Source organism: Equus przewalskii, chromosome 15 (assembly GCF_037783145.1).
Source record: "Equus przewalskii isolate Varuska chromosome 15, EquPr2, whole genome shotgun sequence".
In the NCBI taxonomy this organism is placed as follows: domain Eukaryota; kingdom Metazoa; phylum Chordata; class Mammalia; order Perissodactyla; family Equidae; genus Equus; species Equus przewalskii.
In genome coordinates this window covers 49,886,448-49,958,536 of record NC_091845.1, presented here as the reverse complement: position 1 = coordinate 49,958,536, position 72,089 = coordinate 49,886,448, and the positions used below count along the sequence as shown (strand labels likewise).

The window sequence follows — 72,089 nt, the reverse complement described above, 5'->3', positions numbered from 1 at the left end:
CCAAACTAAACAGGAAAACCCGTTTAAAGCCTCTGCTTACATCATATTTGCTCGCATCCTATTGGCCAAAGCAAGTCACATAGTCAACATCAATGGAGTAAGGAGGTATATTTGTCCCACAGAGGTTGAGAGAAAGCCGGACGAGGGCAAAGAGGGCAGGTCGAGCTGTGGATAAATCATACAATCTATTACAGACCCACATTGTAGAAACACTGCCTTTAAAGAAAGGGATTGTTCCCATTACTCTCTTAAAAAATTATAGAACCTCCAATGCAAGTCGTAATTAAGTCTATGAATTTTATTCTCTTCTCCTATTTCTGAAATTTCCATTAACTAAATGAAATTAGGTGCAAAATTCTAAATCATAACAGGAAACCAGAAGGGGAGCAACCACATGCCTAAAACTTATAAATTGAAAGATTGCAGACAAAAGGGATGCTAGAAGAAGTGCCAGCCCTTTCACCATTGGCTACACAAACTTCTCAGAAGGAGATGACATGACAGGATCACAGGAACCTGGCTTTCATCCTAGCTCTGAGCCAAAGTGGCTAGAGATAGGGTGGCTGGTGTTGCAGGCAGCCAAAAGCCAAATCCTCCAGGAATGGCCCCTCAACCTGCTGCCACGGCCCGCTGGAATGAGGCTCTCCTCAGGGCAGCCTCACTTCTCCTCAGAGCTCACCCGTACACGGTGCATGTGGGAAGTGAGCTGCATGGTGTGTGGGCCCTACTGAGAATGGCTCCTGCCCTGGGAAGCTGGGCTGGTTGATGAGGGGACCCTGATCCTGGCAGCTTTGGGCTGCTGAAGTGGACATGGAGGGGAAATGCTCAACGTCAAGGAGGTGCTCCCATGGTAAGACGCCTCCCTCTGTGGAGAGGAAGACCTCTGCTGACTCTCACTGGATCTGCCCCAGTGTCCAATATTACACAAACGAGGCCAGTCTGGTCGATGAGGATGAGCCATCAGAATAGTCCCAGGATGTACAAAAGGACTCTACAGTTTAAGAGAAGCAGCCCACAGTAATTTAAATCTGGTAGTTCTGGGACATGGGTTAACAGGCTACTGAAACAGAATATAATTTAGACACAGACTTAATGCATAAGAAAATTTAGCATATAATAAATAAGGTATTCTTTAAAGTGAAAAAAAAAATGAGTAAGTAAAAAAATCTGTGCCAGGGCAACTGGGAATAAAAACAAAACTGAATTCCCTCCCTAACTCCTTGAACCAAAACAAATTCTGGATGGATGAAATAGCTACTGTTCAAATGTTTAATAAAGGTATGCATATGAAAATGTTTTAACATTTAATCTTGATGTGGGGAAGGTCTCTCTAAGCAATATATCAACATCAGAACCCAAAACAGAGTCCAACCATCAGAAGAGGATCATGTTTCTTTGAAAGGGAAGTTTACCAGGGGCGTACCCCAGAGCAATGGACAGCAAGCAGAAAGTGGCGCATAGGGATGAGACTAGAGATGCCAATTGTTTCCTGCCCAGCCCATACCCTCCTCTTCTTAAAAGATCTACCCTCAACCTATTCTCCTCTGAAAGGGGCAGCCCCTGTACCATATGATTTTCCACCACCATCAGACACAGTTGATTGGGCTAGAAGTGGACACCTGACCCAAGCTGAGCCAATCAAAGTTTCTCTCCCAGGAGTTTGGAAGTGGATCCCTGAGAAATGGAGCCATTTAGCTCTGTGGAGATAGGATACTAGGTAATGGAGAATCAGGAGCCAGCGTGCACACCATGATACCCATAAACGTGAGAGAGCAAGAACCAGGAGCTGGTGTGAAGCAAGCTGGTGTGCAGGGGAAGAAAAGGAGGGGATGCCCAGTTCAAGACCTAGCTGAGGGCCCACTGGGCCTCACAGGGATAACCAGGCTGGAGAATCAGTGCAGGTGACCTCTGGTTCCCGTAAGACCTGTTCCGTGAGAGCCCCCATGCCCTTGCAATAAGGCCCCTCTCTACCTGAGTAGTGTGTGCTGTCACTCTTCCTTGCAGCGTCATGATGCCGGATGAAGATGCAGCTTATATGGATACAGGTATTGAGAAAAGTGCCTCAAGAAGGAAGGAACAAAGCAGAGGTAAGGGGAGGCAGGTGTGGAGGAGATGCCACTGCTGGCTCTGTTCTGTCTGAGAGGGGTGTGAAGCAGCAATGGAAACACAACCTGGGAAAACAAAATGAGTGGAAACAACGTCCAGGCACTCAGAGCCCTTGGAAGGGAAGCCTGTGTTGGAAAGCTTGCAAAAGAAAACACACGGAAGAGGCAAATGTGGGACAAACTGTCCCGTGGTGCTTCTATTATTTTCAAGGGACTAGGCAAAGCAGAAAAAAACATTGTCAGCCCTTGAACATTTTTATGAAGGCTGAAAAAGCCACGCCAGACAGCTTGAAAGCGGCTGCCTCGCGGGTACAAAGGCCCAGCGCCCTTCTGATTCCAGGCAGGAGAACAGCTCTGCTGACTTGTCACAACCTTATATTGTTTCCCTGGTGTTGATTTTTACCCCTGAGGGCAGGTTTAAAGAAAGAAATGCAGTAAAAAGAGTCACTCTCCAAATTGAAGATTCCGCTCCCCCTCTTTAATAAGAGTGCTGTGTTGGCGCCATTGGCAAAGTTGGGCCGTTTATAAAAATAGATGCAGACTTATCTGATTGCATTTTGGGGAATGAAGGCTATTCTTGAAAAAGTGTTTTTGGTTTTGTTTTTTAATGAGTACAAAAGTGCAGGGCAGCCCAGGGCTACCGCCAGAAAGCAAGCAGTTGAACCTCAAAGAAATGAGGGAAAAGAAACTAAGAGATGTCCAGCAGGTCATGAGCCACTATCATTTCTGTTGTGATTTTTCCAGCTAGTGAGGCCTTGTCAATTGGCCGTGTCTTCATAATCAAGAATCTGAGCTGAAAGCCATTTTAACTGCTGCTGATGACTGAGGTGGATGAGGGAACAAGTATCTTCCTTTTTGCACATCTATCCATGAGCTACAGTCTCGTCCTCTCCGTGGTGTCAGAAGCGCAGACGTGAGAGCTGGAACGAGCCTTTGAGATAGAGCCCAACCCTCTACTTCTGTGCAGGGTTCTCCTCCAAACCAAAGAGCTTCTTCCTGGCTTGGGGAAATAGAGAGAATTCTATAGGCTCTGGGAGCCCCCGGGATCCAACTGGAGACCTAGCAAGAGGCCTCCAAAGCAGAATCATCAGTGTGACCATGGAGGTAGGCCTATGGAAAGTTGTACAAAGGATTCCCAAGCCTTAGAGGCAAGGGAGCAGCAGAGAAGTGGGCTGGGACAGTGGGTGTCAGCAGTAACCCCATGGGAACTAATCGCTAAAGGATGCTCCCCATGACTTGGCACTTCACAAGACCCCAGAAATGTGGTCCACCGGGGAGCAGGTGACTGAGATCACTGCCCACCAGCCAGCAGGATGGAGGACACAGTCAAAACGTAATTCAATTGACAGAAAATAAAATTATGCAATACTTGTTGCACCCTTGTAATTTCAGACTAACGTTAATACCTGCTGTGCCCAGTTAGGAAAACTGAAGTCAAAAGGTAAATTAAGTGACTTGCATTAAGATTGGATTAAAAAAAAAAAAACTGGGTAAATCTACGTTTATTGGAGAAACATCAATTTCAACAAGTCAATTTAAAATGACATCCTATTTAAAACTATTTAGGAGGAATGCTTATTAAAATCACATTTTCTGTTTCCAGAGTTACCTCTGTGATGCTCTGTGTAAATCTTCTCTCCCTGTCAAATGCCTGGGAGGGTTTGGTGATGGTTGATGTGAAATGAGGGCAATCTGAGAGCCGTCTGCCTTCCCGTACCCCCACCTCCCACCAGAGTTCTTTTGGGAAGTTGGAACTGAGAATTTATACAATGTGCTTCCTTCTATCAGATCAGGAAAGAGCCCAAGAGCTCTCAAGTGGAATAAACTTCCAGATCATGATGAAGTTATCGGCTTTCGTTGACATAAATTACACAGGTACCACAATAGACGAAGCATCATTTTCTCTGTGCTTCACGGGTTTTGTAATAGCAGCTGGATTTCTCAATGCAATTTTTCTTAAGGTCACATTTTCTTCTCCAAGTATATTCAGTTATATGAAACTTGTCAAAACAAATCTAGAGATATCTTTATGTTCTTATGTTATTCAATTCCCAGATTCTATCAGGAAGATAGACAAGGAGAAAAACGATATACCATTAAAAACAAAATAAATATCTGACCCTATTCTGTACAGTATCTGTGTAAAACAGAAAGAATACAACCCAAGGGAAAGAGAGAAATTTCCAGTCTTTATTCCTAGTACCACTGCTTTCTAGGAAACAATTACAGAGTTTTCAGTGCAATTTATTTCCAGATTCTAGGACACCATTACTGTAAGATATAACCTAGGTTCAACAAGATCTTTCAAGGGGAAAAGGAAACTAATTGAGTACTCATCAATTGTAAAATGCACTCCAATTGAAGAAATGCTGAAATATGAAAAATTTCCATCTTAGAATGGAGGAACACAGCTATGGAGTATCTGTCTTACAGCAACTCAGTTATTAGTATATGCCGTAACGGGATGGTCATGGTGATAAGTCATAAGGTCAAGGTCATAAGACGTGGGATCAAGGTTCAGAAAAGAGGAGAGGTGTGCTTTTCCAGGTTCCCTGGGCAAGATGGCATGGAGGGAAGAGCTGTAGCCTTTGGTAATTATGGCTTCAGATCCCAGCTCTGCCATTGACTACCTGTGTGGCCTGGGCCCTCAGTGTCTTCATTGGTAAATCAGGGATTTCTTCATTCACGCAACAAGTATTTATTATGAGCCTAAAATTTTCCAGGCACTCTTCTAGACATGGATGATACAAGACCGAGAAGGTGCCTTCCCCACTGGAGTTTATATTTCATGGGTTGGGGTAGGCGCAGACAAGTAGACAAGCAAAATAAGCAGGAACGTTTCAAATGCTGAGAAGTTCACTGAAGGAAATTGAACAGAAGGGCTGGGACAGCACCTCAGGGAGGCAGCTTCTTGGAGGAGGCAGCATTTGAGCTGAGACCTCCAAGAGCTGGAGGAAAATCATTCCAGAGAAAGGAAACAGCCAGTACAAAGGCCCTCAAAGAAGGAGTGGTCTGTGCTAGAGAAGTCACAGATGTGTTTGTGTGACGACGGCAGAGCTAGCCCTGGGGAGAGGGTTCGGGGGATGAGGGGAGCCGTGAGGTAGGGAGGGCCAGCTCATTCAGCTTCTGTAGGCCATGTTGAGGAATTCTGTTGTGTTCTAAATGCAACAGGAAGTCATTTTCAACTGAGGTGATATGATCAAACTTTTGTTTTAAAAATTCACTCTGGCTACGGTCATTCATGCATCATTCAGCATTAAGGGAAGCTGGGAGGGGATAGTAATGCCTATATCATGAGGTTGTCTAGGGATTAGCTGAGAAAATATCAAGGACCTGTCACAGGGCCTGGCTCTGCATGTGTGCTCCTAAATGACCACTATCAATTATAATATACATGAAACTCAATGCACATCACCTTTATGCCATTTAATGCATTGCATTAAATTATCGGCTTCAAGCCTGTCTCTCCCACAAGATGGAGCCCCTTGACAGCAGATGCTAAGTCATATCCATCATTGTGTTCTCGGGACCTAGTCCAGGGCCTGAGTCATGCCAAGCACTCAATCATATTTGCTGAGTAAAGAGCTGAATGCATGAACAATTTTTTCCTGATGACTGAGGAAGAAACCTGGCACAGTTTCTGCTCCTCCACCATGAGTGTTAAGAGATGGAGATTCAGGTTTGGCGAGTAGGTTAGTAAGGAGGATGGTTGATCCAAGCAAGGAAGATGTGGTAGAATGCCAAAATGGCCACAAATTCTCCCATCAAGCTCCTCCCATGGAGAGGTGGAGGTTGTTGCCCGACTCCTTGAATCTGAGCTGGGTGTGTGAACTGGGTCAGCCGATAACGTGGTGGAAGCCATGTTATGCAAACTCCAGGACTAAGTCTCAAGGAAACATGCAGCTACCAATCTCATGCTGGGAGCCCTTCCACCACCCTGTTATCAAGCCCAAGCTAGCCTGCTGGAGCATGAGCAGCCACGCAGAGTGAAACCCCAGGCATCCCACCTATTCCAGCCAAGAACAACAAAGCACCGCCTGTACCAGGACTGCCCAGCTGAGCCCAGCCCACAATCCCAATCCACAGGTTCATGAGAAATAATAACATGTTATTGTTTCTAAACAATTAAGTTTGGTTGTTGTGCATCAAGAGGTAACTAACACAGAAGACCTGGAGTAGAAATTCTATCCAAGGGCAAGTCAGCAGGGAAAGAAGACCAAGACAAAAAGAGAAGAAAATGCAAAAGTCTGTTAACTCCAGAGTATGAATTAAGACCAAGACTCCTCCTTCACTCCTAAATGCTAATGGCACCCCACTCTAAACACTTTTAGAATGGAGAGGGTCCTCATATTTTGCTGCTTTGCTGAGATGGCGGAATCCTCTCCTGTCAGTTCCTGTGACTGGTTCAATTTGCCAAGAACCTGTCTTTCTCCAGAAAATTACCCTGCCAAGCCCCCTCCTTCCTACCTGTCCCTTTATAATAGGCTGAGCGCTATCAGTCCTAAGATGTCAATGATGGCACCTGCCTTTAATTCCCCATCACAATGAGTAAAGCCCCTCTGCCTGGCTAGGTTGGAAGAGATAGAAGCCATCATTTTTCTATGTTCTCCAAATCAATCTCCGAAAGCACGCAGGCAGAAGCCTAAGGGCCCAGTCTCTCTGGGCCATTTAAAAGCTGTCACCAAAACAGGTCTCCTCCAGGGATCTCATGTGCCTCCGAATCCGCATGCCTGTGGAAATAGACTGCCAACCCCAGTGAGCAACAATCCCAGTCAGAGAAGAACATAACAGCATCCAGGGGCAAGCCGCAAATGCCACAACCCCCATTGTAACTCCACAACCCTCATTGTAACTCCACAACCCCCATTCTAACTCCACCACGCTCATTGCAACTCCACCACCCTCGCTGTAATTCACAAGAACCATAAAATCTCTCCAGAGCTACTTTGATGCAGTTTTTTGTTGTCTTTGCAATGCCCCTGCCCTGCTCCCATGACTCTGAAGTCTTGAAGGGAAATCTCAGTCCCGTGCAAGTAACCCACGTATAACGGCTCCTGCTTTTCCCAACCTCTCACCAACACCGTGCTGGTTTTCTTCAAATCCTAGAGGTCCTGACTCTAGGTTACCCATGTGTAGCACCCCACAGCATCCTGTCAGCCACCCCAGAGGCTACCTGCAATAGCTGCTACAGGTGCCCACAGCTTCCTCTGACTCTCTCTCTTCCTCAAGCCATCCCCTAGCTGCAGAAGCTTTAGAGCAAAACAGGCCAGAGCGACAGGGAGTTAACACACCAGGAAAATCCCTCCACCAACGAAGGGGAGGAGTTCATGGATAAAGCCCCAGCTTTCTTGCCGAGAAGTGGGATGATTCTGAGGTGTACTCTACACAGTGTCTTAGAGGGCTCTGAATGGGAGCGAGCCTCAGTCGCCTGAGTGGTCCTCGTGCATGAATGCACCATTTCTTGGCTTTCCTCCCTTCATGGACTCACATCCCCACTCTCCCACCGCATTTCCTGGGACTGCCTCCCAAAGAAACTATCCACTCAAGTCCTTGTCTCAGGGTCTGCTTGGGGAACACCATGACTCCAGAACTGCCCCAGGCGGGCTTAGCTTCCTTGTCCCCAGACCAGAAGCATCCAGCAGTGCCTGCTTGAGCTCCCCTCCACTCCCCAGCACAGCTCGAGGATGGAGCCTAGTTACTCACACAGGCCTTGAAAGTCTTACTGACACACTAGAACTAGTTCTAATCTCCCTTTTCAAGTAAAGGAAACCACAATCAATTCTGCAACCCCTTTCTGAGTTTGCTGGTCCCTGGATTACATGACACCACCACAGCATCCCCAATGTCACTAGGGTCCACTCACTCAGGAGCCCTGGAGCCAGAGCAATTCTGTGACCTGGCCCCCTGGGATTAGCCTGAGTCTGGAGAGCCAAGCATTAAGGGGTCCATTCCGGGCATGGAGGGGTCCAGGGAAGAGGAGCTGGAGAAGTTCCCCGGGTCTAGCTGCCTCCTGCTCACATTAACTGGATGTGACAAATTCACAAGTTGGTCTCCCTGGGAAGCAGATTCTGAGAGCAAGATCTGTGTGTAGGAAGTTGACTGGGACTGTTCTCAGTATTGACGTCTGTTCGGGAAGGAGGTGTAAATTACGCAGGACTGGGGAGAAGAAGTTAACTGTGTTATAGTTGAAGCAAAGGCCTTGTTTGGTCTCACAGAGAGATATGGGATGGCTCTGCAGAGCTGCCCAAGTTGAAGCAAGGAGGCCGGACCTTTGTAACTCACATTGACCAGACACTGGATGTGAGATGCCCAGAGGGACATGAATGTGTGTATGGAGACTCATCTCAGCCAAGAGTAAGTCCAGGAGAGCAGGTGCTTCAGTCCTGGAGCAGGACTCTACGAGGCAACCACAGCATCCACCACACCAATGTTACGAATTTTCAGGGGGAGAAATTATCAGAAACAGAGGAGCTGGAGCTAAACCCTGAGGAAAGAGCACAAGTCACTTGACAATCACCCCTGGAGCTTCTGTGCTGGAGGCATCCCCCCTGGTAGGACCAATCATGGCTCTTAAGCCACCTCCAGACTTACCATCAACTCCCAACCAACTGCAGGTGAGTGGGTTGTCTGAGATGCCCAAGGCCCCACAGCACTGGCCTCTAATTTAAAAAAACCTTTCAACTCTCACAAAGCAGAACTGGGAGGGAGTTAATGGAGCCTCTAGATAAACACCTCTGTTGCAGAAAGCAGTGTGTTCGGAATCACTCATCCACAGGCATTTGGGACCCAGCCATGCAGGATCAGAAGCAGAGCAGAGGCTGCAAACTAAAGAGATGGTGCCATTCTGCATCGGGGTCCAACACTGAGAAAGTGAACCAATGGGGACGGACTGGATATGAGGTGGGGGACAGAGGTATCAAGGATGCTGCCTGTGTTTTGAACTTGCTCAGCAGAACCATTCCGTGAGATGGACAGCAATGGAGGAGGGCCAGGTTTGGGGGTGATGATTGCACATTCCACCCTGAAGGAACTTTTTTTTTTAAAGATTTAATTTTTTTCCATTTTCTCCCCAAAGCCCCCCAGTACATAGTTGTATATTCTTCATTGTGGGTCCTTCTAGTTGTGGCATGTGGGACACTGACTCAGCATGGTTTGATGAGCAGTGCCATGTCCACACCCAGGATTCGAACCAACAAAACACTGGGTTGCCTGCAGCGGAGCACGTGAACTTAACCACTCGGCCACGGGGCCAGCCCCCACCCTGAAGGAACTTTTGATGCTTACATATGGATGTGTCACATATGTCGTATGGCCAGTTGGACAGATGGTCTGAGCTCCGAGAAGAAGCCTGAACTGGAGATGCAAATGGGAGGAAGGAGGAAGAGGATCATCTGCAAATAGATAGTGAGTGTAGGTGAAACTGCCGAGGGAGAGTATAGAGTAAAAGAAGAGGCTCTGGGACTGATCTTGAAGGAACAGCAACTATATTTTTAATAGCTTTATTGAAGTATAATTGACACACAACTAATTATACACAAAAGTATACAATTTGATGAGTTTTGACATATATACACCCATGGATTCATTATTACATTCAAGATAATGAACATATCCATCACCTCCAAAGTTACCTTGTGTTCCTTTGTAATCCCTCCCTCCCTCCTCTCCCCAAGTAACCCCCGATTTGCTTTCTGACACTATCGATTAGTTTGCATTTTCTAGAATTGTACATAAATGGAATCATATGGAATGTAATCTTTTTTGGTCTTCTTTCATTCAGTCTAATTATTTTTAGTTTTGTCCATGTTATTACATGTATCAAGAGTTCATTCCTTTTTATTGCTGAATATTCATTGAATGGATGTACCACAATTTTTTATACATTCACCAGTTTATAGACATTGAGATTGTTTACACTTTTGGGCTACAAATAAAGCACCTATGAATATTTATGCACAAGTCTTTGTGTGGATATATGCTTCATTTTCTCTTGTAAATACCGAGAAGCGGAACGGCTGGGTCATATGGTAGGTATATGTTTAACTTTTAAAGGAACTGCCAAATTGTACTCCAAAGGGGGAGTACCATTTTACATGCCCACCAGCAACGTACAAGAGTTCCAGTTACTCAGTCCCTGCCAATACTTGGTATGGTCAGTCTTTTCATTGTGGCCATTAAATTTTAGCCATTCTAATAAGTGGATAGTGTTATTTCATTGTGGTTTTAATTTGTATTCCCTAGTGAGTAATAATGGAACTACAACTTTTAGCAACTGGAAGAAGACCGAACCTATACAGGAGACCCCAAGGATTAGCCAGCATTGCACAAGGAAAACCAGAAAAATGTGGTATCCCAGACGTCAACAGGAGAAATGACTCAAAAAGAGAGAGTGGTCAATAGAATCAAACGATGCTAACAAGAGGACTGGAAATTCCATTTTGGATCTTGTGCCTTTGGTGACTTTATCAAAAGATGTTCCAACAGCATTTGATTCCAGCTTCCAAGACTCTTTCCAAGGAGTCTCATTGTATTACCTGCTGGGCAGCACCCTCTCCTTGGGTGTCTGGGTCCCAGCTCCCCGGAGCCCCTCCTCAGAGCCCCTGAGGTTAAAGCACCAGCTGGTATCTCTTTGCAGCAGTTTCAAGTGTCTGGAGAGTCGCAGGCTCTGTTCTCTGGGGAGCTAACTCTGAGACTGAGATTAGCACGCAGAAGGTTTATTGAGGAGTGGTCCCAGAATCATCACCTCTGGAAGAGAAGGGAAAGAAGCAGGACTGGGTGACGGAGAAGTTGGGCTGTGATGCAGTCTCAACCCAGGGCTAGCCCTTCAGCATTGTCCCCACTGGGGACAAAGGGACCAAGCCTTCCCACTCTACATGAACCAGTTATCGGATGTAGCCCATCCTAGGAAGTGGGTGTGATCCTGGGTGAGGAGATTCTTCCCAGCTAAGGGCAATTCCTGTAGATGGCGACCATGGAGGGCTGTCAGCCAGCAGCATCCTGGCAGCTTATTCCTGTGAGTCTGGAAGGGGGATCCGGGTGGCACACTTAGCATCCACTACAAGACGTTTCTCCTGCAAGCTTGTGGGCTCTAATCACCCATCCTCTTCCCTTGGTTCCCCACCTAGGATGGGAAGCCACTTCCTGCAGTTACTATCTAAATACCTTCAGCACCTCCTCTGTGCTGTTGCATTCCCCAACATCTCTTTCAGCAATTCCTTCTACCAAACTCTCTCATGCTCTCATGTTTTCCTGACTGATACTTGCCTCCACCCAGAGGCCCCTAACACCGTTAGGGAAGGGAGGGGGGTGGTCAGAAGCCCACACTTTTGACTTTGTGACTCTGTGTCTTATTGACCAGGTTGCATATAACCCAGAAAGGTCAATTTGGGAAATATCAGGATTATGTCTTGCTTTCAGCTCATGCATACTCCCAGAGTCATCTGCAAAAATCATCATCTCAGTACAGAAATCTGGACTGAGATAATCAGTGAACAGGCCTCCTGAGGCCCCCACGTGTCTGCCCTGCAGGTGGGAATGTGCCTGAACTCTCGGAGCGCCTTCATGCCTGAGCGTAAGCCACTTACTGCATTTCTGACACGTGAATGCACTCAATGGCTCCCTTGTGCTCTGAAAATGTTCACACAGTCACAGCCTGACTGCCTAACTTCATATGGAAGTGACTCAGGCTCAGGGATAATCAGCTGAAAGCAGTAAAAATGGGACAACAATGAATCAACGATTTCTCCTTTCCATTTTTCAGACTGCGCCAAATCTGATTTTCAGTAAGACTGAACGCTAGAGATCAAGACCAGCACATCCTAAATAAGCAGATGGTGCCAGTTAATCAAGTGTCCATCACAACACTTACATGCAGTCATGGCGGCTTCAGGAGGCACGTCGAAACCATAATTCCCTGGCTTCATCACCAGCAATCAGAAATAATCAGAAAATGACCCACTTCAGTCATTCAGAGCACATTTTATTAATGCAGAAAGACCACGATTCACCTTATTAATCTCACAGGGGGAGTTTAGACCCTGGTAAGCACCACTCATGTCGTAGACCATGAACTTGGTCACAAGGAGAAACAAAACACATCATTATTACTAAAAATCCCTCACTGATAACAAGTCCTCCCCCCCTCCAGAAAAATGTATTAAAGGCTTCAAATATACAAATCTAAAAATATGTTACAACATTTAACATTAAGACTCGTTTATTTTTTCAATATGCTTTAAAATATACTGAGCGCCTCTCCTTCCCCTGATTTTCCAATTATGTGAAGAAGTCCTTTTCCTTGTTTTTCTCCTAGACTTCTCTCCTTTTCTCTGTCCTTGAGCAGAACGGGGGGCTGAACAGGTCCCCAAGGAGGTGACTATGAAGGCTGCTCTGCAGCCCGCTTGTGCTGGCTCCGGAAGTGGCCCTCGCTGCTGGGGGCCACCTCCTTCTGTAGGTTTGCCGTGCTGGCCTTTCCAACAGTTTCAATCCAGGGGTGCTGAAGAACCTGGTGGGCTGTGTAGCGCTTTTTGGGGTCTACCACCAACAATCGGCTCACCAGATCTTTGGCAGCTGTTGGAGAGACAGAAAGAGGGAAAGGAGATGAACACAGGTGGCCCTGACTTTTTCTTCCCCATGCACGAAATAACACAAACATCCACATCAGCACCAAGCCTACAGTAGAGCAGTGCTGTCCACCAGAACTTTCTGCAATGATGGAAACCTTCCCTATCGGCAGTACCCACTTGGGACTACTGAGCATTTGAAATATGGCTAGTGCAACGGAGGAACTGAATTCTTACTGTATTTACTTTTAATTAATTTACACTTAAATTTAAATAGCCATGGGCAGCTAGGGGCTATTGTGTTGGAGAGCACAGCTCCAGAGGATGTTTCTTCATTTCTCCAGAGTCACAGGGCAGGCCCACCACTAAGACCCACAGCGCCCAGTGCAAGAGAACAAATGGAGGCCACGTACCATATGTCTATATATTATATATTTTAAATTTGTAAGTCAAACTATCAAGTTGTTAAATAAAATATATTCAATCTTCCTTCCTAAGTTGATAAATATGCCTCTATATTGACAAAATTGAAAAATGTGAAAGAAATCTAAGTAGTCAATGGTGCAAATTCAAAATGAATTTCATTTTCCACCCAAGGCCATGATTCTAAAGAAAGGTGGTGACAACTGGTGGGCCAGGTGGCAGGCGGCAAGGAGAAAAGATTTCTCCATGGATGCTGGCTCTCTGAGCCCCCTCTTCCCATAAGTCAAGAATGCACAGGAAAGAAATCACCCACTTTTCTTTGCCTTTATTGGGGGATGGATGACTCTTGCTCAAGGTCAGCTGCTCACCCACCAATCACCCTCTCCTCTACCCCACTGTCCAGCCACCACGTGAGCATGGAAGCCACAGGATTTCTCCTACCCCACCTATTTCAGGCTGGGCAAATTCTGCCCACAAAGTGCCCCGGAGCCTGCCCCCACCAGCATCACTCCTTCAAGGTCCTCAAAGGACTCAGGGGGTAGAAGGCCAGGTTTAAACTGGGAATTCTCAGACTCACATGTACATGTGTGGACAACTGGACACCCCACCAACATGTCCAAGTTCTCTCTACCCACCCCCCAAGACAGCCACTCCTTGGCCACCCTATGGCATTGTGGGGAGAGGCTGGGAAGAGAGGTCTCACCAATCTTGGAAGTGGGCCTGATCCGTTTGAGCAGGGAATTCTAGGGTCCCAAATAAGTGATCTAGACTGGGAGACCTGGGCTCTGGGGTGGGGCACGGTTCCTCGGCCTCACAGTCTCCTCACTCTGTGGGGAGGAGTATAACCAGAGCAGGGCCCCCTAAGGCATGGGACCCAGGGCAGGGGCCACCCATTCCCAAGTCTAAGGACAGTACTGCACAGAACTTTCTAAAATTATCTTTAGTCCTTCAATTCCCAAGTTGCCATTGCCTTGATCAGCTCAAGACCTTCACCCTACCAGCAGTAAGCCGCCCCTCCACGTATCTCATTTAAGGGGAATAAAATGAAGCTTTTCCCTTCCCTCAACCTCCAACCCCAAGTGAGGAGACAGAAGCTAGGGATGAGGGCAGTTCAATAACTAATCTTAGATGACATGTTTAAGAGAAATTGGGGAAAAAATAGTTACCACTCCTAGTCTACTTTTTAAGCTAAAGACTCCAAGACTCAAAACCCCCAATTATCCAGTTCCCAATTTACAAGGGCAGTGGGTAGAACAGACAAATCAGCGGAAACGAGGGGAAAGATTCCATTTAAAGGACCAAACAGGGGCGGACCCGGTGGTGCAGCGGTTAAGTGTGCACGTTCTGCTTCTTGGTGGCCCAGGGTTCGCCGGTTCGGATCCCAGGTGTGGACATGGCACCGCTTGACAAGCCATGCTGTGGCAGGCGTCTCACATATAAAGTAGAGGAAGATGGGCACAGATGTTAGCTCAGGGCCAGGCTTCCTCAGCAAAAAGAGGAGGATTGGCAGTAATCTTCCTCAAAAAAAATAAATAAATAAATAAAGGACCAAACAGGAGGAGGCCCACACATGCTTCTGCTCCTCTAAAAATAACTGAGACCCTCCCCCATCACTGTCCAGAGCCCTTGTGCTCCAGGCATGCCCCACAGGACCCCTGATTGCTTATATGAATAAAATAAGCACATCCAGTGTGTTCATAAACACTTCTATAAGATGCCTTTGATCTTTCCAAATGAGTGTCACATGTTTCTGATATTTTTCAGTTCTGAGGTTCCTTAACTGCCTTAAGGAAAAATGTTTGCTGACTGCAACTGGTGGTTAGACTCTTTCATTAAGTCTCAAAGTAAGTCATGTTTTCGGAGTGCTACATAAATCTACACAAAGCCAGAAGGAAACACAGGATGAAGCCCGACATGTCTACAGCCCAGCTCCTTGCCACGCACACAGTAGGGCCCTCTGTCTTCTGACACATCTGACCTAAAACTTGCATTGCAGTCAGAACCCAGGAAGGGCCCCAGCTCTTCATCCCTCCTCTCCTGCCGGAGGAAGTCCCAAATCTCACCGTCAGAGATATTGTCCCAGTAAGGGGCCAGGAACTCAAAGTGGCCCAGCTGGATGATGTTAAAGAGCTCGTCCTGGTCCCTCTCCGGGCTGCGGAAGGGGGGAAAGCCACACAGCAGGATGTAGAGGATCACACCCGCGGCCCACATGTCCACCTCCAGCCCGTAACCTGTGCAATAGAGGCAGGGACACAAGTGAAGCTGAGACCAGGCTGGATCAAATGTGACGAGATACATGTTGGAGAATCAGAGCTCCAGGTCACAGAGGAGCTCAGCTCTCAGTAAGCAAGAGCCCCTGCCAAACACATGGGTGGCCTTGCTGCCAACTCCTACAAACCTGGGGTCTACACCAGTGTTACTCAAAGTTTGGTCCTCAGACCAGTGCCAATTTGTGATCCTTTATTACTGGCCTGTGATAAAATAAGCACAGAAATTGAGAGCAAACATTTGGAAACTCTTATAGCAATTTGACACGGCCATGACATCCAATTACATGATCAACGGACACATCTCATGGGACAGGGTATAGATCAGCTCAGGGGTTGTCGGACACACATGATCAGTCGCATGTGGCATGAGCTGTGATGTTGTCACGTGCAGCAGGACTTCATATGGATCCACACAGTATCAGAAATTTTAAAACCTGGCCCTTCGCCAGAGATAGGCTGAGAACCCAGGTCTACACCAGCAGCCTCAACTTCCTATTCATTCAATGCTTTCTCTCACTTTAAATATATTATTTACTGGGTCTTTTCTATGATTATAAAAGGATTGATATTAGTAGCTATACTCCCCATGAACATGCAAACACACACACATTTATACTTTCTTTAACAGAATTAAGATCTCATAGTACATATTTTATACCCCATCTCATTCACTTAACATTATATCACAGCATTTCCTATACAGGAATTTCCCATGATGAATATAAAAAAATATTCTTCAAAAATACGATTTTTTAATAAGGTTTTTTTTTGAAGATTGGCAACTGAGTTAATTCTTCTCCCCAAAGTCCCCCAGTACATAGTTGTATATTCTGGTTGCAGACCCTTCGGGTTGTGCCATGTGGGACACCGCCTCAACATGGCTTAATGAGCGGTGCCATGTCCACACCTAGGATCTGAACCAGTGAAACCCTAAGCCACCAAAGCAGAGCACGCCAACTTAACCACTCGGCCCCGGGGCCCATCCAAAATTATGATTGCTAATAGCTGTTAGTATTCCCTTCACATAATGAATCTTCTGTTGTAACTGAAGGTTCTTCTAATATTTTACAACTGTAAGTAATTCTGCGATGAACATCCTTACATATTAAATATCCGTGCACATCTCTGATTATATTCTTCAAATAGCTTCCTAGAAATGAAATGCACAAAGTAATATACAGTAAAGATTTTTGATACATATTGCCCAATCATCCTCCCAAAAGTTTATAACAGGAGTATATATGTTTTCAAACACTTTCTCACTTTTTACCTTTAGAAAAGGAAAACATTTGGCAGCTTTAATTTGGAAGTCAGATATTTGTTATTATGCCCCAGAGCAATGTTGTCAAGACACAAATCAGCAGGAAAATATTAGGGGAATAATCACCAAAGACCTCTTTCTAACCAACTTTAATGGCCTTTTCTCAGTTCTCACCCGCCTTCCACTCTCAGGAGGGTCTGGTTCTGCTGGGCCTCCCCTCTTCTTGAAATCTGCCCCTCGGCCTCTGTGACACTGTACTTTCCTCATCCTCTTCCTGCCTCCAGCTGCCCTGTCCTCTGCTTCCTTGTCTCATCCCCCAACTCTTGGCTTCCCTCAAGAATCTGTCCTTGGCTGCCCTTGTTGGCATCACTAAGGAGTTCATTATCTCGCCAGCTTTGGCTGCCAACTCTGAGTTCAGTAGTCTCAAAGCCACACGACCAGCCCAGGACTTCACTTGCTTGCCAACCAGACGGTCCATGTGTCCATCCTGATATCTCTACAGTGTCAGTGTGTTCAAAATTTCACTCACCCCATCCCCATCTCCTGAAAGAGCTTTCCTTCCCAACACCCTATTTCAGTTGGCGCTACCATCAATGTGGCGGTTTCCCTAAGTGTTCATGTGGACTATTTCCTTTCCCTCTTCTCCTATCCAGTTCATTGATGCCTCCATTAAAATGTCCATGGTTGCTCAGTATTTTCCTCTCCCACTGTCACCGCATTACCATGGCTCCTATGCTGGCCACACTGAGTCCAATTTCCTCTGCTCAGCCTTCCCAATTGTGAGTAATCCAGGCTCAACCTACTCAACCAACTAAACTGCCCTCTGCAACACTGAGGCTAGTCTCAACGTCTCTACCACCCAACCCCACGCACATTCTAGTCTCCTCATCTTAGCTTCCCTGATGCATCCACTGGTGGAAAACTATCCCTCCCTTCCCCCTACCACCAACCCTATACCCATACAGAGCCTTCCCACACAACATAGAGTTCCTAAACTGATTTCTCCTAGAGCGCCACAGAGGCTAAACAGTCATTCATATATTTGGAGCCATATAATAATAATAGTGATTTCCTTTTTATATACTTTACAGAGTGGGTCACTAAAACAGTTCATTGCATCCTTATACAATATAGAAACAGGTAATAAATATTATTCATGGGGTTTGAAATGGGACCCCGTTTTCCTTAAAATGCGTGGTTGGTGGAGGAATTTTTAAGCCAACTATCACAACTGCTTCCATTCTCTCCCATTAGAGGTAGCCTTGGGTCAGTGGCACAAATAGCATTGCTTGCTTAAGTTCCTTCCCAATTCTCTATCATCTTTCATCTCACTGTCCTGCCAATACACACACACAAACACACACCCCCCCCCCAATCCCTTCTCTGTAAAAAGGACAGCCCTGATGAGGGAGAAGTTCTCATACTTTGGTCAAGGGAGCTTGCTTCAAATATTTCCCTTAAAATCCAAGTGCAAGCTTAGTGCCAACTCTCTGAGATTTTTGACTGCTCCATACTAAAAAATATTAAATATTAAATATTGAAAATAAAACACTTGTTAGTAAGTGAGCTAGAGTCCCACAGAGCACCGCGTAATACTTACCTTTCTCAGAAAGAATTTCAGGAGCTACATAAGTTGGAGTCCCACACACAGTAAATATAGGTCTCACCACGTGCTTTGCAAGGCCAAAATCAGCCAGTTTCAAGGTGGTAGATTTGTCCTCATTTCGCTGAACCTGTAAGAAACCAAAATCCCCCAAACCACCCAAATTGTGGTGAGAACAAAGAAGGAAAACTGAGACAAAAAAACATGCAAAGTCAGGATAAGCAAACAGTAGACATCGTTTAGCCCAACATGGACAAACTCAACGTGATCTCAGTGACAGATGCTCACATTTTAAACTACAGAACCAACGAGTGAGGATTTACTGTGCTGTCCAATGTGGTAGCACCATATTGCCGCAGTTGGCTATTTAAATTTAATTAAATTAAAAATTCAGTTTCTCAGATGCACTAGCCACACTTCAAGTGCTCAAGAGCCATTGGTGGCTAATGGCTACCATAGTGGACAGTACAAATAGAGAACATTTCCATCATCACAGAAAGTTCTCTTGGGCAGCATTGAGTCAGAACAAAGATCAATGATACTTTGAGCACAGACTAGCTTTAGTGAAGACTAGTAAATGCCTGTGGGTAACGTAAAGTCTGGGCAGAGGGAAAAAAGAAAGGAAAAAGAACTAGGAATTAGAGTGAAGAAGTAGACAAACAAGCAGTGGAGGAATGTTAAATACAAACCCTAATTTGGGGGATGGCGGGAGTTAAGAACCAAACAAACCAGGAGTCTTTCATTCCAATTCCCAGTCTCGTGGCTGAGTGTCTTAGACAAATTTCTCTACTCACCTAACAGCAAGGAGGAGGAGGAGCAAGGGGAGGAGTAGGCAGAGGCGGGGGAGGAGGAGGAGGAGGAAAAGGAGGAGAAGAGAGAATCTCCAGCAAACAGGATTGTCAGGAGTTCCATTCAATGTGTATAATCTGCCCAGCAAAATGTTAGCCCTAAAGTGAACAATCGTCCCAGATTGCCTGGGACTGAGGGGGCTCCAAGGATGTAGGACTTTCATTTTTAAAACAAGGACAGTCTCTGGCAAACCGGAATGAAGTGGTCATCCTAGTTTGCACATTATACAAAAAATTAATGCCACTGAACTTAAATTTATTCCTACATATTGAAACTGATAAACTGGGTTCTGTTAACTTTTTTGCATAAAGGTGAAATAAATTATCTCTGATTCTTCCTTTAGACCCCCAACTTCCACCAGGTTTTAGAGCACAGTAGAATTAGTCATTTTTTAAAACAGAGAAAAGACAGCTACCTTCACTCTGAAATGACTACAGCGAATTGACTGCTCTCTTTTGTCCTCACCAAAACATATCCCGCCTGAGTCTACTGCTTCAAACATGTGCAGGTAACCAGCTTTGTGATCTCTGGCAAACCAGGTCCCACTGCCATGTCAATCTGTCCTGTCCTCCTCCACCCTCAAGGTGTCTGCATGCTAGATGATGACTGTTAGGAAAAGGTGGGTCTTAACCGAAAAGAAACGAATCTCGAGATGTGACCTGAGCAAGTATTTAGACCACCATGCAAGAAATAAAACTAAAGATATGTTATATTGCACATAAAAAATGGAAACAAACAAAGAACCAATGGGGGGCAATCCTAGCATATGTTGCAGCAAGCAAAAGATGCATTGGTGCTATGGAGGCGGGTTTTTACTTTGGGAAAGGTTACATAATCAGGCACAAATCAAAATTCCAACCTTCTTCAGTACTCGTTGGTACCCAAACGAGTAAGATAGAAGGGCAACCCAACAGGAGGTTTGGCCTCCAAACATCAGAGAATGTGAAGACTCAGAGCAGCTGCCTCCCACATAAGAGTCTCACCTTGACAGACGTTTCAGGACACCAAGAAATAAAGGCACAAGCCAAAGGGTTCTCACAGCCCCTCATTCCCAGGATGCAGGCAGCTATGCACACCTGGGTGATACCTGCCTGCTTCTGACTCTGGCTGAAGCAGCTCTGGGCCTGAGCTGGCCCTGCTCTGTGCTATCCCAGGCAGCCGCAGCTTGCAGCTGGTCTGTGTACACGCAGAAGATGCTGGCTCCACACCAGGAAGGTGTTCTGAGTCCTTTTAGCAGCCTTGCCACCCAATCATCACTCTGACCTCTATCGGTCACAGAAAGTAGCCAGCACAATCTGTAAGCAAGGAGCTTTGAACAAAAGACTCTGAAAGTGTGGCATCGTTTCCTCCCTCAGTGTCATGTGCCTCTTGGGAAAGGTGCAGCCCACTCAAGACCTGTTGTCACATCCTGCCTGGCCCCTTTCTTCCTAATACAAAGGACAAAGCTCGGGGGTGTCAAGTATCTCAGGCCCAGAGAGGAATTTATCCATAAGAGGGCAGAGAGAACAGTGGAATCAAAAAAAAAAAAAGTTGAATTCATAGAAACAAAAAGTAGAAAGGTAGCTGCCAGGGGCTGGGGGACATGGGAATATATTCGTCAGAGGGTACAAACTTTCAGTTATAAGATGAATAAGGTCTGGGGATCTAATGGACAGCATGGTGACTAGTTAATAATTCTGTATTGCATACTCTAAATTTGCTAAGAAAGCAGATCTTAAGCATTCTCACAAAAAAAAAAAGGTAACTATATGAGGCGATGGATTGTGAATTAACTTGATTGTGGAAATCCTTTCACGGCGTACACATATAGCAAATCATCATGTTTTACACTTAAATATATTACAATTTTATTTATCAATTATACCTCAATAAATCTGGGGGGGAGAAATTAATGCACAGTTTTAATTAAAACATAAATTTTGTTAACTATAAGATTAAATAAATTTATATTTTTGGTTTTTTTCAAGGTACATTCTCAATAAAACTTTTATTTTCCACTTAAAAAAAGACAGAAAACAAAAAAAAACACAATGGCCACTATTGAGATCTTTATCTTGAAACCCAGACAGCCAGTGTTCTGGGGATCTTGGCCACCCAACAGAAAGGCTCCCAGGGACACAGCCACCCCTCCCCCTGGAGGGACCCCCTCCTGGACCCTGTACTGCCTGATGGATTTATGGCAAAAACCCTTTTGTAACAACATAGTAAAATTCAGGGCTGAGCTCCTGGAAGAGGTTGGCCTCTGGTCCACTTGCCTGTGGTTCTCTTGGGGACCTCTGGATAGGCCTCCTCACCTCCTCCAACAGAAATAACCCTTTGCTGGAAGGTTCAGCATCATGTAACAGTTACAAGCACAGACTCCAAAAGCCAACCATCAGCGTTCAAACTCTAGCCCACCACTTACTACGTCCTGGTCAAGTCACTTGCCCTCCCTGTGCCTCCATTTCAGTCTGGAAAATGGGAATGTGAATGATCCTACAGGACTATGATGAGGATTCAATGAATTAATATTTGTAAGGTGTTATAGACAGTGCCCAGCACCCAAGAAGCACGACAGAAGGGTTTGTTAAGTAAACCGTATTGCTTTAGCCACCATAACAGTTCACCTCTGAAGAGCATGACTGACTTCAGGGAAAATGAGAAGTACAGGAAGTCAGCCCTGATATCTTCTGGCTCCCCTTTTAGGATCTCCTCATCCAGGCCCCTGGATCAGGCATGGCCCTGGTCCATCCCCTTCTGTCAAAGCTCCCACCCCCTCCCCAACTCTTACCTACCCCACATCTCATCATAGAAGCTGAAGGCTCAGGCCAAAGGCGAACTGAGCAGTTAATTACAGCTCTATGATAAGACTAACTGGGATGAGCCTGGATGGTACCAGCCAAGGAGAGACTTGCTGGGGCCACCAGAGCTATAGGAGAAATTATCAACTGGTCTGGAGGCACATGTCCTCACATCTCTATTGGAATGGGGACAAAGATTCCCAAAGTTCCTCCCAGTGCTTGGGGGGCAGAAGGGCAGTGGGGAGGACTCTGGTCTTCCCTGTGCCCAATCACAGCCATGAACACAGCAACACCAGAAAATGGAGGGCAGGCAGCCACTCCCTGGTCTCCCCAGACGAGTTCTCTGAACCCTCATACACAGCTGGTGGGAATGTATTTTGGTGCTGCCACTATGGAAAACAGTATGGGTATTTCTCAAAAAATTAAAAACGGAAATACTATATGATCCAGAAATTCCAATGCTGGGATATATCCAAAAAACATGAAAACACTGATTCAAAAAGATATATGCACCCCTATGTTCACTACAGCATTATTCACAATAGCCAAGACTTGGAAGCAACCTAAGTGTCCATCAGTGGATGAATGGATAAAGATGTGTTACACACACACACACACACACACACACACACACACACAGTGGAATACTACTCAGCCATAAAAAAGGTGAAATTGTACCATTTGTGACAACATGGATGGACCTTGAGGGTACTATGGTAAGCAAAATAAGTCAGATGGAGAAAGACAATTACTATATGACTTCACTCATATATAGAAGATCAACAAACAAACAAACATATAGATACAGAAAACAGATTGGTGGTTACCAGAAGGGAAGGGGATGGGGGAGGGTGAAAGGGGTAAGGGGGCACATATGTATGGTGACAGATGACAATTAGACTTTTGGTGGTGAACATGATGCAGTTGATACATCGAAAATATATAAAGAAGTCAAAATATAATGATGAGCACCCGAAATTTACATAATGTTATAAACCAATGCGACCTCAATAAAATAGATTTTGTAAAAAAAGCTCTCCAAACTTCCTTTGGATCCTGCCAGTGAGCTTACATCTCTGTAAGCAGAATGTGTCTTAATTACCGAGCCTGAGTCACTGCCAGGCAATCTAATCAATGTCTCCATAATTAACCCAACCAAATGGAAAGGCAGAGATGTAGAACGACAATGCGATTCTGCGTTGGTCTGTGTATTGAGACAAACATAGCCCGAAAGGAGACAAGGGAAGTAATTATTAGAATAATTTAGACTAGAAAATGTAGTTTGGAAGGGAAAGACAACAAATAGTGTAGTGCCTAGAGTTTCCAGATGGATCATCTACATTAATCACATTGGCTGGGTAATTGCTGAAAAAAACATGTCCCTCACAAATATTTGTAAATATTCCCAACCAAGCGATCAGCATTAAAAGCATTTGGCTGATTTAATAGACCAAAATAAAATATGTATTCCTATGAGAAATAACAAGCATTCCCTTCCTCATAGAAACGTCCCAATTCCAAAACCTGGCTCCATGGAGGTAATAGCAGATTCAACGCTTGAAAACTCAGTCTTTTATTCTGGAAATTTAGCATGTGAAATGTCCATGTGCTGATGGGTCCATTTTCACATACCAAATCTGTTTTTTAAATTATTTTATGGCCTTTCTAAAACACCTTACGCTTCTTGTCTCTTCACGGTTAGCTTTTCTGAGTCTCAGGATCACCGCGGGAGCACCCACGCCAGCAGGAGAAGAACCTGGGGGGTGGTTAAGATCTGTGGAGTTTGTTCCTTCCAGAAAGTGGCTCCAGACTGCTCAGTGTTTTTAATTCTTCTGTCTCCAGCTTCTGCCATCAGGAGTTATGTGACCTCCTTCAGTGACTTGAGACTTCTCATTTATTGCACCTACATAAGCAGCTCGTTGCGTTTGAGGTCATGCACTGACTGGGGGAGTGTTGTTTTGGTTTGGTTTTTTTCCAACAGGCACCTCCCATTTTTGGATTCAGAACAGCTCCTATCTTAATCCTTGAAATCAAATGAGTGATATCTTTCTGGAATAATTCTTCCTCCTAGAATCTGTGGGACTTCTGGAACCATCAAATTTTCCACCCAAACTGGGAACTTGTCTAAAACATCCTCCCACAAGACTATTGTTCACCTCTGATTAAGATCTCAAAATGGAAAAGATTCCACAACTTTATGCAGCAGCCCATCCTAGCTTGTATGGAGATTCACCTTGGTGTTGATTCAGAACTCCACCCCCACCCCTGTTTTCCAAATCTGCCCTCTGGGGTGACACTGAATAAGCACACACCCCTCCTAAAGATGGGAAACAGTACCATCATGCCCCACCACCTCTGGCTCCTCTAAGTTCACCACTGAGGACCCTCCAGCTGACTCTTATAGGACCTGGTGTCCTGACCAGTCACCCTTTCTGGCTCCCTCCTATGCTAAGTGCAGCGCCTGAACCAGCAGCATCGTGACACTCAGGAGCTGGTTGAAGATCTCGGGCCGCCCCAGCGCCACTGAACCTGCATCTCTCCAAGACTTCAAGGTGACTCCTGTGCACAGCAAAGTTCTGGATGATCCTCACTTCACTGATGCCTCTTTTAACAAAGAGCATCCAGAAATGACCACCACACACCAGGCGTGATTTGATCAGGGCGATGGGCCTCAGGACCTCACCTGCTGGGGCACTCGGTGGCCATCAAGGAAGCCAAAGACCCCAGTAAACATCCCCCTTCAATGTCCTTTCCTCAGAAAGCCTTTGTGAGGGGTCAGAACATGCCACCCCAAGTTATGCCACTTTGACATATTGATTATTTTGAGCCAAAGGTATTTGAGAAACAGCAGATGCAGGACCTTCCCCTCTCTGCCTAAAAGCAGGACATAAACTTTCCCCTGACGAAGGTGCCCTCCCTGTACCAGGAAGGACAGAACTAAGTCACCAGAGACTCTGACCAGTACAGAGATCAGAGAGAGGAATCCACATAACAAACTGCACTAAACAACCCTTCTCTTCCACTGGTTCCCGCCATGCATTGACCTTCCACAGTCTGCTGCCCCTAAAAGCCTACACTCCTTCCTTTGTCTTGTTATGTTTCTGAAAATTTGGTGCTCTTCGTTAAGATGCTATAGAAGCCCCAAGTTCTAACTACCTCCTTGAATTACTCATCACTGAGTTTCTCCCATATGTATGCACACTGCACACGTAAATAAACTGTTTGTTTTTCTCTTGTTAATCTGTTTTTTGTCAGTTTAATTTCCAAGTCCCTAGTCACAGAACCTAGGAGGGTAGAGGACAAAGGGTTTTTCCCTCCCCTACCCCTTCTTTGGTTGGGTCTGGTTGAGGGTCCTCCCATAGCCCCAGGGCACATATCTGACCCTGCCTCACCCACATCTCCATTCGTCTATCTTCTGGTCTAACTAAACTCACTGCTCTGGGTCACATTCCTTCTGGGGCTCTGTTTTCAGTTGCCCTCTAACTGAAGGGTGTTTCAGACCAATTTACACAGCACTGTAATGACTGTTGATCCATCTGCATCCGTCAACTCCTTTTCCAGCTACACCAAAGTGCCCTGCTTTGAATCCAGGCAATCTATATTATCTAAATAAGCATCCAGATAACATCTGGATGGTCTCAAAGCTTCCAGAGGAATCTTTATTTTTCTGAACAATTAACAGCCTCTTTGTCTCCTTCAATGGTACAATTTAAACGTGACCTTGCAATTTTCAGCTCTGACCAGAGGATGGCAGCAGAACACAGACCAAAGAGCAAGCAGCCACCCTAAGGAAAATTAAGATGTGCGCAAGGCTTATTTCTCTTTGCCAACCACTATTTGTCAACTACGTACTTGATCCTTTATGGTTCCTCCTGCCTTTTCCCTCCAAGTTTCCATTTTCAACTGGCTGTGAAGACTGAAATGATCTTAGAAACCAATTCACCTTGAAATGCCAATGCCTAAACTCAATTTATATTTCAACAGCAAAAGATATCCTAATACAAAGAGTGACTGAAAAAAAATCAGTGGGGACAAAGTTTTCCCTGGGAATCTGTCACATGACAGGCCTATCACATGTTTTTGGTGTCTACATATCATGCCAGTGCTTTTCTACCAAATTAACATCTCATATGCATTCAACAAATATTAGTTAGATGCCTACCATGTGTCAGGCACTGGTCTGGTACCAGGAATAGAGCAGTGAATGAAGTAGATAAACTCCTTGCTCTTATGAAGCCTTCTTTTTATTATTCAGTAATATTCACATGAATATGTAATGACAGATAGTGATAAGTGTTATAAAAAAGCAAAAGAGGGACAAAGGATGTGTTGTCTAGTACAGTCTCCACCAGCCACACGTGGCTTTTATTTTTAAATAAAATTTAAACTTCTTCCTCAGACACCCAAGGTACATCTCAAATGCTCACATAGCTAACGGCTACCTACTGGGCAGTGCAGATGTAGGACATTTCCATCATTGCAGAAAGTTCTGTTGGACAGTGCTGGGATAGACAGTGGCAGGGGCTGGTATTTTTAAAGGGTAGTTAAGGAAGGACTCACTGAGGAGGTGACATTTGAAAAAAGTCAGGGGTGCACCGTATTAATATCTGAGGAATGAGTTTTTCAGGTGGAGAAAATAGCAAGTGCAAAGGCCCAGGGGCATGTTTGACCCCATGTAGGAACAGCAAGGAGTGGAGTGAGTAGGGGGGTGAGTGGTTGGAGAGGAGCTTTGAGAGGAAGCAAGACGCCACATCATGCAGGACCTTCTAGGCCATGGAAATGAACTTGGCCTTTATTTGAGTATAACAGGAAGCCAATGACAGCTCTGAGCAGAGGAGTTACGGAGTCTGGTTTTCTTTTGGAGAATATCATTCAGGCTTCTGTGAGGAGTACGGCCTTTAAAGGAAGAGGGAGGACCAGTGAGGAGGCCACTGCCATAGTCCCAGCAAGACATGGCGGTGGCTTGGTCTTGGGCAGTGCAGTGGAGGTGGGCAGAAGGGTAAAGACAAAACATGAGAACAGACTGAATGTGGTGGATGAGAAAGAAAGGACTCAAGAGTGACTGAGGTTTCTGACCCAAGCAGCTGGGTCAGCGGTGGCCCCATGGTTCCAACGGAGAAGGATGGTTTCACCGCAGTTAAGGGGTTGAGAGCCTGACTGGAGTTCAGCATAGAATGGGAAACTGCAAATGGTGGGTACAGACACTTCTTCCAAAGTGTGCGTGTGTGTGTGAAGGACATCATAAAAAGATGGGTAATAGCTGAAGGGGGATGTGGAGAAAACAAGGGTTTTGTTTCGCTTTGTTTTAAGCTGGGAGATGTTACATTTTGTTTCTGGGATGATGGAGCTGTTCTCTGGGTTGGGGAGATCTGGGAGAAAGGCAGCTTCCAGGGGAATCAGTTTCCGGCATCTTGAGCTTGAGATGCTCGTCCCATGAGACGACTAGGTGATGATGTGAAGTGGGCTGCTCTACAGGAGGCTACTGAATCAGACCCAGGAAACATCTACAGTTCAACATGCACTCCTTCATCAGCTGGGCTGGCCACAGCTGAACCAGACGCTGAGCTTAGAAAGACAGCACAACCCAGCAACTACAACACGGGCTCTAAGGTCAGACACACCCAGCTGGGGGACCTCTGGCAATTCCCTCAGTTCAGAATCCTCGTGTGCACATGGAAATAATGAGGCCTTGCTCACAGGGTTAATGTGAGAATCTAGGAAAACGTAAAGCACAGAGATTAGTAATCAACATGTCGAAATGACATGCCAATGAAGTTAATGGTACTCTAACGAAGTGTGGGCTCTAACAGGGTGGGAGCCATGTCACAGCACATCAAAGTGTAGGCAGTGGTTCTCCACCAGGGACAATCCTCCTCCCCCGCCACCACCCTCGGATATCTGGCAATGTCTGGAGACATTTTTGGTTATCACCACCGGGGGTGCTGCCAGCATCTACGGCAGAAGCCAGGAGACTGCTGAGCATCCTCTAGTGCACAGGACACCCCCGAGAAAGGACTCCTCCTGCCCAGATGCCAGCAGCGCTGATGTGGAGAATCCTAGTGTAGAACAAGAGAAATAAGGCCGTAATCCTCAGGTTCAGGCGAAAATAATCACCCACTAGTAAAAGAGACGATTAAGGTAACTAACAGGATATTTCCAAATAAATGCTTGGCCTAAAAAGAGATTTCCACACGTCTCTATTTATTCGTATGGAAACACAGAGTATGTTCCTCCCCACTAGCTTCTCAGTCTCCCAGATACTGGCACCCATGCAGCTCCCCCACCCTCAAAGGACCCAAGTCCACAGTCAGCGTCAAACTTGCTCAGGAAATACATCATTTAATCCAAAGTCAGTAACTGAACCATCAACACGTATTTTGCAAAAGAATTCAGAACTAGGATTGAAATTACCTGGACCTTTGTTTTAGCTCTGCTTACAGCAAACAAGCCAGAGGGCCTCAAACTTGACTTTTGCTGAGCCTGTTTCATCACCTACAAACTAAGGGAGAGGTCTCTAGACTGCCCCAGCAGACCTAACTGACAGTTACCCTAAGATCTACTGGGATTTGAAACCTGCAGCAAGAAAGCATGCCTTTCATCTCAGTGTTCACATTCAGGGACAGCAAATAAAAAGTTAAGATGGGCTGCTGAGCACCAGCCTAGCAGAGTGCCCAAAGCATGGATGTATCCCGGGTTCAAATTCCTCTTCTCCTTATTTGCTGTGTGACTCTGAGCAAGTTACTCAGCCTCCCTGTGCCTTGGTTTCCTCCCCTGCAGAGTGGAGTGAGTGTACCTACTACACAGGGTGTATACAGCAGGCAGCACGAGTAAGGGGCCTGGAGTGATGCTGGCCCAGCAGTGAGCACCATGCCCCTATCACCAGCGCAGTTCAGCTCCTTTGAATTCTTTAACTAAGAGGAAATGAACTTTACAGTCTTTGATCCCCTCCTTCACCACCTTGAGTCACTGACATTTGTTAAAACTAAACGTTTAGCTAATACAAGAAACATACCACTACGTAACCACACCTAAGGACCTAAAAGCTAAACAGCTTTCACCTGCCCCCAACTACTGATGGTGGGTGGGGCTTGATTTGCCTGTAATAGACAAACTGACACATAAAATTCAAACTTGAAAAATAGATAAACTAGGGGAGGGGAGTGGCTGGAACCACAAGGTCATTCTTGGCAGAGCCCTTTGAATAAGCAAGATTTGGTAAGGCAGGACAGAATCGAGGTATCAGGGAGGGGAGTCTGCTTGTTCCCCACCCAGGCCCCAGGCCCCACCCATGTGGGAGGGGAGCCAAGCTCAAAGGTCATGGCTATCACAGAGGCAGCCACAGCTAAGCAGACCAGCCATAGATCAGGGCAGGAGGACTGGGGCATCCGCATGCAAAATAACAGGTTCACTTCTCCCCCCAGAGCAGGGGAAACAAAAACAGGCCAAGAGGAAGGGAAAGCATTGAGAGACACTTTGTCCCATAGCTCCAACAGGTCTTTCTATGAGGTTGGGGGCCCCCAAGAGATCCAGAAGAATTGCCCACGAGGTTTGAGGATTTTGGAAACAAGGTGCTAGTAGGCCCTTCTTGTCTACAGTTTACTGAAGGCTGTCACCGCCCAGATTTACCCTACACCAGTAGTCCCTAAAAGCCCTGAAAGAGGACTCCGAAGCATCCCCATGACTCCACACTGGGGATGGGGAGAGGAGTGGGGACAGAGGTGGCAGGCCACCCCAGAAATGGCCCAACGCCTGAGCAGAACCCCTGCTGGGCCCTGAGCCAGCCCCACGCTGAGGCTGAAGGGACCCAGACAGGGCGCCACGTGGGCAAAGTCTCCACTTCCCCTCCCACATCAGGAGGTCCACTGTCTTCAGGGACCTCAAGAAATAGCTGGCAGGCAGTTTCTACTTCTGTCCCCAAACTTTCCCTAAGGGGAGGGGAACAAAAGGCATGGCTCCTGGACAGAGTTCCCAAGAAAAAACGAAAATGAACATCTCAAAAATGCTAGGAAAATGTATCTTTTGAAAGTTTCCCATGCCCCACCCACTGTACCTTGAGGGGCCAAGATGAGCCTAAAATACAGGCCAACACGTAAGCCACAGGGCAAAAAAATGCATTGGCCAAAGAACCACAGGGCCATCTGAAACTCAAACAAACAAACATATAAAGCATCTACTCTGACTGCCTGGCACCCAAAGATAAACAGGCCAAGAGGACACAACCATCAAGCCGTATCGCCTCCCTATCCGTCTAGCCGTCCTTTGAGACACAGAAGTCTGCGTAGTCTCACAGGAGAAGCCCACGCAGTGTTGGCGCCCCGTCTCCAGCACAGGCGGTTCTCAGAGTCACTGTGAGGCGTAGGACGGTGGCTGCAGGTGCCTTCCCGTGAGTGCCTTCCTTGCCCACACACCCAGATTCCACACCGCTCTTGGGCAATTCACATCCCGCAAGGCGGGCCCCGCCCAGGCGGCCATCGTGACTGGGCTGCCATCCATCACGGCAACCAATCCTCCTCTCCGAGCGAGGCCACGTGACCCATGCCAGCCAATGAGGGAGAACAGGAAGTCCGCCGAGCAGCATCTGAGCAAGACTTTCCTGCAGTTTACAAAGGGAGACCTCGACCAAGAGCCGCCCCATGCTTTCCCTGCATTCTATGTGAGTGTGACAGTGTGATACGTGGTGTGGTAGACATTTGGGGGTCATGAGGGAAATGGCAAAAACTGCCTTGACGTCTTTGGCCTGCTCTGTTAACCATCCCTGAAATTGCGTGTCTCCGGGCTTCTGGTTATGTGAGATGACTAGATGTCTTTATTGTCTGAGCTCTTGCTCCTCAAAGTGTGCTCTGCAGACCATCGGCATCATCTGAGAGCTTATGGGAATGCAGCATCTCAGGCCCCTCCCCAGGCATACAAAATTAGTATCTGCATTTTATCAAGATCCCGGGTGATTCCTATTCGCTTAAAAGTTTGAGAAGTGCTGATTTTCACCACCCTTACTCAGGTAATCCTATGGCAGCTGGAAGGTAGTTCAGCTGTAACAAGGAGAGCCAGTAAGGGTGCTCCCTCCCTCTCCTTATCCTCTCCTCAGCCCCTACAATTCATTCCACTCCCTTGGATGTAGAGGCAGGCAGTATATTGGTAGGCACATATCTTTATGTTCCTGCTTCCAACTCCCTCCTGGGATAAATAATGAACCTACATAGAGCACCAAGCTGATAATTATATGGCCATGCATGTAATTTGTCAAAATTTCCAAGGTTAAGGTCCTACCCAGTAAAGCCAAAGCATATTATTACAAACAGAATTATCATTGTTGTGGTCACCGTTAACTCCTCATGGGCCTCCAGTGGTGCTGTGAGATCTGAGAAGGTCAAAACATCAGAGGCGCTCCCTGGAGGGGAAATTTACCATTTCAAGCAGGCACTATGGGCCAAATGCCTGGGGGTACAGCTCACTGAGATCCTTAGACAAATAATTCTTTAACCTGACTCTACACATTCTATCCAACTGACTAAAAGGGATTTTAAGAGTTTTCGTCTCTATATGAAAAACTGGAGCGTCCTTGCCAAAAATGGTACATTAGAAGTTAAAGGTTAGAGAGGGATTAACAGTATATCCGTGTCCACATAGAATGTCTAGTTCTGCTGAGTCCTTCATCAGAAAGGCTCCGTCAGAATATTGCAATCAACGTGGCACGGTTTAATGCATGAGAGAGTGAAAGAAGCCAGGACCAAGGCTGAGTTTCCTCTTTCTCTCTCTCTTTCTCTATCTCTGTTTCGACCTCTCCCTCTCCTTCCTTCCTTCTTTCCATCCTTCCTCTCCACACCTTACATGACCCCTAATATACAGGACATCTGAAAGAAGCTGAAACAGAGACAGGGGGGTTCATGTTATTACAATAAGACAACTAGACCTTAGACCTTCGAAACTTGTTGAAGAGATTTACTAAATTGCTTCCTCAGATTAAGGGCATTTTGAAAATACAGAGTTTTAAGAAACTTAATCTTAGACCCTCAAATGGCTCACAAGAAATCACTCTCTTAGAGAACTGACAACACACAGGAATACAGGTATTAAGGAAGAGGATAAGGGAGATTGTTGTTATTTACTAAATGACCTGAACTTTAGGACCCCTTGGGGGAATGGAGTCACAAGTTTAGAAGATACTCAACAACTTCAATAAGTGTGAAGCATACTTTATAGTTACCCTTGTTGTTGATAATTTATTGTCTGCAGTAATTATCAAACATCTACCCTTTTAGGTGACTATTTCAAAACGAACTAGCAGAAGAAAGAAAACCCCAGTTATCAAGATGACCCAGTATCTGGAATTCTGAAGACTTTAAGAAATTTCCTGAAACTTCTGGCAATGTGGTCAAACCCTGGACAATATGTGGGTTCACTGACTCTACGTATACTTTTTATTTTCCTGGAAACTGCTGAAATGGACACTGAGGGCGACTCTCACTGATACAAACTTAAAGTCATAACTGGGATGTTTCCTGACAGAATTCACCCTGAGATTCTCGAGATGAGTTCTATCTCTTATAAACGTGTCTTCTCACTGACTTGCTTAATATTGACCAATGACTTAAAGGCCTGTATCACTGTAGTTCTTCTTTAGGGATTTCATGTTACTGCTAAAAAGCACATTTCTTGATTTTATTAGGTATACGTTAATGAGATATTCTTCATAATTGTTATCAATTTTTTAATTAAGGGAATTGGTATAAAAATGCATTCATGAATACTCAGACCATTAACGGGAGGATATGGATACCTCTGTCTTAGAAGCTAAAGGGAAAGGAGATTAAAATTGGAGCTGTTCTAGAAGAGAAGTCGTGCTGATCAAGGAGAAGTTTGCATTACAGAACCACCGACTAACACAGCAATAATCGTTGAGCCCTTCTTATATATCAAAGTAGAAGTGGAAAAAGAACTTAGGGAATTAAGATGAACAAAATGATAAGACAGGTTTATTTGAGACGGAGAATGGGCAAGGAGTATATTTGGCCATTTTTTATCCTTCTAGATTCTCCTTGTCATCCTTGGGGACATCAGTCACTGCCCTGTCCTAGTCACATTCAGCAGTTAAATACCTAGAGATATATCTTCCTTCCTAGAGCCAAAGAAAGGCCAGAAAGAGGGTACAACCTTTGTCCTTGACCAGGCTGTCCCCACAACCCCCTGCCACCATTCCTCCTAGATTCCAAGGGTCTCTGCTCCAAGCCCTCCAGAGCTATAGCACCTGCCCACCCATCTCCTTCCTTTCAGCCCTGTTGCCAGAGTGGGAACCTGTCCCTTCTCTTCCTCTTATTCTGGGACAGATTTTCTCAAATGACCTTGCTGGTGTCTGATATCTCTTCAGTCTCTTCCCCACCCCACTCACTCAGCTTTCTTTTCTGTAGGTAACACCCAAGCCGTTGGCCGTAAATAACCTGGCCTTTTCCACTTCCCATGCTGTGTGGGCTGGTCTGATCATCAGCACCTCTCTGGCTCCTGTTTCCTTCCTCCCCTCATCCCAGGGCCCAGTCCTCACCACACAGCACATTCCAACCCCACCAAGGGAGCACACACTGGCACAAGGAACAATCACACTGATATTTCTGCAAGCTGGAAATTCTCATAATTAAAAGTTCTTTTGCAAGATCTCAGGAGTCTAAATAACCCGAAGGGGAGAGGAGCACTAACATCTTATCAGGAAATGTGATCAGTAGAAACAGATAAACTCAGTAATAGAGGCCTACAGTTTTACTCTAGGGCCCAGTTATCAGATATAAATATTTCTTTTGATTAAAACAACATGATACGCTTGCTATATTCATTACATACTCCTAGCACATTCAGAAAGTCTCTAAAAGCAGCAACAGTTAGAATCAGCCATGTAATCAAAAGTTAGTTCTAACATAATCACTTTCCTAGCTTCACAAAGACAGGTCTTAAGACAGTAGCCATCCACTGAAGGAGGAAGAAACAATTACTTTGATAAAACAAAGCTCAACACAAGTGTAAAACACTACATTAAAGACAAGCGAAGCACATTAACTGATGGGCAGCAGTCACCATGGTGATATTTACTAATAAGAAATCTTAGAAGATCAACTGAGTTTGCCATATAATTATCATAACAGCAAGTGTAAAGATGACACCTTTCTAAACGCAGACAATGAGACCATTGTCAAGTCCAACACTATCTAGATCTCCGTCTGGAAAACCAAAAAGCACTGACATTAGATAGCATTCAGACTTCTGACATCACAACGTGTTGTACTTTACTCTCCCAGAAAAAGGACAAACATGGTTTATCAAGGTGACAGATCGTGTTCATTTTGATAAATGCAAGCTGACAAATTATCACAAGAGAGAAAAGATATTAACCTTTTACACAAAAGATGGCTCAAATATGTAGCTTTTTACAGTTTCTGAAGGACTCATACCACCACGAAAAAAGACCTTTATTTTCTTTAAAGTGGGCTTTCTTCAATATCAGAAAAGAGGAAAAGGTCTAAATATCAGTTAAAATCAACACCAATACACAACTCATGTATTTAGGTAGAAAATTATAGCTACTCTGCAGTTTTGCGTCCCTCTCTCTCAGAACAGAGACACACAACACACAAACACACTTCACTGCCCTTAAGGGCACTAAATACACGTGTCCTGATATTTAACTCCGTGACGAGCTGCCAGATGACTTCTCAGAGGCAGTTAGCTTGTCCGTTCTAAATGCATTCCTGGCAGTTTTTCTGCTTCCTGAAGCAAACTTCCTGCAATCTAACCAGTGCTGACCTTCTCCACTTTAAAATTTGCCGACAAATAAGTCCCTTAACACAAGAGAGAGTCTCTATTGCCCAAGAGATGGGCTGGCTCGACAGACTGGTTCCAGAACCTCGTTGAGAAAATGCAAGCTCAGATGACTGTTCCCAAAAGAAAACAATCCTATACAGTAAATAATCTCATTCCACATCCTCAAGAACGTGTACACCTGTTATAAGGCTTGATTAGGCACATGCCCAAAATGTTCAGCTCAGGGGACCCACCCAGGCCTCTAATCAGAATCTCTCCTGCTGACAGTTCAGTGAAAACATCAGAGGGTCACTGAAGAACACTGCTCTCTTGCAGTTCCAAAGTGGTCATAATAAACAGTGCACAGGGCACCACACGTGGGGCTCAGACCCAAAAGATGGAAACAATCAAAAAGTGAGTGAATGGGCCAGCCTGGTGGCATAGTGGTTAAGTTCACGTGCTCCTCTTTGGCAGCCTGGGATTTGTGGGTTCAGATCCCAGGCGCGGACCTCCACACCACTCATCAAACCATGCTGTGGCAGCATCCCACATGCAAAATAGAGGAAGATTGGCACAGATGTTAGCTCAGCAACAATATTCCTCAAGCAAGAAAAGGAAGATTGGCAACAGATCTTAGCTCAGAGCCAATCTTCCTCACTAACAAAAAAAAAAAGCAAGTGAAGAAAGGATGGGAACACTCAGCTAATGCAAAAATGAAATGTTTCAAAGGAAGAATGATTTGACGGTAATTGAGACCACTCAGGCAACCAGATTGCTTCTGAAATTCTATGAATTTGGGGAAAAAACAAGGTTGCTTGACTTAGTGGTCAACATAGACATTTCGTCAAATAATTAGCTTGACTCAGTGTTTCCTTTTACCTGCTGGAGCAGTTTACACAGAGGTGCACGCACTGGGATAATGTTTCCAGGCCAGGTCTACAGCCATGGAAATTAAAGGAAACAGGCTAAATCCCTGCCAAATAAATAAATAAATATGGGAGGGGGGTGGCTCATGGAGATCGTTGTCTCCATTCACTATCACTTCATCTGGAGCAATCTGGCTTTGGATGCTGACTTGTGCTATCCACTTTAATATCAGAGTTGTTTCTAATGTAGTAATAATGATGGTAGCTGCCATTGATGGAATGTGTGCCATTTCCCAGGCAGCATGCTACAGTCTGTATTCATTCATTCATCCAATTAATATTTAAAGAATGCCCACCATGTGACAGAACTGGTATAGGTTTTGGGGTACAGGCTGAATAAAACAAAGTTCCTGCTGTCACAGAACTTTCATTCCAGTAAGAGATGAAATAAAACAGAAGAATAAATATGGAATGTACCAGGTGGGGATTGGGGCTGTGAAGAGGAAAGCGGGATAAAGGTGCCAGAGGGTGACGGGGTGAAGTATGCCATCCTAACTAAGACCACCGGGAACATACTTGTAGTTCAGGAACACAGTAGGTTTACTGACTCCCTGCAACAAGGGAGAACGCACCCCACTGGGTTCCAGACATCTAAGTAAGGGGTGTCCAGTGAAATTATTATAAGATTTGGGCTGTGTTAGGTGATTGGGGGGGTGGTTCAGGAAAGCAGGATTTTGCTCCAAATTGGATACTATCAGGAAGTGAGGGTAATTCTATGATTGGGTATCTTAGTGATTCTCATCTAGAAGGTGGGAAGAATGAAGTGAGGCAGTCCCTCACAGTAGCCAGAAGGGGGATATGTGGCCATAGTTGTGGTTTGGACAATCTTGGTTTCATCTGCATTTGGACATGATTATAAAGGGGTCTTGCTTTTGTCTTGACCAACACAGTCAGAGAACAGCCTTATCAGATGCTGGTGTTCGGTGAATTATGTTCAACAGGAGAACGCCACAGCTGAGCTGTGAGTGCCAGGCCAGCTCCCCGTGGTTAGCAGCTGGTCTTCTCTTTCCTATGCTCAATCCTCACTCAACCTCCCAAGATCAGTAATATTACTATTTCTCTTTTATAAATGAGGAATCTAAGGTCCAGAGAGGTGAAGGACTTATCATAGAGCAAGCAACTATAAGAGCATGGATCCAAACTCAGGTTATCTGACTCCAGAGCCAGCCTCTTATCCACCCCACACATGGGCCCGTGCAGTGCTGAGCCTTTGAATTCCCTTGACAAGATGTTATCTTCGAAAGGGCCAGGTGGTTTCAGTGGGAGAGGGGACACAAAGCCTACAGGGGAAGCTGCTACCAGTAGACACCCCTGGTACCTAGTCCAGAGGATGCGCAAATGCCACAAAACTCCACCTGGTCATCATCAAGACGAAAGCATTTTTCTCCCAGTGATGAGGAAACATTTTCCATTTTATTTAAATTGGAAGGCTTCTCTTTCAATAATTTAATAAAAACCAATTTATCTCAGCCACTTATGAAGTAAGTTTTAAATACTGGAACGAGTATGTTAAAATACCATAAAGGTAATATTCTAGCGTGTAAGAGCAAGAGTCAGAGGCAATTAATATTGTATCCTCTATTTTATAAACACCCTCTCCCACAGCAGCAAAATCGGGGCTTACCAGCAGGTTTTCTGGCTTGAGGTCCCGGTGGACAATGCTCTTGTCATGCATGTGGACGAGCGCCTTACACAAGTCCATGAGCATGAGGGCAGCGTCACGCTCTGGGAACTTCACACTTTCTATGATGGCATCAAAAAGGTCCCCTCCCTGCACATACTCCATGATCAGGTAGATTTCCGTTTCCGTTTCGTACACTTCATGCAATTTCACTATGTTGGGATGAGAGAGGCTCTGGATAATTAAGATCTCACTGTCAACCATGTCCTCCTTACCCTTGAGTTTGGACTTGTCGATGATCTTCATGGCGTAAGTCTGCCTGGTCTCGCGGTGCCTGCACTCCTTCACCACGGCAAAGTTCCCGTCCCCAATGACCCGGCCCATCTCATAATGCTTCTCCACGTTGGCCGTGATGATGCCCGGGGGCCGCCGCTTCCGGCCGCTGGGCCGCTCTTGCTTCTTTTCCTCCAGCCTCGTCTTGGGCTCCTTTTCTACCCTTGCAGGTTGGTCATCTCTGGGAACCATCTTTCTCCCTTCTGACACACATGGCTTTTTTTCCTTCTCTGGTTCCTGCTCTTCCCCTCGGGTCCTGGGGAGCTTCTCGGGGTTGGCCTGGCGCTCCCACAGGAGCCAGCCACCATGCTTGGTCCTGCAAATGTTCCTAGTGTCCTTCTTCACATCCCTCAGCCCCTCCTCTCTGACGGGCTGAACTTCCATGAGACCCTTCTTAGCCTTGGCTGCTGCTTGAGGATGACCCTCCTGACCTTCAGACTCTCTGTCCTCTTTCTTGTCCGTGTTTTTGCTGGGTCTCCTCAGCTCCTGAGTGGGGTTCCCGGGACTGCTCCTGTGGCTGTCACCCTTCCACCCTTCCTCCCCACTTGGAGGGTTTGCTTCGGGGGACCTCCTGCAGCTTCTCGTCCTCACCAGCTTCTCCACGTCGTACCTTTGGCACTTCCCCATGTCCAGCTCACTGGTGCCCAGGGAGAGCCTCTCCCTCTGCAGGCTCTGCTGGAGCTCCCTCTCTCTCTTGCACTTCTCGCATCTGATAATTTCACCCGAGGTCTTTTCGACCTCCACCCCCAGGTGCTTCTCTCCACTGGCATGCCTCTCTAGAGTGGCTTCCCTGGGCGGCTTGCTGTCTGGTTCAGGCTCCCGTTTCCCCCTCACCCACTTCTTCTGGGCCCTTGCCCTGTCCTCCAGCACCGGCTCCACGGGGGTCTTCCCCTGGAGTCTGATGGCTGCCTTGGACCCAGCAGCCTCACTGCAGTTCTTGGCGGTCTCAGTCTCCCCACAGCAGTGACCCTCCTTCAGAGCCTTGCTATAAAGCCTGCTTTTCAGCCTTGGAGAAGGGACCCGGCTGTGCTGGGTCAATGTCAAGGTCCGGGCTTTATTGGGGTACAGTTCCTCTAAAGCCACCTGAATGTTCTTCAGTGTCAGCGGTTCTTTGCCCATGGCTATGAAAGCATCGCCTTCCCTGAAGAAATCGGAGACGCTCTTGATCTCCCTGCCCTTAAGGTTAAACAGTTTCCTCACGCGATCACTCTTCCATCTTGGAAAGCCCAGCGCCTCTGAGACGTCTGCCAAGAGCTGCTCGAAGGTCTGCACTGAGCGTCTGTTGAGGAGCAGGGTGATCTTCCGGAGGGGGTGCCCGCCCAGCTTCACCACGGTCACAACCCTGGGCTTCAGCGCGCTGTTCTCAGCATGGACAGAGGGAAGGCCACTCTGAGGGCCGAACACAGGCGCGACGGAGCTGTGAGGTCCCAGGAATGGTTTCTCCAGACTCCCTCGGCCAGCAGGCAGCCACGTGCCCTGCAGCTTCCGCTCCGTGATTCTCGAGCTTAAATATTTTAGAGAATGGTCACATAGGCCTCGATGTCCTGCAAGAGGAAAATGACAACACAGTATTAGACAAGAGGGGTTCAAAGAGCCGTTTGGCCGTCACCGGAACTTTGCGGGAGATTACTAAGCGTGATCTTTGAGGATCTGCTTGAGACGATGGAGCCTTTAGACTTTAGGGCTAATCCCTAGTCTCCTCTATGAGACACCAGGAGCGCAGAACAGAGTCGGACTGGGCCCAAGGTGGCTCCTCTAGGCCTGCCAGGAACCCCCAAGATGGGCCACACCTCGGGAGCCCTCTCTAGGCAAGGCCTGACCCTGGGAACACAACTCCAGCTACCCCAAAGTGAACTGACCTTCAAGAATCTACAACTGAGATAAAAGGTCCAAGGTTTGCTGCTCAGGAAACAACCAAGGAAAGGTCAGAACATTCTGGAACTTTAAAGAACCCACCTCATTGCCAAGAATAGTTTTCTCAGCTTGACTTCCAACTCACTCCAGGTGAGGCAATCTGTGAAGAGGTCATGATCACAGAGTCTGAGACAGATCTGGATTTGAATCCTGGCATGGCTACTGACTATTTGTGTGAACTTGGGCAAATTACTCATGTTTCAATTTGTTCATCTCTGAAGAAGGAATGACTAACACCTTCCTCCCAGGGTTTTTGTGAAGAGTAAATGAGAAAATGATTACAATTCACTTAAAGGAGTGCTTGACACACAGTAAGGGTAGAGTAATCGCCAGTTATTAATACTATCCTTATGATCTTAATATCTCTTTTGTATTAGACTTTCATTTGGTAGTAATGTAATATCTTGATAAAGTAGAATTCGACTGTACACAGTGTCACCTGGCATCATAAGAACTCATGGACCAACATGCTATGGTGGACATTTCTTAAAGCTCTGAGATTCTCTTGCACTGGGGGTCATAAAAAAAAAAAGAAAGTTGAAGGAGATTTCAGTCTAGGTATAGAAACTTTCTCCTCCAAGTGGTTTTTCCTCTCATTATTAAAAAAAAAGGAAAGAAAGAAAGCAAGGTCATATTAACATTTAGAGCTTTAATAATGAGAATATGCTTGTTCTCATTATATTTCCTGATAAACTGAATAAATGAATAAAACAAGACTGTATCTCCTAATCAGCTGTACTCAGCCGGAATAAAGTAGTTGAAACAAAAGTGGTTGCGTTTTTATTTCTGTCCAGGTCAGTAAAGGAAACAGGAAAATGACAGAATATGCAACTCGGTTAAACCATGAGCGTGGTCTGCAAATTATTAAAGTTACCCCCCCAGGATCCATATGTCATATCCTACATGTAGGAATCTACTGTTTATGCTTCCTTTAAAAAAAACGTTCAAACTAATTATTTTTAAGTGCATTTGAATGGTGGCAGAAACTCCAGGATGGGCAATGTGGCCTAGCATATTTACACAGAATGTTTTTTGCTTTTTAATTATAGCATACAATCTGTTCTGAGATGATTTCCATCTAGACACAGGTGTCAGATTAGATGACAAGTAGTGGCTGGTACTGATCTTCCCACCTGCCAGAAACTGATGAGCTTAACAATCACACTTACAGTTAAACTGTTTATTTATGGACATCTGTTATTCCTTTTCTTCTCATAATCTCTCTAATCTGCCTCCATTTTTGTCTGAGAGAGTTGATGCTGAGAGAGAGAGAGAGATCAGCAGCAGTAATATCAGACTGTGTTCCCTCACTGGAAAAATTGAGGCAGGGTGCAAGGAAGGTGGCCTTCAGGTGCGTATGTCATTTGTCTTCCTGATGGTGCTTCCCACAGAGCAGGACCCTCGATACACAGGTTTCAGGCTAAGTCAATGGAAAAGAACTCTCTATTCCAGGGCAGGGAGGGGAGGGGGATTTTCAGGGGAGAACCAGGAGGACAAGGGAGCATTTGGTAAATACATTAGGGAAGGGAGAGTTTAGCATGGAAGGGGGCTCAGGAGGGTCCCAGAGAAAGATCCAATATGGGATGTCAGGGAGGCATACAACAGTATTCAGGGAACAGGAGCGACACTGGTGGGGCTCACATGTTGAGTGGTGACGAAGGATGACAGAGAGGCAAGTCACGATGGGACCAGTGGTCTCAAGGTCCCAAACAGTGAAATTGTGGAGCTTGGGTGTGGTGACAGATGACTTGGCCCTGTGGTACCCAGAGTCAGGGTGAGGGAGGGAGGTGGCGTGCTCTCTGGGACGGCTGTGCGCAGCCAGTTTCAGCAGACCCTATCCCAGAACCAGTCCTGAATCCTGGTAGTTGTCCTCCTGTCCTCCTGGTGGGAGCAATCTGGGAGCACTCCATCCCTGAACCCAGGAGAGGCTCCCCAACAGTGGCCTCCATCCCAGGGCACGGACACAAAGGGTGTGAAGACACGCAGCTCAGCCTCTGCGGCACCACCAGCAGGCATACTCAGTCCACTACCAAGATACTTCACGCAGTGAAAACCTCTGCAGTCTGCGGCAAGAGTGAGAACTCAGTCCCGCTCCTCCCGAACACACCTGGGAGCTACAGAAATGGCACTTCTCATTCTGTCTGCATCAGGCTACCAGGGAGCGCCAGGAAAACACAACCTCCAGATGCAAACATTTTTATCTTCTCTTCCACAAGCCCACCTTCCTCCTTTAAAATTCTTAGTCCAGAGCAAGGGTTTTCTTCTTTAAAGGGAAGAGAAAAAATCAGGACACTCTGAATGCCCGGTCCATAGGCAGGGGGAGCAAACATAGGGAGAGCAGAGCACATCCCGCGGGCCTGGGCCCTGTCTCCAGGAATAGTGTCATCTCCCAGGGACAACAGCATTTTCAGGCTATCTGTAAGCAGCATTACTGCAGTACTTACCCCAGTCACCCTGACCAGAAAACAAAGGCCAGCCCGTGTCCACTCATCTCCAACAACAACTTACAAAATCGATTTAATGGAACCACATGAAATTGCCAGTAGTTCTACCCATTACCAAAAAATGGAAATTCCATATGGCTCAGGCTAATATGATCTAGGATAATAAGTCCTACTCTGTCCCTACATCGACAGTAAATAGTTACGAACGTGGCAACAGTAAAGACTGAACATCCAAATTCCCAGGCCTCAGCCACCAAGCCAGCAGCTTCCCAGGAAGGGACAGGGAAAAGATGCTCTTGTAGCACCCTTTCTGTTCACTTCCTACAGCAACATAAATTGAACTAGCCTCGAGTTGACAGTACTGCTGCTTTGCCTCATATGCCACAAATACAAATGTTTATAGGGTTTCTCCCCTGCACCAATCTAACCCCACGCATACAGCAGGACAAGCACTGCTTTCTCTGAGCCACTCCTCTGCTCCAAAACCTACAGTGGCTCCGTATTACCATCCTGCAGGATGCCAAACCCGAACTCCTCAACTTGATATGTAACGCCCTCCAGAATCCAGCGGCCCCCATCCATCCCACCCCTACTCCACCCTCACTCCTCCCACCCATCCCAGCCTCACCATCTTGTAAGACCTAAGACCCACAGCCTCCACCAAACCTTCCCTGACCTCACAAGCTCACAGTCAGCTCCCTCCTCTGGAGCTCTGTTCATTCACTCAAGCAACATTTAGCCTGAATGCTTGAGACCCAATACCAGCACTTGGCTGCAGAACACCGGGTCTCCCCTCCTGCTAACTGTTGCCAATCTCAGCTAATTGTTGCTTCATCTTCACAGGTGTAAATCTTCTCCCTCTCAACTTAAGCTCCCTAAAGGCAGAGACCATGGATTATGCAAATTCCCCTTCTCAGCCTTATTACATAGAGCAGGCACTCCAGATTTGGGAAACTAATTCCCAGCGCTAACATCAAACACGTGTACCCAGCCTCAGTCCTCCAGCTCCCCTTGTAAATAATGGAGTGTAACTGCTTTCAGCTCTGGAAGACATCACACGACAGACCTCCCAAACAGATTAAATAAACAAGGTGAAATAAAACATGATCCCAGACGTCCATTTGCCACAAGGAGATTTGCCGCAGCCGCATTTATAAAGAGCGACTATATGGGTGGGGGGAGCAGTACATTTCTTCAGAGTCTGTGAAAGCTTCCTTTTAGAGTAGTGCCAGGAACACCGAATACAGCGTCGGAAGACCTAACTGAAATCCTGGTTCCACCAGGCTCTTATTAGCTGTGTGACCTTGGGAAGGTAACATAATCCCTCTGAGCCTCAGTTTCTACATCCGCCAAATGGGATAGCTCACTCATGCTGAGGATGCCCAGCACGCTGCTTAGCAGAGTGGGCACTCAAACTGGGCTTATTTTCTTCCCTCTCCGAAAGAAAAGAGGCTTGTAACCTTGGATTTCCCCAAACCCATGTACGTACATCTCAAGGGCAAAGAGAATGCAATGCTAAATGTGACTCAGCGGGGTGACTGTGTCATTCATGTAGCAATTGAAATAGAAAACCAGTAGGGACAGGGAAATAAGAGAAACACTCCAGCAAATCTAAGCCTACAGCTCTTCTGGGGAGAGAAAAAAGCTCCCTACTCACTGATCCTAGGACTCTTGGTGTGAGCCAATAAACTTGGTAAGTCACAGGCCTCTTACTGTCGTTGCCTCTAATGGGTTTGGCTCCTGGCAATCGTGTCTTCTATCTGCTGCCACAATTCAGATGAATTAACGTAACCTGATTCCACAAGGGTCAGAGTGACACTTCATTCTACTGAAAAGGCCTTCAAAATGACTGGAAGTCACATCAACCCAGTTTCCTTTCTAATCATTTAGTATTACTTTGTTTAGGCTGCTAATCAGCGAATTTAGGATCAAGAAAAAAAGCAATAAAAAATATATTGCTGAAATTAATCTTTTACTTGTCTTTTTTAATCAGAACAAAGAGAGTGCACCTCTTCCTAGTCATTTTTTAATCCTAACCCATATGTCTAATAACAACACAAAGAAAAACTATGTCTGAGGTCAGCACAAACTTTGGAATTGTTACCTTGGCTCCTAAAAAGCTGTAATAACACTCTGGAAAAAGAAATGGGAGAATCACACCCAAATGCTATAGGACGTAGGTAATACATCATCACTCTTTAAGCATTTACAAATTATGAGTACTAAAGGAAATGGAAACTGGGGTTTTAAAACATCTGGAAATATGCAATACAACGATAATAACAAATGACTGGAAAATAAAAGTCAACGCATCTAATGGCATGCAAACCCCCTTCCTGGCAGGGAAGCTCCCGTTAAAATACTTCCCCTTTTATCAACTTTATTCCTCTTGGTGATTTCCCAGGTTGATCACTGTGGCCTCAGCAGGCGGTGCTGAGAGGCCATTCACGTCTCGTCTTCTGTGGGAGACGGAGGAGGGCTGGCTGGAATCATGTTTTTTTTCACTGAGTAATCATTCGTCCTGGGCGTTTTCCAAGGGGCTGTTTGGGAACAGATTCAATTTGTTCATGTGCAGATATGAGGCAGGAGAAACATTTGCGAACTTAGATTTGATTATGCAAACATCCCAAGGAGGGTTTTCTAAACGAATAAAAACTTGGAATGCAGCCTCTCGCTAAGCTTCAAAAATGCTACTGTTTCATAATAAGTCAGAAGCCTGACCAACATCCGTATTGATCAAAGCTGGAGAAATTAATAAAGGTAAGGTAATAAAATAAAACTGCCATACTATTGGCTGTCATTGTTGCTGACACTCCTATGTCCAATTAACGTCATCTCTACCTAATCTTCTTTATTACCAACAGGACACTAACCAAGACCTCAGAAACAGAGGAAGTAAAAAGACTTCCTCCTGCTCTCATCTCAGAAGGGCCCTGTTCTGGGTTGTCTTTTATCTGCGGACCAGTCATGCCAAGTTCCTGGAGTGCCCCCAGCATATTGGCACAAGCTCCCTGTGTGGTCTCTGAGTGAGGACTATTCGCCAGTCCTTGTTAGAGCCCACCTAACGGATGTCTGATACTTTTTTCCTAAGCTACTCAGTGATTTAAAGATGAAGTTTACGCGGCCAGCCCAGTGCATAGTGGTTAGGTCCACGCCCTCCACTTCGGCGGCCCAGGGTCCCTGGTTCATGGGCCATGGACATACACACTGCTTATCAAGCCATGCTATGGCAGTGTCCACATACAAAATAGAGGAAGACTGGCACAGGTGTTAGCTCAGGGACAATCTTCCTCAAGCAAAAAGAGGAAGACTGGCTACAGATGTTAGCTCAGGGCCAATCTTCCTCACAAAAAAATGAAAAAATAAAGATGAAGTTTACTGTCCCAGCTACTCTGGAGTTACGATGAGTTTTATGGACTGCCTCCATTGTTTACAAGAGTATTTTAAAGTGACCAAGCTTACACGTCTTTCCTTGCTTTTGATGCTCATCCTGATCCACTCAACCATTCCCGTCTCCCTCCCGTGATTTTCGCACTCACGCTGATCTAGTCCCGCCTATGCTACCCATCTCATCATCACATCACGGTTCCCATTTCCTCCTCTGCTATAGTTGTATTTTGTCACATGGAGCAAGAACCCTCAGGCTCCCTGTGAGCCGGAAAGCATCTTCCTCTCTCCCCAGACGTCCCAGGACACAGCACAACAGAAAGGGCCCACGCCCAAGGTAGGAACTTTTCCCCACTGTCACTGATGTGCCTCATCTGGGCATCCTGCAAAAGTGGCTAAACCGGCGTCTCCCGTTTCTGATGTACTGTGTTCTCCAGACAGGGCTTGTCAAATGTTACTGTGCACACACACCATCCGGGGACCATAGTAAAGTGCAGGTCCTAATTCAGTCACACAAGGTCTCGGGTGGGGGTGGGGCTGGAGATTCTGCATTTCTAACAAGGTCTCAGGTGATGCCAATGACGCTGGCCCAGGGACCACACTTGGAGAAGCAAAGATACAGAGGGAAGTTTCGGAGTATCCTTCTGGGCGTGCTGGTGTACTATAAGCAATTTCAAAGTGGCCCCTAAACCAATTCCTTAGGGTGGTCTTATAACAAACCGCATCTTGATTTTCATAATGTGAATAAGTAATCAAAACATGACATCACCAGTGCAAAAAGTCCAGTCATGATTTCCTCACCAAAGGATTTTCTCAAGTATGATAGATAGAAGTGGGGGAGGGAGTGATCTAGAATTTGACCACCCACAGTGGACCAGCAGCATCTTTTTATTAGAAATGGAGAATTTCACCCTCCAACCCAGACCCACCAAATCAGATTCTGTATTTTAGCAGGATCCCCGGGTGGTCTGATGCACATGAAAGGCTGTGAAGCACTGCTATAGAATACCTCTTGCTTCACCCAAGTGGTCAGTGAACCAGAACATCCAGACCACGGTGGGAGAGATCACCATGGGACACAGCCACTTGGTTAACCCTGCAAGTGTGACCCAGCTCAATCCAAACTGGGATCCAGGGTCGGCTCTGGCCCAGTGCTGGGATTATGTCTCTGGGATCTCTTTGCACCAGTTGGCAAATGGGCAGGAACCGGTGGGGGCCATGGGAAGGCAGCAGTGTTTTGTGCAAGACACTGGTGGACACCTGGGAGAAGATAACAAGCATAGGAGGTAATGACAAAAGAGTGGAAGGATGGCATCTGCGCCAGCCCTTCTGGTCCTTGGAGCACAGGGTTAAGGATGGATGCTGAAGGAGCTGGGTTTCAAAACCCTGTCCTGTGTGAGCAGGTGGGGCCGCTGGGACTCCAAAGTGGGCATTAATATCAACGGCCTCATTTGCTACCAGGCTGGTGAGGCCTCGGACGTCCCAGCAACCACAATAAGAGTTTCTCTCCCACTGCTCTTCCTCCGGATGAATCCTCCTCCCGCTTTCTGACTAGTTTGTCATGCGAAGACTTTATGCTCCTCTTTTTGCCGGCGGCTCTGTGTGCCACTGTTTGGGGAGCCTCTCCAGATGCCATTCTGTCCCTCCCGTTGTCCTCCTTTGCAACATCTGATGCCGGTTTGTTTTGACCAAAGCTTCTCCTGGGGATAGCTTATCTTTCAGTCTCATCCCTGGGTGTCATGTTTCCTCCCAACGCTCCCCGACTCACCCTCACCGGCGACCTCATCCCTGGGGTGTCACCATGGACTCAGTAAAATTCCAAGAGGGCACAGCTCCCAGGCGGGCTTTTGTTTCCTACGACCTGGATTTCTAATCCCAGTTGTCTGTTGTAGCTGGAAGATCACAATAACCTTGATCTGGGCTGTGGGGTGTCACCACGGACTGAGTAAAATTCCAAGAGGGCACAGCTCCCAGGCGGGCTTTTGTTTCCTACGACCTGGATTTCTAATCCCAGTTGTCTGTTGTAGCTGGAAGATCACAATAACCTTGATCTGGGCTGCGTTTTGCTTTTCTGGGTGCTGCTTAGGGAGGCGCTGTGGGTGTGTTCATTTGAAAGGGGAACACAAAGTACATTCCACCTTGGGAGCAGTCTCCAGCTGACTCGATGCCTGCAAGGCTTCACATTTTCCTCTTTCTTTCTGGTTATGGCACCCCGAGGCCTTCACTGGCCCATCAGTCTCCATCGGCCTGTGTCATCACAACATTTAAACACTGGGCTAGCCAGAGCCTCACCACCTTCCATCCCTATGGGTGAAGCTGCAAAAATCATTCTGAAAGCAAACTCTTCCATCTTTTTTTTCTAGAGGGACTGAGCACATCTATTTTATTTCTAATTCTTCCTGCTTTGGTTTGAACGGATCTTAGATCAATGTAAAGACACTTGGAATATTTGAACCATCTGTCAGAGCCTGGCCCTGATGACTCTCACCCCTCATTTATCAGATGCTCATCTGAGGGGCAGGCGGACACCTCCACCATCCGTTATTACACAGGACAGAGGAGGCAGGGAGCCTGTGGATTCTTTAGAAAGCAGTTTTCAAACAATTTTGACTTCTTGATAAGACAACCTCCATGAACAACATATAATTAAATAGAAAGCAAGTAAAACAATTCAAGAGGAAATGTTTCCAAAAAATATATAGCTTTCATTCACATTCAGGAGAGATGACACATTTGAAAACACAGGGCTATTTATGTACAATAATAATACGGGAATATTATGAATACCTTATGCCAATAAATAAGACAACTTAAATGAAAGGGATGAATTCCATGAAAGAAACATATTACCAAAGTTCACTCAAGAAAAAATAAATAATCTAAATAGCTCCACTGTGCCATTTATCTGAGGTTTAGGTACACCAAACTCGGGAAGAACTTTCCATAAATATTCAAGACATGATCATTTTACATGATTGATTAGATTTACTGGTAAAAATCCTCATAAATTGCTTATGCTGAAAGATGCATCCTTTGTAAACAAAAGTAATGCCATGGATCCAATGGAAGAAGGATGCAAAGAAGGATCCTATGGAGAAGTCGTGTGTTGGATGCAAAAGCTGTGTGGGTGAAAATCGTTGCACATTAGAAATGAAAGGGCCAGTAGCCTAACACACTCAATTTTTAGATAGAGCTGTAGGCCATAGAAGGTAAGCAATTAGCTCAAGGCCACACAGCTAGTTAGTAAGAACTGAAACAATCCCTGCACAGATCCTGAATCTTTTTGAACAATGGCTAGGACAGGTTTAGGGGTGTCACTTGTAACCATGGAATAAAGCAAAGCTCATGGGATCATCCACAGGAAACAGAGCAAGACTCAGACTCATCAATGGGCATCAATACCTAAGCAAAGCAGCCTAGTTTAGCTCTGCCCTAATTGTTAAGCCAGCCAGCATCCCAACTAGGCAAAATAAATTCACACAGTCTTCCTGCAGCTGGCAATAGCTTTTCCCTGACATGGCCCTAGACAGGATGATCTAAAAAACTCCCTGAAGTGTATTAAGATTCCAAACAAAGAAGAGAGATGTTGGGGTAAAGCAGATTAAGGTGCAAACTTTTCTTCCTTCAGGGAATTCAAACTGGGTTTGGTTTTCCTCTAATTTAAAAGTAGGGAAGTCATGGTGCCAAGACCCTGACTGCAACAGAGATCCAACAGGCACCACAGAGCTCCAGCCGTGGCCCCAGTACCCACCGTGAATGCCAGAGCCAAGAGGGGCCTCACCTACATCTCTGCTGGCAAAGTGCCTGGTGGTCCTCACTGCCATGGGAGCCTGCATGACTACCATGAGCATGGCTTCCCAGGATGGCCAAAAAGACTGTAACAAGATGACGGGCATAAGGTTGCCTGCAAATGGTAGAACTCAGTATGTCACATTGTGGTTAAATCAGATTGACAACAGTGGTACCAAGGCAAGCAGGCTCCTCCGCTGAGAAGCCAGCCTCGGTGGGCAGAAACTTACATGGTTCCGGAAACAGCCCAACTGCTGCATTTGGCCTTTTGAGAGCATCATACACAAATGTTTTAACAAAGGCTACTGCCTTGTTGAGGTAAACATTGGCAGCTTCTGGCTTCTCCAGCAGTTATGGTTAAGCTTCTTTGGGATCCCTCACGATGCTATCTCTTGGCATTTGCCAAAAATATATAACTTACAGAGATGGAGTCTACTAAATAAATGGGTTCTTGCTTAGCAAGATTCCAAATACACAGACCTAATGCCAGGCATGTGGTAGGCTGACAATAAATAGGTGTTGTATGAAAGAACCCAATAAATCCATAGTAGTGTTAATGAAAATAGCCCATCAGTTGAGTTCATAATCATCAGAATGTGCTGGGTGATCAAAGTAACCATATACTCATGGTTTTTCATCTGTTTCTGCCCCCAAATCTATCTAAAGCTACTTAGTCATCAACGTTCTACAGGGCCAGCACAGTCGCGGATGCTGTAAGTGGCCGCCCAGATGCCCTTTACCAGGCAATGGCCCCCATCCACCAGCTCTTTTGAATGTTGGCTGTTAAAGGTCCACCACTGCTCAATTGTCCCAGGAATGACTCTCGCTGCCTAGAGCCACTCCACTCAGGAGGTTACACACCCAACCCTACCTTCACAGGACAGCCCATAATCAACGACCGACTGATGGGGACAAGGAAGGGTACAAAAGACTTGCCCCTTACCCCAAGGTGGGACCAGCTCTGTGGAGCAATGCATGCTACAGAGCACCTGTGGGCTCAGGCTGAGGCCCGTCTCCAGCTGAGACCACATCCTTGCTTAGCTATGTCCCTGGCTCATCTTGCTGCTCTAACTCCCTTCTCCTGAGAGCTCTCCTCAATAATCACATGCCCAAGAATCCCCACCTTGAGTTCTGCTTCCAGGAACTAGACCCACACCATCGCCCAAAACTATGAAAGGCCTTTAAATTTTAAAATAGGAATGAGTGCTGTTTTGTGGCATTTTTTAAAAATTCCTAAGTAGAAGGCATTCCTTCTCTCATGTTGCATTAAAAACAACAGGCAGTTAATTACCCAGAGGTGCCTGGAGTGTCTTCAAACTATTTCTCTCACATCCTTCCTCCCTTTGTCCAGGTGCGCAATGGATCTAACATCACTTCTCCAAGATGCCTTCTCTGAAGACTCTCAAACCACTCCATACCCATCACTTGGCAGTCCTGCTTCTTTCTTCAGAGCACTTACCACTCTTGGTGTTACAATATTCACTTGATGCTTTAACCTCTGTCTCCCCAGCCCTCTAGCTCTGCAATGTCTAATGTGATGGCCACTAGCTCTATGCGCTTATTTTCAATTTAAGTTTAAGTTAATTAAATTACTGTGCCTACCACAGTGGCATAGAGTAGACACTCGATGAATATATGTGAGTGAACGAAAGAATAGTTCACAGCGATCATCAGATTCCCCTAGATCTAATTTTGGAACTTTGACACTGAAAACTGATATTCTCAAGGGTAAGAAAAGAACGGTAAGAACATGTAAGAAAAAGTTCCTTAAAAAGCTATGAAAGGATATGACTATTACTGGTTGAATTTTTAGCGGATGGTAGTTAATTGTAGGTTAAAAAAACACAATGCCAGCCTCCAGATGGAGACAGCTAGCTAGCCAGAAACTGCTGAGAATTTTTGACAGTTTCAAGGCAGCATGGAAAATAGAAAACTTCCCTTTTTTTCCCCTGAGATGGGTAGATATTTAAAACCCCACTCCCTCCTCCCAGTAGAATAAAAATCCATTATGTATGTTTTTTCCTTTGTTAACATCCTTACTTAAGACTACTTAAAAGCCCACACATTGTGTTTATGGCCATGCAAACACGCTAGGGGCAAGACTGTCTAGAACAAGCTAGAGATCCAGTCTGTCTCCTCACCCAACACTTACACTCCTCTTTATAAGGAAACAGCTTAACAAAGACCCCTACTTTGTACTCTTGATGAAGAAAGCACAACTAAACACAAAGAGAATCAGGCAACCACTGCTGTCTTTGCTTTGTAATATAGACAAAGCAACTGGAAAAAAATAAATAACTAACAAATGTTCCTGAGAACATGGAAACCACAGGGATCTTGCAACTGGTTCTGGGATTTTTCATTTATTCCCTATTTCTCCTTAATGTGAGTGTGGACTCCTGTTTTTCTTTCATACTACATCTTTGGAAAATACCATTTTCAAAACCCGTAAAGCATCTTCAGTTATGCCATTCTTGCAGAAAATGACCAATTCCTTGGAATTCTAAGTGAATAGTAATAGCATTAAAAAGAACATAACAAAAGGTTCTAATAGCCAGCACACAGCATCCCCATGACCTCGTGCTCAGGAGCGTCCTCAAAGATGACTAGGGAGGCCTGCCATCCATGGGCATCAGGCGGCTCTAAGTTCCAAGAACAAGGAAGAGCTTCGATCTAGTGCACTTGGCTTCTTTCTGTTTCTTTTCTCTTCTCAAATTAATATGTCCAAAGATTCTGGTTTTCTTAACTCGAACAGAAGGTGAGACCCTAACCAGGGATGTAGTATCCTTTTATTTTGTTTTATATTAACCAGTCTGACTTGCCAGGCCTGTCTTTGGCATCGCTGTAGAGCCGGCATCTCTAACATCATCTTTTATTATCCGCACTCAACATATAAACGTGCTCTTACTAACAAGTGTCAGTCATCTAAGGGAAGACTATGAGGTTGAAGCTGGTCATGTCTAGGACCAGTCAGAGACATCTACAAGCAAGTTTTAAATTCATGGAAGATTATGTCTCAAAGAGAAAACACACAATGAACCCAAGCTGTTTGTTTTCACAGGATCTGTAACTCTGCGCATGGACTGTGGGGGTGGCATCCTCTGATTCCTACCTACCACATACCCAACTCCTTTGTACACATTTTCTCTCTCTATCGCCCTCCTTTCCTCCTGAAATTTATTTCACTTCTACAGTGTATCTATTTGTTTATTCTGAGCTACCTGGAAAAGAAATTAGAGCACATGGAACCTCATGAAATAGCTTTACATGTTTTTACTTCAAAATATAATTAGAAAGTGGCGAGCAATAAGGCCAAAATTTTTAATTATGTATGCCATATTTATATTAAATATATAAATACATATGTATAAAAGCTTTCTATATAACAGCAATAACCAGTTAGGAAATATAATTTTAAAAGTAATAACATCATAATGTCAACATATACAGAATTCCTAAGAATAACTTTAGCAAGAAATGTATAGGATCGACATAAGGAAAACTACAAAAGTGAGAGAAGAAATAGAAGATCCATTTAAATGACTGTCCCTTCCAGAATGTGAAGTCCTAATAAGCTAAACACATCAGTTCTTCACCATTGTAATTTGTAGGTTTGAGGCAATTTAAGCACTAATGCAATTTTTGAGAGAGGACAGGAGGGAGACGAGTAATGAAGACAATAAAATATATCACAGAGCCACAATTACAATGTCTTGGTACTTACACAAGAATAGCTGAATTTAAGGAAAAATAAAACTATAGCCCACAAATATATCCTACTTCACATAAGAATTTAATGCATAATAAAAGATCATTACGAACTAATGGGGAAGGTAAGAATAATTTTTGTTCAGTATTGAAACAATTGGTTAATAACGTGGAAATAAAATGAATTTGGATTTTTATTTCACAAGGATATACTAAAATAAATTCCAGGTGAATTAAAAGCTATAGAAAAATATAGAGAAATTGTACTTTAATATTAATCAAACCACTGAAGAGGGACGGACTTTGGAAATTAGAAGCATTCAAGAAGATCATAGGTAAAAGATCCTGAGTTCTTACAGATCAGTACAGAATGGGGAAATGGAGGAAGGGCTGACTTAAGCGTTGGCACCCCAAGGGGACAGTGCTGATGCTCCGTGTCACGTAGGGATGTGCCTCAACCAATAAATGCCCAAAAGCTCAGTGGCTACCAGAATGAAAGTTTCCTGCTCATATGAATTCCAAGGTGGAGTCAGCCGCCTTCCTCCATCTCAGATCCTCCCTGTTTGACGCAGTAGCTAGAGAGAGAAGCGATGGCAGCGCTCTGGCTCTTACCTGCCTTGTATAAGGAGTCACACATCCTACTTCTACCCACAGTCCAGGGGCCCCAGTCAACCCAAAAGGGTCTTGTGTCTTGGACTGGACTCTCCCAAAAGCAGAGTTTGGGGTAAGGATTTGAGTTTAGTTGGGAGGTGATCCTGGGAAGCACTGGAGGAGAGTGAAAAAATGAGACACAACAGCGGCATGAATAAGCAGGTTACTACTGTGGGCAACCTGGGCTCAGCTCTGCTGGGGACCTCTGGGAAGAATAGGTGGAACATGCCTGAGGATTGTCTCACCAGAGAGGCAAGGAAACTGTGATATTTATCCACCCATTCCCCTCCATTAAGAAGGTTGAGAGCTGCTCCTAGGGACATTAACTCCTCAGCACTTCTGGCTTTCTCCAAGAATGGGCCAACCATGCCTCTGCAGCCAAAGAGTGCCCTCAAACAGTGTTACAGTGGATTGTGGAGGAAACATCAGAACAGGGACTATCGACAGGGACCGACAGCATCTGCTACAGAAGCGGAGCATGTGGACATCTGGGGAGCACCAGCTGTCTCTGCCACGGATATAGAGACCCAAGTTCTAGAGGATTCTGGTTGCAGCCAATCTGAAACCAACACAGCATCTGAACTAAATTGAACAAGCAGTTTCATCCAACTCATTCCTGGAAGAGGTAGTCCTCAAACCAGGTTGTTGCTGGGAGATCTGCTCCACCAACCAGCCTGAGGCCAGAAGATGCTTCTTAAAGGGTGCCCTTCTAGCTCATGGGTATGGAGATGGCTGTTAGGAAAAACGCTCTGCTAGTTAGAGGGGGTTCCAAGATGAAAACACACAGTCCCTGTCCTCAAGTAGCATGTGGTCTCTGGGGGTGACAGGTAACCACTTGCCTACAGACCATTTATTACAAATTCCAAAAAGTCACAGTGGGGGAAGCTACACATCTCCATGGACGACCTTGGAGGCTCTGCCATGAAGATGATGCCTGAATCAAGGCCAAGAGACAAGTAGAAGTTTGTCATGAGTGGAAATAAGCAGAGTGAAAGCCACTTCTGGCAGCTTGCTCATGTTGCTCCCATCAGTTGGTGTATTGGGTAAATAATTCATACAAAGAGGAAACACCAAATTACATTTTAAATTATTTAATGCCAAAAACGTTAATTAACACAAGATTTCACTCTAGCAACCACAGGGATTTGTTTTTAGTTTGTGACATTTTTATTCGCTTGTCTATTTGGGTGGCCTCATGTTCTCTGCCCTCCACTTCCCCAAAGGACAGAGTTTCCATATTCCTTGTTATATAATTACCTAGAGATCATTTAACCTACACCACATGTGATCTCTCCTCGGAGAATTTTGAGTATCTCTGTGCAAAAAAACAGAGTGGAAAGTTGATTGGTGATGTTCTTAAAAACTGAAGGCAGATAACTATCTCATTTTATGGTATGACAGCTTCTATCTCAGAACCATGCACAATTTTCTCAGTTTTTTTTCACTTTCTTCAAACATGCAGAAGACAAAAGAGTATGTACTCAATTAGGCAAAATGTTGCCAGAACCCTCTCCAATGGGTCAGAAGCAGCAGGCACAATAGAAAGGCTAACAAAGCAACTCCTATCACCCAAATGAGCACTAATTAAATGTCCTGGAGAGGAAAAACAGACCCCACAAGACACAGCAGTTCTTCGGAAATCGGTTCAGGAAAGTTCAAGTCAGTTAGGAAAGAAGGGATGATGAATACGGCTGAGCACAGCTCTAGCCTTGAGCTCTTCTGTTCTTTTCATGGACACGTGTGGTCCTCACCCTGGTCAGTGGCACCATCAACTGCTCAGTCATCCCTGACTCCTCTTCCCTTCCCTCACCTCTCACATCCAGTCAATCTCCAATTCCTATGGATTCCACCTCCTAAATGTCTTTCAATATGACACCTTCTCTCCATTCCCTTAACTGCTTACTGCCTTGGTGCCCACTGTCATCACATCTGACCTGAAGCATCTGCTTCTAGCCTTCCTCCCTACCCTTCACCTACCCACACACCTGTTCAAAGTGAAGTCTCTAAACCATTCAGTTGACCATCTCTCTCCACTTCAGTAAACACTCCAGTGGTTTTCCACCTGTTTCTCCAATTCTGGGGGATCCTTGGACATATTTGAGGGGCTTCATGAGTTCTCTAACATTATTTTTTGTTTAACTTTGCACTTTCATTTTCATGATTATCTTTTTTAAGATTATCAGTAGAAAAACAATGGAAACATATTCTGGATCATCTGAACAACCATGTTATGACCATGTGCTGACACATCATTTCACTATATGAATTCTTGCATTTATGATGTAGTAGGCAACAAGAAATGTTATTTTAACTGTCACGGGCTAATGAGACTTAATATAGAGAGAGGAAACTGATGAGAGAATTGAGCCATCACACAATCCACGTGGCATGGCACATAGCATACCAAATTCATCAGAACAAATTCATAGAACCAGAAACGGTGGTTTAGTTTTAGCAAAAATAACTTCATCCATCACATTAAATTCATGAAATTAATCTGAATTTACTCGATTTGTAGATGTGTTGATATTTTATTTATATAATTCGTTTTGGTTTTATGGTCACATGAAAGCTCTAAATAGAGAGTTTAGACCTATTTAATGTTGCTATATATTTGAATTGCATTATAATAAAAATAACTTCAGCTATCACTAGGATCTACAAGATTTCTTTTCCTTTAAAGAAATTCACATAATACTCCATTTGAGAACCTCTGGCCTTAAAGAATGAGGCATCAGCTCTATAACAAGGCATATGTGGGAAAGACAGTGATGTTCTCTGGACTTTCTATCCACACCGCCCAACATTTCCCAGCCCCCTCACAATGAGTCCTGGCCAATGGGCTGTGGCATAAGCAGCAACTCATCAGTTCCAGACTGAAGCATGGAAGAGGCGGAGAGCATGATCTCCCATGATCTCCTCCTGCACTGGTGACTACATAGGCCACGTTTTCCAAATGGTGTGGCTGTAAGATGGGGAAAGCTCTGTCAACTTGGCCCTCCACTGACATGTGAGGGACACAGAGTATGAGTGAAAAGTAACCTTTGTTGGGTTAAGCTACTAAGATGATGAAGTTAATTTGTTACTACAGCAGAACGGGCCCTATCCTGACTAATACACGTTCAAGAACCAAGCTCTGTCTCCCTGATCAACTTCCCATCACAATCCATCCTCCAAATGACTCTTAGTACAGTGACCTGAATAAAGGCACCCTACCTCTACACAAGCTGTTCCTTAATCCTAGAATGCCATTCCCCATATTGTTCTGCCCTCCTCCCCTACCCCACCACTGTGACTCATCCTCCAAAACCCAGTTCAGACATAATTATTGCCAGGAAGTTTTCCTCCATTTCTCAACCCTCTTACTACCATCTCCATTACCCATGAACTCTACAGAATGCTTATCTCACCACGTAATAATCACATGTTTACATGCCTGCCTCTACCCCGCCCCCAACAACACTGTGGTAGGGTCAGTGGCTTATTCATCTTTCCATCCTCAAGGCCAGCATGCAGGAGAAGTAGGCAGAATTTGGCCATTTGGGAAGGAAGAGCTTCCTCTAGGGGTCTGGTCCTAAGCCACAGGAAGGAAGCTGCATTCTGTCCATCACCTTCTTTAGGAAGCAGCAAGTCCCAGCTCTCTCTGCCCCAGCTCCAGGTCAGACCTGCTTAGGAGGTCCAAACCCTCCCCGTCATCTCAAACACAGTGTTCTTCAGCCCCCACAAAGGACTCAGACTTTACCTTGGGAGGAGTGGCCCAGGGCCTTATACTCACAGTGTGGTCCCCAAACGAGCAACACCTACAGAACTTCAGAGCTAGCGAGCAGAGCAGAACGTCAGGCTCCACCCAAGACCTCCTGAATCAGAAACTGCATTTTAACAAGATCCCCCAGATGATTCATATGCCCAATAATATTTGAGAAGCACTGGCCCAAGACACCCAAACAGAATTCTAGCCTAAAAGGTAACTTTAATAACAATATATTCTATTTGTAATAATATCAGCTGAGTGCTTTACATCACTTAATCCTCAGAACAATTCGTTCATGTTCATTTTACCAATGAGGAAACTGAGGCTCAGAGTGGTTGGGTACCTTTCCCAGGATCACACAGCTTTGAAGTGTCAGAGCCAGGATTTAAAGGCAGTTCTGATGGATCAAGAGCTCTAACCCCCATAACGACACACTACACAGCACCCTGCCATTTGCAAAGCTCTGTGAACACTTTGCCTTCAAGACCAGCCCAAGCCGCTCAGGAGACTCCCCTGTCCCTTCATGCAGCTGCTGAACTAGTGCTCCTCTCTGTTCCATCACTTACTACGCACACCACAGTGCCTCCACATACACCACTGTCCCCAAGAGACAGCCAGTTCTCCCTGGGTAAGGATTTTATAGGCTTGCTCAATAACTATTTGATGAGTCAATGAAAATATGTGCCCTTTGATCATCAAACAACCCTCTGAAGTCGGCTGGGCAATTATTAAGAAAAGAAAGATGAAGACACTGAGGTTCCCAGAGAAGTTCAGTGACTTGCCCCAGGTCACCGGGAAGCCCCGGACCTCTGGGGTTGGAACTCAACTCCCCAGTTCCCAGTACAGATGTCTTCTTCCCACTCTTCCACTCTCCCTGTATTTCCCTCTTCTGACATCATTACCAGACATTTAACAAAAACATCCTTTTCAAACAACTCTCCCACATTTGCATCTTCAAAAGGGGTTCTGCTTTACCAAGAGATGGGCCAAATTTAGACACTAACAGGAGGTCACCAAAGGAAAAAGTGCGGAAACTCTGGATAATAGATACAACAGGCCCCTGGGACTCAAGGAAAGGAAACCTCCACAGGCAAGAGCCTCTGCCTAAAGCAGCCCATCTGAGCCCCTACACAATGACGCCACAAGGCAGAGGCCCCTTGGAAGGGCAGGCTGGTGGAGACCTGCCCACCCTCCCTGACCACCACCGCCTGCAGTCTGGGGTACTGTGGCTCCACTGGCCAAAATAGCCTTTCCCTTCCCTTTAGTGGCTGTAGAAAGAAGCCAAGACATTTAACCAGCTCGTCCAGAGAAAAGTAAAACATCTGCCTAAAATATTCAAATATTTAGGAAAACATAGGAGGCAAATTTCCCTTGAACCGGGAAAAAGAGGTATGAGAGGAGCCAAGAAATAAGATCCTGGGACAACTAAGGAACTCTCCATTTTGTTTTGCTTCTCTGAGCACCAGGCACAAGCACCATGCCACCCCTTCTGTTGGGCATTGCCAAAGGCACCCAGATGAGGAGACTAATGGGCACTGAATCCCATGCCTGGGCACAGGACTCCATCCTCCCAGAAGGAGGCATCTTGTGCAAATTCATACAAAGGCACCCTACAGGCTAGCACAGGCTACCCATTACTATGATACAGTCTTACTCAGATATCACGGGAGGAAAAATACATTGAGAGTGAGAGGGTCCATGTTTTTGGTTGGGTTCCCAAGAATCAGATCCCGAATAAGAATTCCTATGAAAGTGTTTTATTAGGAAGTATTCCTAGGAAAAGCTGGTAGGGGGGCAAAGAAGAGAGACAAGAAAGAGAAGCAAGCCCAGAAAGACTCACAGAGGTCAACCTGACACAACTCCACAGTGGATCTCTGAGTGTCTCAATCAAGGGCAAGGGAACTGGACTATTTATCCTCCAGCACCTACAGTGATTGGTTAGGGGCTGCCGCTGGGGGAGATGTCAATTTCCAGGCACTCCTTGCTCTTGGTTCCTATAGACCAAGCAGATTCCAGAAGCCCTTGTGTCATCCTCCAACAAAGAGAAGGGGCTGGCAGTTGGGAATGAAAGAGCTCAGGGCACCAATGTGCACAAAAATGGCAAAGGACTCGGAGAGGATAGAGCGTAGACCTGAAGCACCTGGGACGGTCCAGAGACCAGTATTTCTTTCTCCTAGTCTTGCCCAAAGCCTGGCCATGATAACAGGAAGACTCCAACTCCAGTATTCTGAGCCTCACGGGGTTCTCATGCAGGGCCTCTTTCCCTCCTCACTTCGTTTAGCTCATCATCAAGCAACATGGCTCAGAGACCTCTCAGACCTAAATGGAATGAGTTACAAAGCATCTTTCAGAAATTGTTTTCTGCCTCTGTTCCTTTTCCAGTGAAGCACCTTATGGCACCACCCAAAGCAATCCAAATACTAAACTGAAATTCTTTTCTGAAGTTGGACTGCCCAGAAAACCCAATATCCCTTTCCTTTTCCTCCTCCTGGGGCCCCCGCTTCTTGCTACCTTGCCCCTTAAGGATGAGCACAATGCCTGGCTACTGCTCTAGATGCCTCCCTCATGGTGATTGTTGGCTCAACACTAGCCCAACAGATCTCTTCTATAAGCATGGACATGGACTAACTTCACAGCTCCTAACACAACCACCAAAGCACAGGACCACCTCATGCCAAGATGCTTCATGAAAAGCAACCCCAAAGGTAGGGCCCAGCTTCAATTTGATAGCTGTCATCTTGGACAATACACCAAGGAAAGGAAGGGATATAGGAATCAACAGGGAGAGGGTGAGTTGGAGTGATGACTAACTGTTGGGGATGAATAACAACTGAGTTCCCTCCACAACTTCTCCTCACCCCCGACTCCCAGCAGGCGGATACTCTGAAAAGGTGTCCCCAGACGCCTCTGCCCAGCACTGGTGCAGTCTTCTCTCTACCTCACAACACCTCGCCCCCAGAGCCAGATGTGCAAGGCAGTGTAAATGCGGTCCTATATTTGAAATTAATTGATGGGATATTTCAGAAACTCATGGTTTGTTTCCGTTAATTCTCAAATCCTTTGCCTCTAGCCTTTTTCCTAAGGGTCTTTAGTGCTTCTGTGTGTTTCTTTATCTAGTTCTAGGGAGAGTTTCCCTTCCTTTAGCTAGGTCAGAGAGTCTGGAGGCCTGGGTTCAAATCCCAACTCCACCGCTTTCAAGCCACGCGACCTTGAGCAAGTCAAGACTTCTGGGCACCTCCGTTTTCTCATCTGAGAAATGGGGATAATTCCACCTTCCTGACAGGTTTTGAAGAGGAGGAGGTCAACTCTGGTAAAGCACCTGGCACGTTGAGATGCTCAATAAATGTCAGCTCCCTCCCTGGCGCCTTCCCTCTTCTGCACCTTGCAAAATGCCCAAGCGTTTCCCAGGAAGGTCCCTCTGGCTGGAGAGGGAGAGGAAACCAGCTCCGGATAGCGTTATCTCCAGTAAGCGAGTTTCAGCGGTGTGGACACACGGACACACACACACACACACACACACACACACACACACGGCACGCTTCGGGGACCCCCGCGGGACTGGCACTGCTGCTCCCTCCTGCAAGGAGCGGGGTCTCCAGGCAGGGCGACAGAAGAGCTCCCACGCCAGCCAGGCGGCGTCGCCGACCGGTCCGCGGGAGCGCACGGCACTTACCCGGGGCAGGCCGAGCAGGGCAGCCGGGGCCGGGCCGGGCCGGGGGCGGTGGCGGGCGCGGGGTGGGCGCGGCGGCAGGCATGGCGCGGCGGCGGGCTCGGGGCGAGCGAGGCGCGGCGGTGCAGAGCGGGGCCGCGGCTCGACGGCCGAGAGGCACGGACAGGCGGGGCGCAACGCGAGCGGCGACGAGCCCGCGCCCGCCTTCTCTCCTCTTTCCCCGCCGCTGCCCTCCCCGCGCCGCGCCGCGCCCGGCGACAGCCACCGGGAACGTCTCCGGGGGCGCTGGGCTTAGCAACCGCGCGCCCGCCGCACCTCCCTCCCCGCGCCCGCCCCGCCCCGCCGTGCGCGCCGCGCGGGACCCTGGAGGCTGGGCGGGGCTGGGCTTCGAACTTGCGCCCGCACCCTCTACTTAGCCAGTGAGCGCCCGAAGGTGGCCCCTGGGGACCCCTCAGCAGCCCCGCCTCTCTCCGCGCCGCTAGCTCCAGCCTTTCTGCGCTCCCTCCCCGCCCCGCGCCCCTGTGGAGCCGGGCTGCTCGGCTTTGAAAGTGAGCCTCACCCCCGTTCTCTGTTGGTGGCCGACCAAAGGCGTCCCAGGAACCCCCAGCAGCTGCCCGTGCCGGCAGTTCAGGACATCCCGCACCACTCCCATCCTCTTGCCCGCTTCCCACTACTCTCATACAAGGACTTTAGGGCCCACAGCCGCCCTACATCCTTGTTGCCCCCCAGATTCAAAGACCTGCTCACACCCTGGTCCACACTTGTGGCCTCAAAGATACAGGCTGCAAGACATCCCTCCAGCCTCGTGTCTTCCTGGTACTCTGTAAAAGCTGACCAACGCCCCTTGCATTGTTATACCCCTTCGGAGCACAACACACAGATCACCCAGGTGTGCAGTCACAGTCCCCAGCCCTGGGGGCCCATATCCTCAAGTACTTGTTCCCAGGACCCTCCTGGGAGAATGAGGAATGCTAGGAAAAACCATGCCCACCTCTCCACATGGCCACTGATAGGATTACAGCAGTGGTCTTGATTTTGCCTTGATCCATCAGGTCATGTAGTATCCAGGGTTGGTGTTCTGTGAAATTGTTCATGTTCAACAGAACACCAGGGCTGAGCTGATAGTACCAAGCCAGCTCCCAGATGTCAGGGCCTGTCTTTCTCTTTCTCACACATAACAAGTCTAGAAGAAGGCAGTTCCCTGTTGCTTGGGCTTCTCAGGGATGACCTTAGGACCCAGTCTCTTTCCAGGCTTCCACTTGGCCACCTTCAACATATTGCCTTCTCTTCTCGGACTTGTTGTCTCAGGGTCACAAAATGGCTGCTGCAGCCTCATGAAACCACTGTGTGAAAAAGAGCTTCTGCTTCTAGCTGGTTTGATGACCAGACCATCCAAAGTGATCATCAGGGACCATTTTCAGCAATCCAGTTCACCCACAGTGAACAAAATGAAAAATGACCTGCCTCCAAGTCGCTCACCTTCTAGAGGGGTGGGGACACAGATAATGAAATAATCAAGTATGGTGATGAATGGTAAGGAGGAAAATGAGGCCAGGAAAGGGGAATGAGGAATGTTGTCATTTTAAGGTGGAGAGTCAGGAAAGACCTCATTGACAAGGTGACATTTGAGCAAAAGCCTGAAGGAAGAGATTATTTGGAAATTTCTCTTGGAGGTAAGTGCCCCTCAGCTACTTAAATACTTTCTTTTTAAAAGCCTTAACAATCACTCTTCTGGCCCTATCATTTATATTTTAAGAGTAAATAAAACTTAAGTAAATTGAGCTCTAGTAAAAGGTTTAACCTTCGCTGAGGAGAAATCATATGACTTATATTTTCTTTCTTGCAAAAGCAGCAGTCCAGTGGTGTTTAATTACTGCTGGATAATCATCATTTATATGTTAATTAGATGTACACATTAAACAAGTATAATGAACACCTTAACTCAAGTTATCAGATTCCCCCACAACAGTGAGGGATAAACCTACACATCCTGTTGAACGCTGTGGACGAAATTGCTAGTTGCCTACTCCATACCTCTTCTCTCTTTCTGACCTGGTAACAGATACCAATTTTTAGCTGAGCACACTGCAACTTGGAATAAAGAATATGTTTCCTAGCCTACCTTACAGCCAGGAATGGCCATATGAAAAGTTTCTGGCCAATGAAATAGAATTGGTGTTGTGTGGGAGTTTCAGACCGGCTCTTTAAAGATGCTGATGTGGTTAATAGGTACATTCCTTTGTGCCTCTCAACCCCCTCCTTTCTTCTTGAATTTCAGATTTGTGGCAGGTTGGATTATTGCTTTCAACTCTTCGCTCCATCCCTTAATAGAATTAGACAATCCACTCTTTATGGAGTGTACTTCCCTGACCTTGATTTTAGACTTGGCCATTTTACTTTGGCCAATGGGATGGATGTTATTGGAGATAATGTGAACAGAGACTTGGAATGTAGTCCTGTGGTTTGCTTTGCCCCTCTGCCAACAGCCCAGGTAGCTGCTGGTCCAAGGAAAATGTGGAGAAACATGCAGCAGACCTAAACTTCAAACGACAGCTAGAATTCAGCCACCTGCAGCCTGAAGCAGAGCTACCCCAGCAGACCTGCAGACATACAAGTGAGATAAATAAATGCCCATTTTTGTAAGCTACTGAGTTTGGGCTTGGTTTGTTTCTCAGCATTATTGTAGCAAAAGCTAGCTAACATGGAGATTGATGATGGCTGGAGCTCCAACAGCCATCTTGGGTGAAGCCAAGCCCTCAGGATTGCAGAGCAGAAAAATAGAAGAAGCCTGAGTCCCTTATGACAACATGGAGCTACCACACCACACTTTCCTTTAAGAGGGAGTAAATCCTCATATGTTTAACCTACTATAGTCAGAGCCTCTTGTTAGCTTCTAAATGATGATTTGTATCAATTCACTCAGAAAAGAAAACACTTTGTTTTCATATTAAGAAAAACATTAAATACAGACATTTGCAATAATTTAAACATAAATTAGAAGAAAGGGAACCTCATGCTTATAGTGAGCCACTTAACTAGCAACTCTTTTAGCATAGCTGAAGCAAAGGGAGTAATAGCCCTGGTGGTCTAGGCTAGGTGTCAGAGCCATTTGGGTTGCAAGTGAGCAAAATTCACTCAGGCAGCTCAGGTTAATTGACGAGGAGCACAAGATCTCTTAAGGCCATCTGAAGAAATATCACAGACATCCAAAAGGAGATTGGCCACCACATCATGACCTTACTCTCAAAGGTCCTCCACAATTGCTACATCTCAGAATCCAGTTTCTCCAAAGACAGAATATACGTGGCCCAGTTATTTATTCTGACCAGGCCGCTTAAACTGCTGGCCAATCACTGGATTGGCTTCTTTCGGGGAGGTGTCCAGCCCTGGTCCCAACAGTCATGACTCCATGGGAAAGAGGCTAGAAGAAGTAGGATGGAAGTGGAAGCTAGAGGATGGGGTGATTGCCTCTCTGAGGCTTTTCAGAGGATGTTTTAAGCCAGGAGGGGGAAATACATGTGGCAGGGAAATTGACTGACATATTCAGGACACCAGGTAGGCTTTGTTGAGGACGGAGGTAGAAACATTTCCAGGAGATCAAGCCTGGGTGGGACACCATTGTGTTTTCAGGAGAAGCTTGCAGGGAGACCTAGATAAGCGGGTGATGGAGCTTGCAAGAGAACTTTCCCTACTTCACAGCATTACCCCAGATGACTCCAGGTTGAGATCTCGAGAAAGGAGAAAAGTTCAGAGTCTTACATAGATCACTATTCCAACAAATCTGCAGTGTTTTCCTCAGTGACACTTTACATTTCTTCCCGTCACATTGATAGAACATTTCTAGGTGCCTCCTCGCCCCCAGCTGTCACCATCTCCCTTCTTAACCTCCCCAGGTAAACTTCTCGAGAGATCCCTTCGCATTTCCCATCTACACTCCCTCTCTTCTGCTGAGCTGCTCAGATCTGCAGCAGTCTGACTTGCTTTTTCTCTTGCCGCGTTGCTGCTTTCACTGCACTCCTAACGACCTCTGATCTGCCAGACTCAGTGAGCACAATTCAGTCCTTGTTTTATTTCGTTTCACTGGAAACTCTCCCCTCTCCTGACTTCTAAAGCACTGGTTGCTTTCGGTTCTACCGCACCTTAAAGCAAACATTTTTACTGCGTTGTGGGTCTCTCTTCCTCCAATGATTCCTTAAATTGCTATTTCTCAGAGCTTTATTCTTATCTTTGGTAGATTCTCCCTGCGTTATCTTATCCAATCCTTCGTTTTGACTTGAGAACAATTTCATCTCATCTCTCTCAAGATCCAACTCAGTTGCCTACCAGACAACTCCTCACAGATCACTCAGGCACCTCTTATGACATATCCAAAACAAAACTCATCATCTTTCCCCCAAAATCTGTCTCTCCTACTGGATTCTTGGTCTTATTTGATTCAGTTGTCCAAGCCATAAACTCAGGGATTAATATGAATCCTGCGTCCAGTCACCAAATCCTCTGCTCTCTCCTCTTCCTCCTCTCTGCCTCCCTGCCATTGCCTTATTCAAACTCTCGTTACATCCCACATCCCAGCTAGAACATCCCAAGCATCTCCTCCATTACGCTGCTGCATCCTTTTCATCCTTACTCCCAGATCATCAGCCTTACTAGAGTCAAAGAAATCTTTCTCAATATTGATCGAGTGGTTACGTAATTTCTCCATTTAAAATCTGCCAATGGCTCTATGTCTCCTGAGAGTTAAAATCTAAACCCCTTAGAATGCCCTTCAAGACCCTTCAACCTCTAGTCCTGTCTACCTGTCCATCCTCATCTCCTGCCATTCCCCCATGGATACTCTGGGCTCCAGCTAGTGCAAATTCCTTGCTTTGTCTTGGCCACCATCTCTTTCCTTGCACTGCTTTCATCTTTCATCTGCCCCTGTGCAGCCCTCACTCAAGCATCACCTCCTCACAGTAAGCAACTGGCAAGCCTTGATTCAAGCCCTAACTACTCTGCCCTCCCTACCAGCAGAAAGATAGGAAAGTAGGATGTTGGAAATGATTGCATTATGGCTGATCTGATCCCTCCCCAATGCTGACAACTGACCCAGTCAGTGGCAACTTTCATTCAGCTGGTGACTCTTATCTACCTTAAAGTCACCCCAAATGCCTCAGTCTGGTTGGAAAGACTCATCATGTTTCATCCAAGTCCACACTAGTGGAAGGTTTCAAAAAGGAAAAAGAAGTCAAAACTGCTGCCTAAGATAGACTACGGGATTACCCATGGATGTCACTGACGCGTATAATCTTTCTTCTTACTCTAGTCAGAGAACTGTGTGTCAGCTGTGTGTAGACATGATTTAAGGAATATATCTAAAATGCATTACCACTTTTCCTGGATACAAGCTCCTGCTTTTAAGCGAATCAGTTTGTTTCCAATGTCTGCTAAAGTTGCCATCTGGGCCCTCCTGATGCCCGAGAATATGGCACTCAGTGCCATAAAAGCAAGCTGCACATAATTGTTTCTGTATTATAGCAATAAAAACAAACTCATTTGCAAAACTACTAATCAATTTTCAAATGTGGAATAGTAATAAAAGGAAAGTCCAAAACAGTCTCAAGTCCTTACAGTATAATAGTAGATTCAGGGCAAGATTTCAAGTATCATGAGATACTACGTTACTTTTAAAACTTGATCAGCATTTCTCAGAACACTGCCTATAATTAGATATAATAGCTACAAAACTGAGCTGGGCTTAAGTCTGAAAAAGCTAGACTACAGAGCAAAAATATGTGTAATCTCTATTGAATTGCCAAATTTGCCCTCAAAAACGAAGAGATAATAAGTAAATAATATCCAGTCCTAAGATTCCAGAATAAGATGTGTAAGCACACAAAGTTAAAGACATACATGTGCATAAGCACCTTTGTAAAATGTATATGTATTTTCATGCCTATGTATGAGACATACTGAAACTGAAAATGGTACAAAGAAATTTCGTTGATACGATGTCAGAGAAGTTGCCTGGCTCGTGAAATCTGAAGCAATTTCTCATACCAATTCAGTTTCTTTTCTCTAGATTGCTTTTGAATTTCTATTAACCACAACACCGGACGTAATTCTAATGTCCTGTTGATATGGAACTCACCAGACTATTATGAGTCATACACAGTCACTATGTTGAAAAATTGGATACAATAGGAAAGAGCAATCTGCATTATGTGTGTGTACATGATAGAAGTGACTTCAGCTTAGATTTGGACAAAGCACTGCAAAATATCCAACTCTTGACATATTCATGGCATGTATATGAGGGAGAAGTGTTCAATGACTTTCATGCTCCGGGAGAAGAGATTGTTTGAGGAGCTGTGTTAAACTGGAAAACCAGTGTTGAGGTCAGGGCTGATGGAGCATCAGCCACATGTAAAACGAAAAAGAATATTCCTATACAGTTAAGGGCCTGCTCCTGCAAGACAACCCATACACAGCTTTGACTGAGACTAGTCAGTGGTCAACAGCATGCCCTCTGGTCCTGGAAGCTGTAAACATCATGGTCATGATCAAACCACAGCCACTTAGTATTTGCCTGCTCAGCATGCTGTGAGAAGAAACGGGCAACAAGAACAACTCTGCTCTTCCCACCTTAAAGTATGATTGCAGTCAAGAAGTGTGCTTACATTAAATTATGGAGATGAGACTGTAAAAATAGTTTTGTGATGTCATTGATAATATAAAAAAAGACCTCTTCTATAATTCCAAGTGGCAAATGTCAGTGACATATTCAGTATCTCAGAGAGGCTGAACTCATAACCTCAAGGTTAATATATCACAATTGTAAATATCAAAGATAAAGTATCAGATTTCATAAGGAGGTTCAGCTGTGGTACAAATGACTCCATCACTGAGTAGGATTTCTTCCCAACACTTCATTTTCTTTATCAATCAGAGAAAGAATATCATATTATTGTTTAAAAGCCACATTCAAATACTGCACCAAACCCTGAAGAAATTCTTTCCTGGGCCAGGTCATCCAAGTGCAGAACAGGAATGCAAGTCGTGTGCTCTTCCAAGCTCAAACATACACCCTCCTGGGCTCGGAGTGCCATGTAACCGTCGACCTCACAGACTTTGAGGGTAGTCTTCAGTAAGAAATTGCTCCATAATTTCTGGGTGATAGTGCAATTCCAATATCCAAACCAACTAAGAGAGCTATCAAACACCTGCTGGTATCCTGAGTGCCCACAATTGTGACTTAGGAGAAATGAGGAGTTAGAAAAGGAAACAGCTAGAGAGAGTGAGCCTGGCCTGCTGTTCAAGCTGGCAGATATGGATACCCTAGTGGAAAAAATATTCTCCTAGATGATCTGAAGCTACTGTTAGGAGTCTTGACTTTTTAATGTCATGCTTTGCAATATTTGAAACTTGTGATGATTTTTTGAACCTGAAGTTGGTAAATATGTGATCTAAAACCTTATGAGTGGTCTAAATGAAAAAACAGAGTAATTTTCCAAAGTTAATAGAATTTTTGTTAAAACAACAACTGCAGCATAGCGATTTTTGCAACATGAAAACAGGACAGTCATGGCTGGGTCTGGATAACCATTGTCTTTTGTATGTGGTCTTTGTCCTTTTCACTTGCATAGAAACTTCCTGGTTTGAAATTTCAAGAATTTTGCAAGTGTTCCATGAATCTCTAGACCATCCCACTTACACTGAGAGTGGGTGGAAAACATGAGACCCAGCGAAATGAAACAGCCTCTTCTGTGTCAGAGAGGAGAATAAAGATGAAAAAAAATGTCCTAACTTTGCTCTGGTTGACTTTTAATAATGTCGTTTCTTGCAGCATTTTAGCAACAAGAAAATCGGACAAAACCCCCTCAAATTATCCCTAAATTTCAGAGAAAGTATTTTTAAAGCTATTTTCAGGAAAGCGTTTTAAAAGCACAATTATCTAACAAAGCAAAACTGATAATTATGTAATTCCACAGCACTTGGCAGCATGATAACTTTTGTTTAAAGGAATCGGTGGGATTCTTTTTACTCCTTCATGTCTGCAGAGTTTTGTGTCTCAGATCGCTGGAGATCTCTAGTGCAGAACACCAAGGTTATCATCAATCAAATATCTTGCAGGAACAGACACTATTTATCTTAGTCTTCAGGTAAACAAAAGTTGAAGAGTGCAAATGGCAATGAAAACGGTCAAGATATGGCTTAAAGAATGTTTTCTCTGAAAAATGAAAGCAAATCACACACAATCAGTGACAGAAGACTTGCTTCCCAGAAAGATGGCACCTCCTACACCTTGAACTTTAAGAAGGTATCACCTTGGTTCTTAGACAGAACCTCAGTTATACAGCAACTATAATATATTAAGCTCTGTGTTGCTAGCTTTATATAAAAGGTCTTATTTACTCCTCATGACAACCTGTGTGTGGAAATTGTATGCCCATTTCAAAAATGAATCAGATGAGCCTTTCCCCGCTGCCCGGCGAGGGGTCCATACGGCGTTGTTCTGGGTTCCCGTCGTAACTTAAAAGGGAAGCTTTCACAATGTCCGGAGCCCTTGACGTCCTGCAAATGAAGGAGGAGGATGTCCTCAAATTCCTTGCAGCAGGAACCCACTTAGGTGGCACCAACCTTGACTTCCAGATGGAACAGTACATCTACAAAAGGAAAAGTGATGGCATCTACATCATAAATTTGAAGAGAACCTGGGAGAAGCTGCTGCTGGCAGCTCGTGCCATTGTTGCCATTGAAAACCCAGCTGACGTCAGTGTCATATCCTCCAGGAATACTGGCCAGCAAGCTGTGCTGAAGTTTGCTGCTGCCACTGGAGCCACTCCTATTGCTGGCCACTTCACTCCTGAAACCTTCACTAACCAGATCCAGGCAGCCTTCCGGGAACCGAGACTTCTGGTGGTAACTGATCCCAGGGCTGACCACCAGCCTCTCACAGAGGCGTCTTATGTTAACCTGCCTACCATTGCTCTGTGTAACATAGACTCTCCCCTGCGCTATGTGGACATAGCCACCCCATGCAACAATAAGGGAGCTCACTCTGTGGGTCTGATGTGGTGGATGCTTGCCCGGGAAGTTCTGCGCATGCGGGGTACCATCTCCCGTGAACACCCATGGGAGGTCATGCCTGATCTCTACTTCTACAGAGATCCTGAAGAGATTGAAAAGGAAGAGCAGGCTGCTGCTGAAAAGGCTGTGACCAAGGAGGAATTTCAGGGTGAATGGACTGCTCCTGCTCCTGAGTTCACTGCTACTCAACCTGAGGTTGCAGACTGGTCTGAAGGCGTGCAGGTGCCCTCTGTGCCTATTCAGCAGTTCCCTACTGAAGACTGGAGTGCTCAGCCTGCCACTGAAGACTGGTCTGCAGCTCCCACTGCTCAGGCCACTGAGTGGGTAGGAACAACCACTGAGTGGTCTTAAGCTGTTCTTCCACAAACTCGGAAAATGGAAATAAGGTTGACGGAAAATGAACAAGTTTCTAAAAAAAAAAAAAAAATGAAGCAGATGAGAAAACTCTCTAAGACCACACAGTTAATAAGCAACAAAGGCAGGATTTGAACCCAAGTCTGTCTGACACCAAAGTCTATGTTCATTTACTAGCCCACACTGTTACAGGCTGGGAAGTAAGTGTAGTAGTTTTTGCTGTGCAATAAACAAACCCAACACTTAGTGACTTAAAATCACAACTACGTAACTTGTTTTATGATTTAATGATTTAGGCTGGGCTCAGATGGGCAGTTCCTCTTGTCTTGGATAGGCTCATTCGTACACCTGCAGTCAGCTGATAGGTTGGCTGGGGACTATCTGGTCTAGGGTAGCCTTGGCTGGCGTGGATTGTATCTGATCCATGTAGTCTCTAATCTTTCAACAGGTTAGCTCAGGCCTGTACAGATACAGATAGGCCTGGGCAATGTACAAGGGAACAAGCAGAAGGGTGTAAGACTTTTTGAGACCTAGGCTCAGAATTAGCATAACATCATTTCTGTCACATTCTACTGTCCACAACAAGTCACAAGCCCAGCTCAGATTCAAGAGAGAAGATATAGAGTTCAGCTCTTGAAGAGAGGAACTACAAAGTTACCCTGAACATCACCCCTGTGATTTTTCTTCCGATAAATCCGTGGCCTCTCTCTAACCAGGAGAAAGCATCAGAGAACCCAAACTGAGGGATATTTTGCAAGGTACCTGACCAGTGCTCTTCAAAAGTGTCGAGGTCTTGAAAGACGAGGAAAGACTAAGGAACTGTTACAGATTAGAGGAGCAAACCAAGGAGACAGGACAATTAAATGCAACATGGGTTTGTGAATTGGATCCTGAAACAGGAAAAGGAGATTGGCAGAAAGACTAGTGAAATCCAAATAAACCCAATAGTTTTATTAAAAAGCAAAGTGTCCTGGTTTTGATGATAAGCTACAAAGTTACTCTACTCATTCCTGGCCTTAAAGGGAATGTTTTTTGTATTATATCATTAAGTATGATATTTGTTGTAGTTTTAATTGATGGCATTTATTAGGTTAAAGAAATTCCTGTCTATTCCTAGTTTGCTAAGTTTTTCGTAATAAAGATATGTTGAATTTTAGTAAATTGTTTTTCTGTGTCTTCTGGAGCAATCATATGGCTTTTTTTAAAGATAATATGTTAATTAACCATAGTTTATCTTATATAGTTGATTTTCTAGAATTAAGGCAATCTTGTATTCTTAGAGTAATCCAATAGTATATTAATTATTTTCATACATTGCTGAATTTGGCTTGATAGTATTTTCTTTAGGATGTTTGCATTGCTGTTTATGAGCAAGATTGATCTATAATTTACCTTACTTCATCCTCTCCTTGTAGGAGTTGGATAGCAAAGTTATGCTAGCCTGCCTCTTAAAATGAGCAGAAGCGTTCCATCTTCTTATATTGTCTGTAGCAGTAGATGCAAGATTGGAGTTGGCTGTTCTTTTTCTGTTTCATAAAATTTGCCTGTAAAGTCAGCTGCGTCTAGTATTTTTTTTTTGTGGAAAGATTGCCAATGCTTGATTCAATTTATTATATGATGATAGGACCTTTTAGATTCTCTGTTTCTTCTAGAGTTGGTTTTCATAAGTTGTGTTTCTCTAAAAATTCACCCCTTAATCTAAATTTTAAAATTTGTATAAATTGATTCATAATATCCTCTCGATTTCTGCAGCACTGTCATTGTGTTATTCTTTTCATTTTGAATATTATTTATTTGAGCCTTCTCTCTTTTTGCATATTTTATTCATTAAAAAGACTT

At 45.4% G+C, this 72,089-nt stretch overlaps 2 protein-coding genes across 3 annotated transcripts; one reads left to right on the top strand and one right to left on the bottom strand.

The window, feature by feature from the left end:
• Positions 1–12,067: 12,067 nt before the first annotated feature.
• Positions 12,068–61,151, bottom strand: DCLK3 (doublecortin like kinase 3). 2 transcript variants are annotated; one of them, XM_008543997.2, is made up of 5 exons: positions 60,834–61,136; positions 37,187–39,060; positions 18,222–18,354; positions 15,154–15,321; positions 12,068–12,674 (listed from the first exon to the last, which is right to left on the bottom strand). In XM_008543997.2, exons 1-5 carry the CDS (start codon positions 60,913–60,915, stop codon positions 12,481–12,483), a joined length of 2,451 nt encoding a protein of 816 aa, XP_008542219.2. In that variant the 5' UTR covers positions 60,916–61,136; the 3' UTR covers positions 12,068–12,480. The 2 variants fall into 2 exon arrangements, with proteins under 2 accessions (XP_008542219.2, XP_070433433.1); XM_070577332.1 differs by lacking the exon at positions 15,154–15,321 and having other exon boundaries at positions 60,834–61,151.
• Positions 61,152–69,285: 8,134 nt separating this feature from the next.
• On the top strand, positions 69,286–70,322 carry LOC103567363 (small ribosomal subunit protein uS2-like). Its single transcript, XM_070577328.1, has one exon. The coding sequence runs from the start codon at positions 69,360–69,362 to the stop codon at positions 70,245–70,247; it is 888 nt and encodes a 295-aa protein (XP_070433429.1). The 5' UTR covers positions 69,286–69,359; the 3' UTR covers positions 70,248–70,322.
• Positions 70,323–72,089: the final 1,767 nt, after the last annotated feature.

Bases quoted from the DNA above. Each gene is read 5' to 3' on its own strand.
- DCLK3 (XM_008543997.2), bottom strand. From the start codon at position 60,915: ATGCCTGCCGCCGCGCCCACCCCGCGCCCGCCACCGCCCCCGGCCCGG. The intron at 18,355-37,186 runs GTAAGCCCCGAT...GGTTTCTTACAG, and splicing joins TCAAGCCAGAAAACCTGCTG to GTTCAGCGAAATGAGGACAA. The intron at 15,322-18,221 runs GTAAGTATTACG...TCTATTGCACAG, and splicing joins TGAAATTCTTTCTGAGAAAG to GTTACGGGCTGGAGGTGGAC.
- LOC103567363 (XM_070577328.1), top strand. From the start codon at position 69,360: ATGTCCGGAGCCCTTGACGTCCTGCAAATGAAGGAGGAGGATGTCCTC.